Raw genomic sequence first — 72,089 nt, 5'->3', positions numbered from 1 at the left:
TAACCCTTTGGGTCCTTACAGTACCCCCCCCCCCTTTTAAGAGGGGCCACTGGACCATTAAGCACCTGAGAGTATAAAGGTCTTGACTTGAATACAGATGGACCATCAATATCCTCATCTGTATCCTCATCCTCCAAATCACACCACTCATTGATGTCCTCACAGTCATTCTCCAGATCCTCATTACTACCCTCTGACCGCAAATCAGCTGGAGTGCTCTCCACACTCTTATTGCCCATGATGTAACAAGATGCCGATTCAGCCAGAGGCTGATGCAAAACAGGCTTCATAATATTTTTTTGATGTAAAATCAGATTGTACACTAGTAGGAACAATGCCCCCCAGAAGAACTCTGCCAGGCGTAGCTCTCTGAAAGGCATGACATTACTGTGTGCCCAAGTGGCCTCCATGATTGCCACTTGTACGCGGACGCTTGACATAGGATCCAATAAAATGAGTGTCCTCTCCACAGTAAAAACACAGGCTATAGAGTTGAGAAACCTCCTGCGTTCCTCCGGGGTATGAATGGACCCTATCTGCATAGGTTTATCCTAAGGCACAGATTTAGAGACAGAGGAATCAAGCAGGAAAGTAGAGACAGATGAAGAACACTCCTGTTTGTATTCTCGCAAACGTCTATCCAAACACACAGCTAAAGTCATGGCTTGGTCAATGGTGTCAGGAGAGGGATAGGTTACAAGCATGTCCTTTAAGGTGTCAGATAACCCTAGTCTGAACTGAGAAATCAAGGCTGGAGTATTCCAGTTGGAGGCCACACATCAATGTCTAAAATCTGCACAGAAACCCAATCCTGCAAATAAGGCATCCACTGAGGACAACTCTGGAGCATTGGGTCCATGGGATAATACTCATTCCTGGGCACCCCCTTGCAAAAGAGACATAATAATACCCACTCTTTGGGCCTTAGTACTAGAAGCGTAAGGCCTTAACCTGAAGTAAATTTATAGCTCACACAAAAGGTTTTGATCATCTTTTGGTTACCAGAAAATCGGTCAGGGAGACTAACTTGTACTGATACAGGAACAGATGACAACTGAGTTCGGACAGACTCCAGCTCCTGAATTCTGGCTAGCAAGCTCTGAACTAACTGCTCCTGATCTTACAAGGTCTGGACTAATACTGATTGAGACTGAGAAGACTCATATTGCAAAAGTCTTTCAGCTAAATTCTGGAGCAGCTGAGTCAAGCCCTGCATTTGCTCCACCAAAGCAGACATAGCTTCCATTATGTAGGAACAAAACAAATGCAGGTATGTGGGCCTGCTAAAATGTCCCGTCTGGGCAGGGAAGGAGTGCGCACTATTCTTGCCCATTCCCCCTATCCCTGCTTACTTACGTACCCACCCTAGGTAGCGGGTCCATAACCACGGTAACTGTCCCTACTAACAATAAGTGAGGGCAGTCCAGTCAAAATAATAAACTATAATGCAGACAGAGGTTGGGACACAGAATGGAATCATTCAGACTAACAAAAATAATAACTAAACATACACACAATAGGTCGCTGTCCACAATCCGAGTCGATGCCAAGAGGTTACAGATAAGCTAATTCGCAGAGCCAGGAGAAGAGTCAGAGAGCGGAGCTGAAGGGTCAAAATGCCAGATATAACAGATACAATATAAATGCTAGCTCACAGAGCTCTTTAGCAGGCATGAATTGGGAGTAGACTGCAAGCTTATATGGAGCCAGAACAGGTGCTCTGATCAAGGTAAGCTGACCAGTCTCAGCAGACAGGCATAACATAGAAACAAGACCAAACAAAAGCTCTCAGTGCAGATTAACCCTTCGGGTCCTTACACTGGCACAGGCAAATGCAGCATATACACTTATTGACAGAAAGCCAAGAATTCATGTTGTTGTGGAAAGCTAGTAAATTTATCTTACACCATATCAAGAATATGCTGGGAGAGATTTATCATTGTTGTCATCTTATTTTTTTTTGCTTTAGTGTTGCTTATGTGTGGCACATTCATAATACTATCACAGGGGATTGATAAATTTGGGGGATATTTATCAAAACCTGTGCAGAGGGAAAGTTGCCCAAAGAAACCAATCAGATCACTTCTTTCATTTGGCAGAGAAAGAAAGGAAGGCACCTCATGTGCGGGATCAGTAGATCTTGCAGGTGGGGGTAGGGGACGGTGATTCCCAAGCCGCTTACCGAAGTTGGTTGTGCGCCCACACACAACAAGGTTAAGAACAGAAGAGATGTGGAAGAAGGTCCACTGCAGCCCTCCTGGGTGAGAGTAGAATCAAAAACGAATGACCAGGGAGTCAGGAGTTTGTCTGGCGCAGAGAGGAACCATCAGACAGCCAAGTAAAATCAATGGATTTATTAGATGCAACGCGTTTCGCTGCGCATGCGCAGCAAAACGCGTTGCATCTAATAAATCCATTGATTTTACTTGGCTGTCTGATGGTTCCTCTCTGCGCCAGACAAACTCCTGACTCCCTGGTCATTCGTTTTTGATTCATTTGGCAGAGGCCTTGTTAAAAATGAAAGAAGCAATCTGATTGGCTGCTATGGAAAACTGGGTAACTTTTCCTCTGCACAGGTTTTGAAAAGACTCCCCCCATGATTCCTCTTCTCCTCTGTGACTTTTCTGCAAAAAAAGTGCTCTCCAAAGGCAGTTTTATAAGCCAGGCAACGTACAACAAAGTTCATGCTCTAAATTCCATATACTTTACTTCTTCCATATGTTCCTTTACAAAACTTTTAAATAACGGAGGCAGTATAAACAGAACATATCATATTCCCCCAAGTGCTTGTCGGTGTTCAGTGCTGTGGCATCTTAATAAAGTCTCTCACTGCTGCCTGAGCTTCTATGTGTGCCGTTCACCCAGCTTTCCTTTCGGACTGACAGCAAAGATGCTCACACACCTGTGGGAGGTACTTCAGGATCTCTCTCTTTCTCAAGCCTAACGTAAGTAAACCCACCACCATATACATACGGACCATAGTCTCGCGAGATTTCACATCTAAAAGTTAAAATCATAATTTAAACATCGGTCGATGGAATTACCATATACAAACATATCAAAACAGTGTCACCAATTATAAAAATACATTAAAGTTACAGTTTTCATTGATGCCATTGGGGGACATAGCGTCCAATCTGGCTATCCAGAACACCTCCATTCTTAACCCCTTCCCGCTATAGGACGTATGCAAACGTCCAATCATCCGACACGTTCGCAAAATTGGACGTATGCATACGTCATATCGATCTCCTGCACTGCCGCGGGCAGCAGTGCAGGAGATCGATATGACGTATGATACGTCCAATTGCGTGAATGTGTCGGATGATTGGATATGAGTTAATCACAGCCGCAGCCGTGATCGCGCCGGTCCCAGCAGCATTAACCCCCTAGGTCCCGTGATCAATCCTTATCACGGCATCTATGGTGTTGACAGGGGGAGTGCTCTCCCCCTGTTCTCCAACGGCGTCGCCGCGATACGATCGCGGGTCACCGTTGGTTGCTATGGCAGCAGGAGGTCAGATCATGACCTCCTGTATGCCTGCTACGGAAGCCTGTGAGATCCAGCTAGAGGCTGGATCGCACAGGCTGTAGTGCCTGCAGCTCATCAGGTTATACTGTGCTGCAGTACAAATGTATTGCAGCATAGTATAACATGTAAAAAGTGTAAAAAATGTAATAAAAAGTTCTTCAATAAAAGTATGAAGTGTAAAAAAATATATAAATCAATGCCCCTTTCCCAATAAAAGCCCTGTATTATTACCAAAAAAGATCAAAAACACAAATCATATACATAATAGGTATTGCCACGTTCGTAATGACGTGTACTATAAAACTATAATGTAAATTATCCTGCACGGTGAATGCCGTAAATAGCGGAATAAAAAAGATTAAAAGGTAGCATGTATCGCAAAAATTATACCAATGAAAAGTACAGCTCATCCCGCAAAAAATAAGCCCTTACTTAATGGCGTCAGACAAAAATTAAAAAAGTTACGGCTGTTGGAAAATGAATGGCAGAAAAATAATTTTGCTCAGAAAAGGAAAAAGAACATAGAAAGCGATATAAAATGGGTATCACCATAATTGTACTGACCCACAGAATAAATATAACATCACTTTTACCGCACAGTGTAGACTATTAAAAAAATAACGACAGAAATTTTCCAGTTCTTCACTAGTGTTGAGCGGCATAGGCCATATTCGAATTCGCGAATATTCGCGAATATATGGTCGAATATTCGTCATATTCGCGAATATTCGCATATTCGTAACATTCTCGTTTTATTTTCGCATATGCGAATAGTCGCGTGTGCGAAAATGAACATATGCAAAAATTCGCATATACAAAAATTAGCATAGGCGAAAATTCGCATATGCGACAATTAGCATATGCTAATTTCGCATATGCGAAAAGTCACACACCGGTCTCACACAGTAGTATTAGAGCCTTCTTACACCACATAGGCTGGAAGCAGAGAGGGATGATCACTGTGATGTGTACTGTGAAAAAAATAAAAATAAAAAAACGAATATTGGTAATTACGAATATATAGCGCTATATTCGCGAATATTCGCAAATTCGCGAATATGCGATATTCGCGAATAAAATTCGAATTGCGAATATTCGCGAGCAACACTATTCTTCACAATATTTAGAAGTTTTTCACAAAAAATGCAGCATGTGTCAACAAAAATGCACAACTTATATAAAGTACAATATGTCACGAAAAAACGATCTCAGAATCGCTCCGCTCAGAAAAAGCGTTCTAAAGTTTTTACCATTTAAAGAGATACATGTCAAATAAAAAAAAAAAGAGCCTGGTCATAGAGGTAAAAACTGGGTCCATCCTTAAGGGGTTTATAACCTCCTCTTAACCTCTTCACTTCAGGAGAGATTGCGGGGGTTCCCAGCGGCAGGATCCCCATGATCAGACATCTTATCCCTTATCCTTTGGATAGGGGATAAGATGTCTAGGGGCGGAGTACCCCTTTAAGGCCTGATCCTCAAGAAGACACAAGGCTGGAATCACTGCCAAAGGGGCTTTAACTAAGTCCTGAGTAAAGGGTCTGAATACTTATGTCACTTCAAGATTTTTCATTTTACTTTTCATTAACTTAGCAAATGTCTCTATCTATGGGGCGAAAACTTTATATTTTAGCAGCAACATAAGAAAATGTGAAAAAGTGAAAAGGTTTGAAGACCTTCTGAATGCATTGTATCTAAGGGAACAATGATGTAATAGCGCAGGGGAAAAATCTGCCTGTGACTCTGCTGATAGATTTATTACCCGCTTGCCCTCCAGTTATAATGAACATTTACATTCCTGATTGATTTATGTGGCCACTTATTGATAGCAATGTTTCAGAATGAATAGCAAACTGCATTACCTGAAGCAATATCAATTGTGGGTGGATGTAGGATGCACATCTCATTTACAATTTGCTCTAAAATTAGAGTGAAAACAATAAAAGTGAGTAAATCTCATTAAATTTTACTTGTAGAATGATAGCAAGAATGATAGCAATTTAACAATCTTTTACCACAGGTTCACTCCACATTTGGTATTCAATGGCTGAAAAATGAGCTTATTCGGATGTCACACCAAGGCAGAAAATACCTAAAATAAAATCTTTACATTTCCACTTTGGTCTATTGTCAGAGACAGGAACTTCACTTAAAATTGTATTCCAGTATTTAGATAAAACTATCACCCGAAGATATATGATATGTAGGGGAGAAAAAAGAGAGACAGATGCGGCGCTAATAGTGCTGGTTATCCGTGGATAACGGATGGTAGATAGACAGGTAGATATGAGCCTGCTCACCTTTGTTGGTTGTGCAAAATTCAGGCGCAACGCTGATAGAAAGCCTTGAGCAGGTATCTTTTTTGTAGGTGTGCCGGGAGCAGCTGGCCGTCTGTCCCTTCAGAGACGGTTGGTAGCAATATAGTAGCGTGTTCGGGAGGGAGGAATCCCGGCAGGGGTCTCCTATTCTTCCCTTGGGTAACATTTTCGGCGCTGCAGCGAAGGAGGGTCAGGACCTGACGAAGGAGGGAGCCCCTCCGAAACGCGTTGTCCATACCTGATCCTTTTTATGACTTTTTAATAAAAAGTGATCATTAACCTGAAAAAAAGCTCTGACTGCTAATTTCCGACCGCTGCAGCGCCAAATCTGTTACCCACGGGAAGAATAGGAGACCCCTGGCGGGATTCCTCCCTCCCGAACACGCTACTACATTACCCTAAGATATATAACTTATTAATATGGAAGGAGATTTATCATTCTTTTCAAACATATGGCTTTTATATGAAATTCTTTTTAACTTACTTTTGTTTATATGTGACCGATTACTCAAATAGTCACACGACCTTGATAAATAAATCACACGTAAGAAAAACCTGGGGAACCCGCTTACAAAAGCATTTTTTTAAGCAGAACATTTTTCCCTTACGTTAATGGACGAAATTCTTTATCAACCCTTTATTACCAGTAGCGTTGCTAGAAAGTGACGGGGAGGGGGGCGTACCGCATCGGGTGACACCCTGACTGGCCGGCCTGGCACTAAATAGCTGCACTCCAACTATCCCGCAACAACCCATCCACCCTCCTCAGAAATTAAAAAATATTAAAAACATACTATGACGCACCTGGAGTATCCGTACCCTGGAGGCTTTTTTGTTTAATTTTGAGCCGACATTTTGTGACGTTGGTGGGCGGAGACTTGCGTCGATTCGCTGAGGCCGGAGTTTACGTCGGGAAGGAAGACAGTGCAGCACCAACAGGCAACAATAGTGAAGCCACAAAAAAAAGTTTAAAAAAAAATGTGCAGGAAGCTGTATTGCTATGGATGTTTCTTTTTTTTAAGGAAAAATTTTTGTGCCACATATGGGTTATTTATGTAGTCTGTAAAAATTTTGTGGGTACGCCTGCATGTACGTGTCCTAAAATTAACAAGGTGTGCAGTGTGTATTTTCAACCTTAAAGGAATAGCCATTAGTTATATAATAATTTTTTTCTATAATTAACATTAATGTAGTAGCTTTCTTTCATGATGCAGAATAAGAACAGTTGTTAAAGTGGGTGTTAATTTCCTTTTCTGCAGACATATGCACTTTCTGTAAGCCAGGTTGGACCTGGAATACATATGTGACTTTTAAATGGAGATACAACTTTTTTTCTTCATAAATAGCGACTTTCACATTTGATAAATACATGACCACTGCAAAGTGAAAAAAAAAAATACTATGTGAGCGGATTTCCGAAATGTGCTTTGGAATAAGCAAGAATCGAAAAGGCGCAGCATGTATAGAAAAGTTGCACGTGCGCAAGTACGTGCAACTTTTTACACAAAAAAATTCTACTATATAGCTTGATAAATCGCCTTCATAGTGTTTTCACAAAATGTATCAGCTTCATCATGTTTTTGCTTGAAATACCCCTGCCAGGAAGTTGTGTAGGCCTTTCATTGTCATGGTGGTGTTGCCTTAGCAGCTCCCTGGTTCCTCCCTCTCTCCATAAATGATCCATTATTCTCTGCAGCATTGCTGGATCTTGTTTTTGAGCTTAAAGGGGTACTTCGGTGCTAAGACATCTTATGCCCTATTCGAAGGATAGGGGAAAAGATGCCTGATCGCAGAGGTCCCGCCGCTGGGGACCCCCGTGATCTTCCACGCTGCACCCTGTTAGAATCAGCACCAGAGCGTGCTCGCTCCGGGTGTGATTATTAGTGACCACGGGGACGGAGCATAGTGACATCGCGGCTCCGCCCCCGTGTGATGTCACGCTCCGCCCCCTCAATGCAAGCCTATGCAGCTGTTACGCCCCCTCCATAGGCTTGCATTGAGGGGGCGGAGCGTGACGTCCCACGGGGGCGGAGCCGTGACGTCACTATACTCCGTCCCCGTGATCGCTAGTAATCAGACCCGGAGCGAGCACACTCCGGGGGCTGATTCTAACAGGGTGCGGCGTGGAAGATCAACGGGGTCCTCAGCGGCAGGCATCTTATCCCCTATCCTTCTTAGCGCTCGAGTACCCCTTTAAGCCTCAGCCCTGAGTAATGTTATTGCCCCCTGACCAGCCTCTACAGCCTACATCACAATCTCCCAGTCATACACACATACGTGTTTATTGGGACATATAGGGAGAATTACGTTTACATACCCTGCTGCAATGTGCTGCTTAATGCCACAGGCAGAACAGCAGACAGGGAATGAATACAGCAAGTTGTGCAGACTGTTCTGGTCTGTAGAGCAATGTTGTGCAGCAGCACTGGGCGGGGAACTGGCAGGAGTGCTGTGTGAGTGGAGTAGGCATGATGGGAAGACTGGGATGAGGAACTGAGGGAAAGGAATCTAATAACCAGTGTAAGGCACACAAGACTATGGCACAAAAAAAGGAAATAGTTCTAGAATCAAGGTGCCTGTCACAAGGTTTATGATTCCTGAGGATAGGGCAACATAAACCTGGTGATTAAAGATAACCATAATGGGGGAGATTTATCAAAACTTGTCCAGAGGAAAAGTTACTGAGTTGCCCATTTCAACCAATCAGATTGCTTCTTTAATTTCTGAAAAGGTCTCTGAAAAATGAAAGTAGTGATCTGATTGGTTGCAACTTTTCTTCTGGACAGTGCTGGATTTATAGCTTTCACTGCTCTATAATGTCTTACATGCTGCGGCTTCTGATGTGTGCTATAGAGATATAGAAAAGAGAGAGATGACCTTTTCTGTGGGTATCTAGGGGCCCCCTGACGAAGCACAGGCGAAACGTACGTTGGGGTAGGAGGAGGTAGGTGTGTGGCTGCATGGCAGGAGGACTTCATGGTGTCTCATTCATTTCTCCCTTGGTTACTCTCTGTTCATTGCACTTTTTCCCTTTTAGGACATTCTTTGATGTGTCACTGTTAAATTGCTTGTCACTCATATGCTTATGGACATTTTGTAATGATATTCAGTGACCTCTTTCATGTTTACATTTATATTTTCTATGGTACACCAGTTATTCCCTGTACTCCATGTAGGTCCACATTACTTGCCTCCCCCCATCTTCTGTGACTGCTATTGTAGTGCCTTATTTTATCCTCTTTTCATTTTTTATTGTATGTATTTTTTGCATATGTATTAATAAAAGCTAATTATATTTTACATGATCTAGTTCTATTTTGTTGGTAGTGTTATGTTATAGCGGACCAGCCGTGGTTTCTATAGCTTGTTGCTGTGTATATATGAATTAAAGTGAAGATGGAGCCTGTACGGGGGAAAACTATTACAAAATGTCATATACAAGTTAGGTTTGAGGAACATGATTTTTTTTTTTTACTTACAAGGGGTTCTCCTAGGCTTTGACATTGATAGACTATTCTTAGGAAAGGCTATTGATCTTTGATTAGAAGGGGTCAATGCTCTTCTGCTCAGTATTTAAAGGGGTTTTCCAGGAATCTAAAAACAGGCCTTCTTTCTTTCAAAGACAGCACCCTCCTTGTCTCCAGTTTGGGTGTTAATGGAGCCAAGTTGTAATACCACACCCAAAGTGGAGACAAGGAGGGCGCTCTCTTTTAAAGAAAAAAGGCCTGTTTTTTGATTCCTGGATAACCCCTTTAATGTGCTCCATTCACTTCAGTGTGACCGAACATCAAAATATCAGGCACAAGTACTTGTATAGACAGTCATCTGTGCTTGGTTCTCCAAAGAAGTGGACATGACATTCAAGGCCATAGCCACTGACAGCCATTGACTGATGACTACCAATCCCCAATGTAATGCATGTTTGGCTAACTGATGAGGGTATCTGTAGAAGAAAGGATATTTCCCATTTTAGGAGTTTTCTCCAAAATGAAAATCTAAGACAGTGTGTGGTAACACTAATATTGCACAGACCAGCCCCACTGTTTCACAATTCTAATTGAATTAAACTGCATGTTTTTCTATTGTACTGATCTTTCTTCTTTCGAGCAATGAACCAGCCCCGATCTGCTGTCATTTCCCATAATTAAAGCCATTCCTAAGTTCTACTCTTAACAGTTCACCACTCTCTTTGTACAATGTCTGGTGATAAATTTGAGCTATGTATTGATCTACGGAGCCTTTGTGATGTTGACGTCTTTTCATTTTAATATTCCCATTGCAAGAAAGATTTTGATGTCTGTTTTTTCCCACAATCACAATTATGTTCCTTTAAGATTAATTACTCTTGTTTGCTTTTCTTGTGTGTGATTTATTTTACATGTCATTGGAGGAAGTGGCCGGAGGTTAATCCCCAAGATAACCAGTCCACCAAGATAATGTATGAAGGTGTTCAAAGCTACTGTGCATGGGGGGACTCTTCTGATTCAAGATTACAATCAATGTTACCAGGAATTCTTGTCCTGAAGTTGTTGCTATGTATTAATTCCCATTCTGTTTGTATGTTTTATATATATATATATATATATATATATATATATATAAACTCATAGAGCATTAAAAAGAATGCTCCTCTATGAAACTCACTTATTAAATTGCTCTTATCTGTCAAGCTGTCAAAAAGTTGACGTGTTTCTAAAAAAGCTGAGTAAACACCAATATATCTGTCATATATTTGTTCCAGCTTCTACAAAGGTTGTCACCTAGGTTTCGAAATCTTCTGAATGACACATCTGCCTAGATCTATTTATGGTGAGCAGATGTGTCCATAGCTCCACATAATCCAACATTTTTTGTTAAGAGATGACAAAACAATACAAAAACATGATTTCATGATGCTTTGTCAGAAGATGTATATGCTACAGGTGTGACCACCCAGTGGTATTGTGGTGGGGTTTGCAGCCTGTTGTGATATTGTAGTGAATAATGAGAAACTAGATTCCCTAAAGGGGTACTACGCCCCTAGACATCTTATCCCCTATCCAAATCCGATCTCACTGCTGCACCTGGCGTTTGTTTAGAGCACCGGAGGCTCATGACGTCACAGCCTTGCCCCACTCGTGATGTCACGGCCACGCCCCCTCAATGCAAGTCAATGGGAGGGGGCGTGATGGGCTTTACGCCCCACCCCATAGACTTGCATTAAGGGGGCATGGCTGTGACGCCACGAGCGGGGCATGACCGTGACGCCACGAGCCTCCACCACGCATTGCCAGTCATCCGGCAAGGAGCAAAGTTCGCTGCGTGCACCGGATATCTGGGATGCCGCAGCGGGGATTATGGGGGTTCCCATCAGCGGGACCCCCACAATCAGACATCTTATCCCCTATCCTTTGGATAGGGGATAAGATGTCTGGGGGCATCTTAGAAAAGATACGTTGTGACAGATTAGTAGAATACAGGCCTTAAATACAATTGTTTATTCATCATGCACTTCATTGTATCATCATAATAGCATGTCACTATACATGTTTTATTATTCATTTATTTATTTAAGATTTATTTATCATGCACTCTTGCCTCTTAACAACACCACACAGCCATTCAAGGGTCAACAGGGTAGTGTTGCCTTATCTGAGGTCAGATAAGGACCCTTATCACTTCCTTTTTTCCAGTTCCTTAATTTTAGTAAAAATTAAATGTATTTACCTTGTACTACAGAGCAAGCGCACACTCTCTAGTCTGTGTTAATTATGGGCTGCCTCTCGAGACTGCCCACCAGCCAATGATTGACAGCTTTCGGTCTATGCACAGTATTGATAGAAGGCTGTCAATCCTTGGCTGGGGAGCAGTCCACACATATCAAAGGAATATGATAGACTACAGAATGCACAGATGCTCTATATTTCAAGGTAATAAACCTCATTCCTAGCAAAACTGTGGTCCCAAAAAAGAAAATAGCTCCTAAACCATGGAACCTATCACAAGTTTTATACTTACCTACATAGTGCAACAAAAACTTGGAAACTAGAGATAAGTCACCCTCATGAAATTTATTTGGGGAGGATTCGCCTGAGAATTATTTGCTGAATCGATCCTGATTGGATGGCTGATTGGGATTTTGGTGTGCCCAGCCCAGTAAATGTACTAATGAGTATGAGCTTCGATTCAGAATGCATTTCTGCTTACCTCTGGGACAGTGTACACGAGCAGGGATTCCTGTCATTGGCAGGAGTCCCTGATCCTGTATGTACTTTTTGTGGTGCCCAACAATATCAGCAGAGTGTGCAATTAAAAAGTACACACAGAAGCAATGACACTGCAGTGTCATAGACGAGAATCCCTGCTGTATATACTGATCGATATGCTGTATAGTGCTACCATAAAAAATTTTTAGGCCCAGGCCCAGCAGCAACAGTGAACCATATATTGCCTGAATGACACAGCCTGGAGTTGGCCGAAGCATGATGAGACCATATAGTTTATGGATGGCACAGCCTGAGTAGACACCAGGGCTTCACAATCCCTAGGAAAAAAAGACGAATTTTGAAATTGTAATTGAAGATTTAGGGTTGCTAGTTCTACTATAAAACATTTTAGGCCTAGACCCAGGCCCAGCAGCATCAGTAAACCATTTATTGGCTGAATGGCACAGCCTGGAGTTGGCTGAAGCATAAGGAGACCATATAGTGTCTGAATGGCACAGCCTGGAGTTGGCAGAAGAATGAGGAGACCATTGAAATTTATGATTTTTAAATTACATTTTAAGATTTTTAAATTTAAATTGAGGGTTTTGAAATTTAACTTTTAACTCCAAAGTTTTAGTGTCCCGGGCCCTGGCGTGTGGGTACAAAGGACCAAATCTAACAAGGAGTCACATGTCAGGTGGAAGCACAATGACAGAGCCTGGAGGTGGCATCAGTAGGAGGAGACCATATAGTGGCTAAATGGCACAGCCTGCAGTTGGCTAAAGCATGAGAAGAGACCATATAGTGGCTGAATGAGACAGCCTTGTGGTGGCATCAGTATGAGGAGACCATATAGTGACTGAATGACTGCATGGAGTTTGTGGCAGCATGGGGAGACCATAGAGTGTCTGAATGGCACAGCCTGGAGTTGGCAGCAGATGAGGAAACAATAGGGCCTCACAATCTCTAAGAATAAAAGATTAATTTTGAAATTTCCATTGAAGATGTATGGTACCTAGTGCTACCATAAACATACATAGGTAATGTCCTAGGCCCAGCAGCATCACTAAAACATGTAGTTGCTGAATGACACAGGCTAGAGCTGGCTGAAGCATGAGGAGACCGTATCGTGGCTGAATGACAAAGCCTGGAGTTGGCTGAAGCATGAGAAGAGACCATAAAGTAGCTGAATGAGACAGCCTGGAGGTGGCAGCAGCAGCATCAGAAGTTTGAAAAATGGCCCGGTGACAGAGTCGTGTGGTGGGTGGCAATACCAGTACCCGGTGACGAAGGTGGGTGAAAAAAGGTCTGATGCAGGGAAATGTTTGTAACTGGGGAGCAGCGCCTTAAATCTGTTTGGCACCATCCATATTTGTGAAGAGTTGGTGTGGCACCATGGTCAATCTACTCTGATGCATCTGGCATTGGTGGGTGGAAATCCTGGCTGATCCATGCCTGATTCATCTTCACAAAAGTCAGTCTCTCCACATTTTTTGTGGACAGACGAGTTCTCCATGGGGTGACTATGGCCCCCGCCGCACTAAACACCCGCTCTGATGGCACACTACTGGCCGGGCAGGACAGCTTTCTCCAGTGAAAACTTTGCTAGTTGCGGCCACAAATCAAGTTTGGCTGCCCAGAAGTCAAGTGTTGGAATTGGTATGTCAAGGTATGCCACCACCTGCTGGTTCAGGCCCTGCTCCAGGTCTACCTGCTGCTGATGAGTTGCTTCACTATGGGGGTGAAGAAAGCTACTCATCAGTGACTGTAGACTCAGGTGCTGCTGATGGAGTTGGTACTGGTCCTGCCACCTCTCCCCTCCCCAGCAGCCATGGCAGTGGAAGGTGAGCACAGAGGGCCCCCTGATTCAGACCTGCGAGAGGATGGATGATGGCGCCGATAGGCAACGGCCAACTGACTGCATAGAATGCCTCTGTAGTAGGTCATTTTGTCCTCCCTCTCAGTGGGTGTACAAAAAGCTCCTATTTTGTGGCGGTAGCGAGGGTCCAATAAGGTGGAGATCCAGAAGTCATCCTGCTGCCGAATGGTGACAATTCGGCTGTTACTACACAAGCAGGTGAGCATGCATCATGGCAGTGGTGCAAGTGACTCACAGGGACTCCCTGCCTTCATCTCCACTGCATACTGCCACGGTGTGTCTGGGTCCTCTGTTTCGCCTTCTTCATAACCCTCTAGCTCCTCTGGCTGCTCCTGCTCCTCCTCTCTTCTCAGATTACACCCATTTGGTGAAACCTAAACTGTGCTCCACTGTGCCCCTCCCCCCTCCTCCTCCAGTTCAGCCCCCACATGGCTCATGTGGCTGTGAGATGTAGGCGCCACATCTCCAGTGCCCGGACCCGCCATCGTTTCCAACACGTGTTGTAAGAAATGAAGCAGTGGAATGACGTTGTTCATCCCGTAATTCTGACAACTTACCAATAATGTGGCTTCCACAAAGGGCCTGAGCAAACAACAGGTGTCATGTATGAGGTGCCACTGGTTCACATTGAAGTTACGCAGGGGAATTCCCTTATCCGCTTGGATCTTCAAGAAATCACTGATGGCTTTTCTCTGTTCATGCAGTCGGTCCAACATATGGAATATGGAATTCCAACATGCGGCAACGTCACAAATCAGACTTGGTTGTGGGATACCGTTCTGACACTGCAGCTCAAGGAGGGTGTGCTTTGCGGTGTACGAGTGGCTGAAATGCATGCAGTTTCCTTTCCATTCTTAGGATATCTTACAAATGGGGGGAACACTTCAGGAACTGCTTCACAACCAGATTGAACACGTGTGCCATGCAGGGCGCATGGCTCAACCTTCCCAGTCGCAGCACATGCAAGATTTTTTCCCGTTGTCAGTCACCATGGTTCCCATTTCCAGTTTTCGTGGAGTAAGCTGTGCTCCGATTTCTTTCCGAATGACTTTTAGCAGTTCCTACCCTTTGTGACTCTTTTCGCCAAGGCAAACCATGTGAAGAACAGCATTGACCACCGTGCCCTGCCCCCATGGTATGCTGAAGGGCCACTGAGGCTTGTCTAGGCAGTGGAGGCTGAGGACACAGTTGAGGATAAGAAGGCAGAGTTGCACACTGTAACAGGACCAAAGGGCTGAGAGCGTGGAGGAGGAAGCGGCGTGACCTGTCCAAGTTGGGGTTGTGGCTGTGCAGGAACAACATTCACCCAGTGAGCCGTAAAGGACATGTATTGTCCCTGACCGTAGTGACAGCTCCAGACATTGGCGCTGCCGTGCACTTTGGTACACACCGACAGGCTCAAGGACTGAAACACCTTCTCTTCCATAAAATTGTGCAGGGCTGTTACTTTATTGTTCGCAAAGAAATGACGGCTTGGCACTCTCCACCTCGGCTCAGCACATGCCATCAGTTCTCTGAAAGGTGCAGAGTCCACCACTTGAAAAGGGAGGGACTGCAGCACAAACAACTTAGAGAGGAGCACATTCAGCTTCTGCGCCATTGGATGAGTGGGTGCATACTGTTGTCTCTTGGACATGGCTTCGCTGATGGATTGTTGGCAGAAAGGCTGACCAAAAGTAGGAGGAGCAGGAGCATCTGGAGCAACAGAAGGAGGGTATGATACACAGCTCCCTTCGGCTGAGGTGGTGGAGCCTTGGCTGGCTGAAAGAGGAAGCGGCATGCCACTGGGTGATACATCGGAGCCACGGTTCTCTCAGGCCACTTTATGGTGGCAAAGCATATGTTGACGCAGGGCCGTGATGCCAACATTGGGACCCTGGCCACGCTTCATCTTCTGCCGACATATCTTGCATGTGGCTATGTGAACCTCCTCCGGAAGCTTGATGAAAAACTGCCATACTGCCGAGTAGTTGATTTTCCCACCAACAGTCTGCACTGCTACTGCCGCCGTCTCTAGGAACCCCTGTTCCACTACCTCACGGGAAGGTAGGCTGCCGCGAAACAGGTGGTCTCCCCCGGGAACGTTTGGCTCTATAATTTCCACTTCTGCCACCATGCTGACTGCCAACCATGCTACCGTCTTGCTGGTTCTGCTGCTGCCTCACGGGCAACCTGCAACCCTCTTCTCCTAATGATAATGAAGCCCCTTCTGAACCCGGCTCCCAATTGCGATCCGCTTCATCATCATCAACAAGTGTCTGCATGTCACTGATGTCCTCCTCAGGTTACTCAACAGTGTCTGCTTCAGGACCAAGAACCCTGGCAACAGCACCTCATACGTCACTCTCCTCATCACTGATTGCCCGCCTAGCGGAGAAAGCGGTGGATGTCTCCTCCACTTCTGGGCTGGGCAGTAGCTGCTGACTGTCCTCTATTACATCGTCCTCAGTGAATAGTGGAGCTGAACCCACAGAATAAGATACTTCTGTGGGGAGGGAACAGCATAGGGCAGAGGAAATGGGAAGACAGGGACTGCTCCCGGGCCATGCCAACAGGGTTGTGTCTGAGGAACCCACCGACTGTTGACTGGGGGTTTCAGATGTCACTTGTGATGAAGTGGATGACCGTGATAACCAATCAACAAGGCAGATGGGTTGCTGGTCGAGACACGACTGCTAGCTGAAAACGGGAGCTCAGGCCTCTCGCTGCGACTCCTGCTGCCACTCGCTCCTAGTCTGCTGCGACCTCTGCCTGAAGGATTTAGACCTTTGCCACTCCTCTGTGCACGTCCTCAGGGCAGGATTAACGTAGGGGCAGATGGAGTGGCAGCTCCAGGCCCCTGCGTTAAAATAGGCCCGGCTGCCTGCACAAACGGCCCGCACAGACTGACCGGCGCCCGCGACAATCAAGCCTCAAACTCCCTGCCCGCGGGAACGAAAGTTTACGGTATGTGAAATTTGTATTGCCCGGGCACCGGGCGCCGGGCAGGTAACTTCTTCAGGCAATTAAGCCTGCTTCAGGCGAGCAGCGCTAAATGCTAGAAGACTTCACTTACCTCGCCCTCCTCCCCCAGTCTCCGGTTGGCCGTCCGGAGTCTGATGAGGGAGGTCGCGCATGTGACGTCCCTCCACAGACCCGCACAGGACATCAGTGACGTCACTCGTCAGGCCGGCGGAGACGAGAAGCGCAGGGCAGGACAGGTAAGTGTGTCTATATATATATATATATATATATATATGTGTGTGTGTCTGTCTGTGTGTGTATCTGTGTGTGTATGTGTGTATATGTGGGGGGGGGCAATGCTACCTAATGTTGGGGGCCTGCTACTACCTAATGTGGGGAACCTGCTTCTACCTAATGTGGAGAACCTGCTTCTATCTAATGTGAGGAACCTGCTACTACCTAATGTGGGGAACATGCTACTACCTAATGTGGGGAACCTGCTACTACCTAATGTGTAGAACCTGCTACTATCTAATGTGGGGAACCTGCTTCTACCTAATGTGGGTAGCCTACTACTACATAATGTGGGGAACCTGCTACTACCTAATGTGGGGGACCTGCTACTACCTAATGTGGGGAACCTGCCACTATCTAATGTGTTGGACCTGCCACTACCTAATGTGGGGAACCTGCTACTACCTAATGTGGGGAGCCTGCTCCTACCTAATGTGGGGAGCCAGCTACTACCTAATGTGGGGAACCTGCTACTACCTAATGTGGGGGACTTGCTACTACCTAATGTTGGGAACCTGCCACTATCTAATGTGTGGGACCTGCCACTACCTAATGTGGGGAACCTGCTACTACCTAATGTGGGGAGCCTGCTCCTACCTAATGTGGGGAGCCATCTACTACCTAATGTGGGGAACCTGCTACTACCTAATGTGGCGAACCTGCTTCTACCTAATGTAAGGAATCTGCTACTACCTAATGTGGGGAACCTGCTACTACCTAATGTGGTGAACCTGCTTCTACCTAATGTGGGGAGCCTGCTACTACCTAATGTGGGGAGCCTGCTTCTACTTAATGTGGGGAGCCTGCTACCACCTAATGTGGGAATCCTGCTACTACCTAATGTGGGGAGCCTGATTCTACCTAATGTGGGGAACCTGCTTCTACCTAATGTGGGGAACCTGCTACTACCTAATGTGGGGAACTTACTACTACCTAATGTGGGGAACCTGCTACTACCTAATGTGGGGAGCCTGCTTCTACCTAATGTGGGGAACCTGCTACTAACTAATGTGGGGAACCTGCTACTACCTAATGTGGGGAACCTGCTACTACCTAATGTGGGGAGCCTGCTACTACCTAATGTGGGGAGCCTGCTACTACTTAATGTGGGGAGCCTGCTACTACCTAATGTGGGGAACCTGCTACTACCTAATGTGGGGAGTCTGCTTCTACCTAATGTGGGGAGCCTGCTACTACCTAACGTGGGGAACCTGCTACTACCTAATGTGGGGAACCTGCTTCTACCTAATGTGAGGAACCTGCTACTACCTAATGTGGGAAACATGCTACTACCTAATGTGGGGAACCTGCTACCATCTAATGTGGGGAACCTGCTACTACCTAATGTGGGGAACCTGCTACTACCTAATGTGGGGAACCTGCTACTACCTGATGTGGGGAACATGCTACTACCTAATGTGAGGAACCTGCTACTACCTAATGTGAGGAACCTGCTGCTACCTAATGTGGGGAACCTGCCACTATCTATTGTGTGGGACCTGCCACTACCTAATGTGGGGAACCTGCTACTACCTAATGTGGGGAGCCTGCAACTACCTAATGTGGGGAACCTGCTACTACCTAATGTGGAGAACCTGCCACTATCTAATGTGGGGGACCTGCCACTACCTAATGTGGGGAACCTGCTACTACCTAATGTGAGGAACCTGCTACTACCTAATGAGGGGAACCTGCTACTACCTAATGTGGGGAACCTGCTACTACCTAATGTGGGGAACCTGTTACTACCTAATGTGGGGAACCTGCTACTACCTAATGTGGGGAGCCCGCTGTTACCTAATGTGGGAAAACTGCTACTACCTAATGTGGGGAAACTGCTACTACCTAATGTGGGGAAACTGCTACCTACCTAATGTGGAGAACATGCTACCTACCTAATGTGGGGAAACCGCTACCTTCCTAATGTAGGGAAACCACTACTTTCCTTATATGGGGAAACCGCTACCTTCCTACTGTGGGGAAACTGCTGCTTGCCTAATGCTCCCCCCAGAAGTAGCACCCCCATCACCCATAAGCTCATGCTATTACCACACAGGGTAGGGGAATGGGGGGGGGTTTGCTGGTAGATGATGGTGGTGCTACTTCTGGTGGGGGGTGTTGCTGGTGGATGATGAGGGGCGCACGATGGGGGCATTATATGTAAGGGTCGCAAGTGACTCAGCCTCACCCTGCTGCTACCTCCAGTGGCTCCCAGATAATTTGAGTTCGAGACTCCTGCTCTATCACCCCCATGCTTTCAGTGGCAGATCCAGGGGGGGGGGGGGGCAATGGGGCAATTGCCCCCTGAGATTGTTGCCCCTCCTTTACTATAGCACAGTGGAGTGGGAACTGTGAGCTGTCCCGCTCCACCATTCCCTCACATTTCTCACGCTGCTACATTCTTGCAGTGTATGCCGCGGACACGCCATCCACGGCAGGCCGGCGCGATGACGTTACATCACCGCTCTGGTGCCCGGAGATCACCTCCCCGCAGCTCTGCAAGAATGGAGCAGCGTGTGAGAAATGTGACAGATGGAGAGAGGTGCTCGGCCGCCGTATGGTACAGGGGAATTATTAAAACTTGGGGGGAGGGGGGCGGTGTGCATGCACAGAAAAGGGCAAATTATAAGTGAGGGGCACATAACAGGGGGGCATTATATGTGAGGGGAACAGGACAAAGGGCATTATATGTGAGGGCACAGGACAGGGGGCATTATATGTGAGGGGCACAGGACATGGGGCATTATATGTGAGGGGCACAGACCAGGGGGTATTATATATTAGGGGTACATGACAGGGGGGCATTATATTTTATTTTATTTATTTATTTATATAGAGCGTACAGATTACGCAGCGCTTACAATTATGGGGTACAAACAAAGACAAGTATCAGACATAAAATTACACAATAACTATTCAAACAAGAGGTTTGGGGATATGTTGGGAATATGTTGGGGATATGTTGGGGATATGTTGAGGATATGTTGGGGATATGTTGGGGATATGTTGAGGATATGTTGAGGATATGTTGAGGATATGTTGGGGATATGTTGGGGTTATGTTGGGGATATGTTGATGATATGTTGGGGATATGTTGAGGCCAATTAGAGACTGTTATAGGCCTGTCTGACGAGATGTGTTTTTAGGCCACGTTTGAAACTATGGATGTTGTTGTTGATTCTGATGGATTGAGGGATAGCATTCCAGAGAACCGGTGCAGCACGAGTGAAGTCTTGGGGACGGGAGTGAGAAGTTCGGATTATAGAAGATGTTAGTGTGAGGTCATTAGCAGATCGGAGAGGACGTGTAGGATGGTAGACAGAGATGAGAGAGGAGATGTAGGGAGGTGCATCATTGTGGAGAGCTTTGTGTGTGAGACTGAGGATTTTGTACTGTATTCTGGACTGAATTGGTAACCAGTGTAGTGACTGGCACAGGGAGGAGGCGTCGGTGTAGCGGCTGGAGAGGAAGATGAGTTTGGCTGCGGCATTAAGGATGGACTGGAGAGGAGAGAGTTTGGAGAAAGGAAGGCCTAATAGTAAAGAGTTACAGTAGTCAAGGAGGGAGTGAATCAAAGCAATAATGAGAGTTTTAGCAGTTTCAGTAGTGAGAAACGGGCGGATTCTTGAAATGTTTTTGAGATGCACGTGACGAGAACGTGAAAGAGACTGAATATGGGGAGTGAAAGACAGATGAGAGTCAAGTATAACTCCAAGACAGCGAGCCTGCGGCCCGGGAGTTATGGTAGTACCACATACCGAGATGGAAATGTCAGGGTTAGGTACAGTATCAGTTGATGGAGAAAAGACAAGAAGTTCTGTTTTAGAAAGATTTTGTTTCAGATATAAAGAGGACATGATGTCTGAGACGGCAGAGAGACAGTCACTGGTATTCTGTAGGAGTGCAGGGGTGATGTTGGCAGAGGGGGTATAGAGTTGGGTGTCATCAGCGTAGAGGTGGTACTTTTATATATGAGGGGCACAGGACAAGGGGTATTATATGTGATGAGCACATGTCAGGGGGCATTATATGTGAGGGACACATGACGGGGGGCTATCATGTGCCCATATAATTGACATTTGCCCCTTACTTATAATGCCCCATGTCCTGTGCCCCTCACATATAGTGCCCCCTGAGGGGGCAGGACATGGGGCATTATATGTGAGGGGAATATATATACTTTGATAAAAAGGCCCATCCCAATCTTCAGCACCAGGACCATGATGCTCTTAATCCGGCCCTGCACGTCCTGGCACTTCTCTGCCTGACATACTTAGTGTGTATATGAGGGGAGTACAATACGCTTCACTACGCTTAAAACAGTATTTGTCTAGAACACACAGTTACACAGTTACACAGTTACACAGTTAGTACGGTCGAAAAAAGACATATGTCCATCAAGTTCAACCAGGGAATTAAGGGGTAGGGGTGTGGCGCGATATTGGGGAAGGGATGAGATTTTATATTTCTTCATAAGCATTAATGTTATTTTGTTCCAGGAATGTATCTAATCCTGTTTTAAAGCTGTTAATTGTTCCTGCTGTGACCAGTTCCTGAGGTAGACCGTTCCATAAATTCACAGTCCTCACGGTAAAGAAGGCGTGTCGCCCCTTGAGACTAAACTTTTTCTTCTCCAGACGGAGGGAGTGCCCCCTCGTCCTTTGGGGGGGTTTAACCTGGAACAGTTTTTCTCCATATTTTTTGTATGGGCCATTAATATACTTATATACGTTTATCATATCCCCCCTTAAACGTCTCTTCTCAAGACTAAACAATTGTAACTCTTTTAATCGCTCCTCATAGCTAAGATGTTCCATGCCCCATATTAGTTTAGTCGCGCGTCTCTGCACCCTTTCCAACTCCGCAGTGTCCCTTTTATGGACAGGTGCCCAAAACTGAACAGCATATTCCAGGTAAGGCCGTACCAATGATTTATAAAGGGGGAGTATTATGTCCCTGTCCCTTGAGTCCATGCCTCTTTTGATACATGACAATATCCTGCCGGCTTTGGAAGCAGCAGCCTGACATTGCATGCTATTCTGCAGCAGGAATGAGGCATATATAAGGAAACACACAGCTCTCTGCCCCTTTCTTTAATACTATGCTGAAGAAAGTGACTGGGAGGTTAATTCTTGAAGCTGCAGTAAAAATCCTTTTCAGTGAAAAAAACGCTGCTCTCTGTCCACAAGAATGCTGATGTGACTAGGAGGATGTTAAACGCTGCTGGACTGCGCTTTTCTCTGCTGTAACACACACACAGGCTCTGCGTCCTATGATCCTTCTGCAGTGTATTGTAATGAAGTGACTGGCCGCAAGATGGCTGTCGATTATATAGGGCTGTGGCATCACTGGGGTGACTGGCTGCTGATAGGCTGCATTCTGCATGTGATTCAGGGTCATCCCGCCTACTTCCCTTCCCGCCTTCCCAGTGTCTCTTACCCCATGTACTGACATGTGGATCCTCCATTTTAGATGCCCTGGAGCTTGCATCACAGTAAATGGAGTTTAACCTCTTAAGGACCCAGGGCGTATGGATACGCCCTCACACCCTGGGCCTTAAGGACCCAGGGCGTATCCATACGCCCTGGCGTTTTCCGGTCTCTGCCGCGTGCCGGGCAGAGATCGGAACTGGATGCCTGCTGAAATCCTTCAGCAGGCATCCAGGGCAAACGCCGAAGGGGGCCATGTAGGGGGAAATCGCCCTTGCGATCTGCGGCGATACCGGGCTGATCGGGTCTCTGGGACCCGACCGCCCGGTAATTTTGCATGATCCCGGCTGTCACAGACAGCCAGGACCATGCTAACGTATAGGAGCGAGGTGGCAAGCTTGCCACCTCCTCCTATACCCTGCGATCTGTTGGTTAGTTAACCGACCAATCGCAGGAGGGGGGGCGGTTACTTCCTCCCGTCCTGCCCGGCCCCTGAAAGTCCGGAGAGGACGGGAGGAAGACCGGAGGACGCGGCGGGGGACGGGGAAGTGCTGGGGACCGGCCCCGGTACTTACCTCGTCCCTGAAGACCCGGATCCTGGCGGCGGAGACGGCGGCGGCGGCAGAGACGGCGGCGGCGACAGGTGAGTAGATCTTCAGCCGCGGTCAGGCCTTTAACCTCTTAAGGACGCAGGGCGTATGGATACGCCCTGCATCCCGAGTCCTTAAGGACGCAACCATACGCCCGTGGGAATTCCGGCCCCCACCGCTAGCCGGTTGGGGACCGGAGCCGGATGCCTGCTGAAATCGTTCAGCAGGCATCCCGGCATATCGCCCAGGGGGGTCATTATGCCCCCCCATGTCGGCGATCGCCGCAGATCGCTGGACAATTCAGTCCAGCGATCTGCGGCGATTCCGGGTCAATCGGGTCTCCAGTGACCCGGTGACCCGGAATTACTGGCTGTTCGGGGCCGTCTCTGACGGCCCCGAACAGCCAGAGCCTGCAGGGGTGAGGTGGCACTGGTGCCACCTCACGATCGCCCTGATTCGTCGGCCGGATTACCGGCCGACCAATCAGGGCGCCTGCTGCGGGTGTCACTCCCGCACCCGCTCAGCCCCTCTTCCGGAGGGCGTGAGCGGGTGCGGGAAGACGACCCCGGGTGCTGGAGACCCCGATCCCCGGCGTCCATGTTGGGATCGGGGCCCCAGGAGCGACGGCGGCGGCGAGGGACAGTCCAGCGATGAAGCAACAGCAGGAGGTGAGTTACAGCCTCCTGCTGTTGCTTAGCAACAGCTCCCAGCATGCAAAAAGGGCATGCTGGGAGCTGTAGTTATGCAACAGCAGGAGGCAGACCACCACAACTCCCAGCATTCCCTTATGGGCATGCTGGGACTTATGGTTTTGCAACAGCTGGAGGCACATTATTTCTATGGAAAAGTGTACCTTCAGCTGTTGTATAACTACAACTCCCAGCTTGCACAAACAGCTAAAGTGCATGCTGGGAGTTGTAGTGGTGCATCTGCTGGTTGCATAACTACAACTCCCAGCATGCCCGTTGGCTGTCGGTGACTGCTTAGAGTTGTAGTTTTGCAACAGCTGAAGGCACACTGGTTGTGAAACTTAGAGTTTTTTTTTTTTACCTAACTCAGTGTTTCACGACCGGTGTGCCTCCAGCAGTTGCAAACTACAACTCCCAGCAGTCACCTTACACCATGCACCGTACATGCTGGGAGTTGTAGTTTTGCAACAGCTGGAGGCACACTGGTTTTGAAACACTGAGTAAGGTCACAAACTCCGTGATACATAACCAGTGTGCCTACAGCTGTTGCAAAACTAAAACTCTCAGCATGTACAGTCTGTCAGCGCATGCTGGGAGTTTTAGTTTTGCAACAGCTGGATGTCCCCCCCAATGTGAACGTACAGGGTACACTCACATGGGCGGAGGCTTACAGTAAGTATCGGGCTGCAAGTTTGAGCTGCAGCAAATTTTCTGCAACAGCTCAAACTGCCAGCGAGAAACTACTGTGAACCCCCACCCGTGCGACTGTACCCTAAAAACACTACACTACACTAACACAAAAAATAAAATAAAAAGTAAAAAACACTACATATACACGTACCCCTACACAGCCCCCCTCCCCTCCCCAATAAAAATGAAAAACATCTGGTACGCCACTGTTTCCAAAACGGAGCCTCCAGCTGTTGCAAAACAACAACTCCCAGTATTGTCGGACAGCCGTTGACTGTCCAGGCATGCTGGGAGTTTTGCAACAGCTGGAGGCACCCTGTTTGGGAATCACTGGCGTAGAATACCCCTATGTCCACCCCTATGCAATCCCTAATTTAGGCCTCAAATGTGCATGGCGCTCTCACTTTGGAGCCCTGTCGTATTTCAAGGCAACAGTTAAGGGTCACATATGGGGTATCGCCGTACTCGGGAGAAATTGGGCTTCCAATTTTGGGGGGTATTTTCTGCTTTTACCCTTTTCAAAAATGTAAAATTTTTGGGAAAAGAAGCATTTTAGGTAAAATTTTTTTTATTTTTTTTTACATATGCAATAGTCGTGAAACGCCTGTGGGGTAGTAAGGTTCACTTAACCCCTTGTTACGTTCCCCGAGGGGTCTAGTTTCCAAAATGGTATGCCATGTGGGTATTCCTAAATGCGGCATGCCCCCAGAGCAAAATTTGCTTTCAAAAAGCCAAATGTGACTCCTTCTCTTCTGAGACCTGTAGTGCGCCAGCAGAGCACTTCTCACCCCCATATGGGGTGTTTTCTGAATCGGGAGAAATTGGGCTTCAAATTTTGGGGGGTATTTTCTGCTTTAACCCTTTGTATAAATGTAAATTTTTTGAGAAACCTAGCATTTTAGGTAAATTCTTTTTTTTTTTTTTTACATATGCAAAAGTCGTGAAACACCTGTAGGGTATAAAGGTTCACTTTACCCCTTGTTACGTTCCCCGAGGGGTCTAGTTTCCAAAATGGTATGCCATGTGGTTTTTTTCTGCTCTCCTGGCACCATAGGGGCTTCCTAAATGCGGCATGCCCCCAGAGCAAAATTTCCTTCAAAAAAGCCAAATGTGACTCCTTCTTTTCTGAGACCTGTAGTGCGCCAGCAGAGCACTTTTCACCCCCATATGGGGTGTTTTCTGAATCGGGAGAAATTGGGCTTCAAATTTTGGGGTGTATTTTCTGCTATTACCCTTTTTAAAAATGTAAAACTTTAGGGAAACCAAGCATTTTAGGTAAAAAAATTTTTTTTTTTTTTACATATGCAAAAGTCGTGAATCACCTGTGGGGTATTAAGGTTCACTTTACCCCTTGTTACGTTCCCCAAGGGGTCTAGTTTCCAAAATGGTATGCCATGTGTGTTTTTCTGCAGTTCTGGCACCATAGGGGCTTCCTAAAGGTGACATGCCCCCCAAAAACCATTTGACGCTCCTTCCCTTCTGAGCCCTCTACTGCGCCCGCCGAACAATTAACATAGACATATGAGGTATGTGCTTACTCGAGAGAAATTGGGTTTCAAATACAAGTAAAAATTTTCTCCTTTTTACCCCTTGCAAAAATTCAAAAATTGGGTCTACAAGAACAAGCGAGTGTAAAAAATGAAGATTGTGTATTTTCTCCTTCACTTTGCTGCTATTCCTGTGAAACCCGTAAAGGGTTAAAACGCTTACTGAATGTCATTTTGAATACTTTGGGGGGTACAGTTTTTATAATGGGGTCTTTTATGGGGTATTTCTAATATGAAGACCCTTCAAATCCACTTCAAACCTGAACTGGTCCCTGAAAAAAAGCGAGTTTCAAAATTTTGTGAAAAATTGGAAAATTGCTGCGGAACTTTGAAGCCCTCTGGTGTCTTCCAAAAGTAAAAACTCATCAATTTTATGATGCAAATATAAAGTAGACATATTGTATATGTGAATAAAAAAAAAATTTATTTTGAATATCCATTTTCCTTACAAGCAGAGAGCTTCAAATTTAGAAAAATGCAAAATTTTCACATTTTTCATCAAATTTTGGGATTTTTCACCAAGAAAGGATGCAAGTTACCAAAAAATTTTACCACTACGTTAAAGTAGAATATGTCACGAAAAAATCAATCTCGGAATCAGAATGATAACTAAAAGCATTCCAGAGTTATTAATGTTTAAAGTGACAGTGGTCAGATTTGCAAAAAATGGCCGAGTCCTTAAGGTGAAAAAGGGCTCAGTCCTTAAGGGGTTAACAGCAATGCACGTTGCCGTAAAGCGACATGCATTGCTGTAATGGGACCCTGTAAACTACAACTCCCAGCATGCCCAGACAGCCCTTGGCGTCTGGGCATGCTGGGAGTTGCAGTTTTGCAACATCTGGAGGTCCACAGTTTGGAGACCACTGTGCCCTTCCAGATGTTGCAAAACTACACATCCTCAGCATGCCCTTACTGTCCAGGCATGCTGGGAGTTGTAGTTCTGTAACATCTGGCCCTTCAGATGTTGCAGAACTACAACTCCCAGCATGCCTGGACAGTTTTGACATACTGGAAGTTGTAGTTTTGCAACATCTGGAAGAGCACAGATTGGGAACCACTGTATTAGTGGTCTGCAAACTGTAGTCCTCCAGATGTTGCAAAACTACAACTCCAAGCATGCTAGGAGTTGTAGTTCGGCAACATCTGGCTCTAAAGATGTTGCCGAACTACTACTCCCAGCATGTTTGAGAATGCTGAGAGTTGTGGTTTTGCAACAACTGGATGCACACTGGTTGGGAAACATTGTCTGTTTAATAACTCAGTGTTTCCCAACCCTTGTGCCTCCAGCTGTTGCAAAGCTATAACTACCAGCATGCACTGATAGACTGTGCATGCTGGGAGTTGTAGTTTTGCAACAGCTGGAGGTCCCCCCCTGTGAATGTACAGGATACATTCACATGGGCAGGGGGCTTACAGTGAGTATCAGGCTGCAAGTTTGCGATGCAGCAAATTTTGCGCGGCAGCTCAAACTCGCTGTAACCCCCCGCCCATGTGACTGTACCCTAAAAACACTACACTACACTAACACAAAATAAAATAAAAAGTAAAAAACACTACATATACACATACCCCTACACAGCCCCCCTCCCAAATAAAAATGAAAAACGTCTGGTACGCCACTGTTTCCAAAATGGAGCCTCCAGCTGTTGCAAAACAACAACTCCCAGTATTGCTGGACAGCCGTTGACTGTCCAAGCATGCTGGGAGTTTTGCAACAGCTGGAGGCACCCTGTTTGGGAATCACTGGCGTAGAATACCCCTATGTCCACCCCTATGCAAATCCCTAATTTAGGCCTCAAATGCGCATGGCGCTCTCTCACTTTGGAGCCCTGTGGTATTTCAAGGCAACAGTTTAGGGCCACATATGGGGTATCGCCGTACTCGGGAGAAATTGCCTAACAAATTTTGGGGGGCTTTTTCTCCTTTCACCCCTTATGAAAATGTGAAGTTGGGGTCTACACCAGCATGTTAGTGTAAAAAAATTAATTTTTTACACTAACATGCTGGTGTTGCCCTATACTTTTTATTTTGACAAGAGGTAAAAGGGAAAAAAAAAAAAAAAAATTTGTAATGCAGTTTCTCCCGACTACAGAGATACCCCATATGTGGGCGCAAAGTGCTCTGGGGGCGCACAACAAGGCCCAGAAGGGAGAGTGCGCCATGTACATTTGAGGTGATTTGCACAGGGGTAGCTGATTGTTACAGCGGTTTTGACAAACGCAAAAAAAACCCCACATGTGACCCCATTTTGGAAACTACACCCCTCACGGAATGTAATGAGGGGTCCAGTGAGAATTTACACCCCACTGGTGTCTGACAGATCTTTGGAACAGTGGGCTGTGCAAATTAAAAATGTTGTACAGACCACTGTTCCAAAGATCTGACAGACACCAGTGGGGGTAAATGCTCACTGTACCCCTTGTTACGTTCCTCAAGGGGTCTAGTTTCCAAAATGGTATGCCATGTGGGGGTTATTTTGCTGTCCTGGCACCATAGGGGCTTCCTAAATGCGACATGCCCCCCGAGCAAAATTTGCTCTCAAAAAGCCAAATATGACTCCTTCTCTTCTGAGCATTGTAGTTCGCTCGTAGTGCACTTCAGGTCAACTTATGGGGTACCTCCATACTCAGAAGAGATGGGGTTTCAAATTTTGGGGGGTATTTTTTGCTATTAACCCTTGCAAAAATGTGAAATTTGGGGGGAAACACCCATTTTAACGAATTTTTTTTTTTTACGTATGCAAAAGTCGTGAAACCCCTGTGGGGTATTAAGGCTCACTTTATTCCTTGTTACGTTCCTCAAGGCGTCTAGTTTCCAAAATGGTATGCCATGTGGGTATTTTTTGCTGTCCTGGCACCATAGGGGCTTCCTATATGGGACATGCCCCCGAGCAAAATTTGCTCTCAAAAAGCCAAATATGACTCCTTCTCTTCTGAGCATTGTAGTTCGCCCGTAGTGCACTTTAGGTCAACTTATGGGGATACTTCCATACTCAGAAGAGATGGGGTTACAAATTTTGGGGGGTATTTTCTGCTATTAACCCTTGCAAAAATGTGAAATTTGGGGGGAAACACACATTTTAGTGAAATTTTATTTATTTTTTTTTACATATGCAAAAGTCGTGAAACACATGTGGGGTATTAAGGCTCACTTAATTCCTTGTTACGTTCCTCAAGGGGTCTTGTTTCCAAAACGGTATGGCATGTGTTTTTTTTTTGCTGTTCTGGCACCATAGGGGCTTCCTAAATGCAACATGCCCCCCAAAAACCATTTCAGAAAAACGTACTCTCCAAAATCCCCTTGTCACTCCTTCGGTTCTGAGCCCTCTACTGCGCCCACCGAACACTTTACATAGACATATGAGGTATGTGCTTACTCAAGAGAAATTGGGCTACAAATATAAGTAAAAATTTTCTCCTTTTACCCCTCGTAAAAATTCAAAAATTGGGTCTACAAGAACATGCGAGTGTAAAAAATGAAGATTGTGAATTTTCTCCTTCACTTTCCTGCTATTCCTTTGAAACCCCTAAAGGGTTAAAAGGCTGACAGAATATCATTTTGTATACTTTGGGGGGTGCAGTTTTTATAATGGGGTCATTTGTGGGGTATTTCTAAGATGAAGACCCTTCAAATCCACTTCAAACCTGAACTGGTCCCTGAAAAATAGTGAGTTTGGAAATTTTGTGAAAAATTAGAAAATTGCTGCTGAACTTTGAAGCCCTCTGGTGTCTTCCAAAAGTAAAAACTTGTCAATTTTATGATGGAAACATAAAGTAGACATATTGTATATGTGAAAAAAAAATTAAAATATTTTGAATATCCATTTTCCTTACAAGCAGAGAGCTTCAAAGTTAGAAAAATGCAAAATTTTCAAATTTTTCATAAAATTTTCACATTTTTCACCAAGAAAGGATGCAAGTTACATTTTTTTTTTACCACTATGTTAAAGTAGAATATGTCACGAAAAAACAATCTCGGAATCAGAATGATAACTAAAAGCATTCCAGAGTTATTAATGTTTAAAGTGACAGTGGTCAGATGTTCAAAAAATGGCCGGGTCCTAAGGTGTAAAATGGCTGGGTCCTTAAGAGTTTAAAGGGGTATTCCAGGACAAAACTTTTTTTTTATATATCAACTGGCTCCGGAAAGTTAAACAGATTTGTAAATTACTTCTATTAAAAAATCTTAATCCTTCCAATAGTTATTAGCTTCTGAGTTGCTGTTTTCTGTCTAACTGCTTTCTGATTACTCACGTCCCAGGAGCTGTCCAGCTTCTATGGGGATATTCTCCCATCAGGCACAGCTCCTGGGACGTGACATCATCATTGAGCAGTTAGACAGAAAACTTCAGAAGCTAATAACTATTGGAAGGATTAAGATTTTTTAATAGACGTAACTTACAAATCTTACAAATCTGTTTAACTTTCCAGTTGATATATAAAAAAGGGTTTATGCCTGGAATACCCCTTTAATGAAACGATTTGCGCAAGTGAATGACGGCAATTTTCACATTAGTTGCAAATCGAATATTTCCTATAATTCGAAACAAATTCGGGTTCGTCAGCTTCGATTTGCTCATCTCTACCTATGACGACATCACATTAAGATGCAACATCTAAAAATAAACAGTTTGCTATAATGAAAATGCCCTCTGTAATTCCCTAATTTCCAATCTCTGTTTTTAGGCTATGTTCACACATTGTTTTTGCTGCTTATTTTGTTGTCCATAATTTGTATTTTTATAAAAAAAAAAAAAAAAAAGAAAAAAACAATGTTGGTTAAAAAAAATGGCCAATTTTATAACATGTTTTGTTTTACAGACAAATGGCTGTGGATAATGACATGTTCTTTAACTTAAAGGCCATTGAGATTAAGGGTGTTTTTTAAACCACATGTGTGCTAATGGCTGTTTTTCTATAATCTTTAATGTCATTTATTAGATTAAAAAAAATGTGTTTGTATGTTCTTTTCATTGCATGCTATGCAATCCATGTTACACAAAATAGAAACACATTACCGATGTGTTAGGCATCAGATGTATAAAATTTCATTACACTAATTATAATTTATGGACACCAAGGGAATACCCTTATAGTGTACCTGTCAGCAGGTTTTTAGGGTAAAAAGTAAGGGCACGGCTGTGTAGAGCTTTTGACCCTGAGTCTGTAAATACCTTTCATTAGTTAATTGACCCCTCCAGGCCTGAGATATCAGGGTTTAATATGATATGCAAATTAGGCTTTGAAGCCAGCTGGTAGAGCCCTGCACCGTTCAGCCCTCTCCCCTCTGTGCTCTTCTCACATCCTCTACCCCCATGATTGACAACCACTAGAATGTACTGTAATCCTCTCTTCTCCCCTTTAATCTAGTTGCCTGCTAAATTAAAGGGGAAAGGAGGGGATTACAATACAGTCTAGTGGGAACGCCCAGTGGACTCCAAAGACTAATTAGCATATTTGTTTTAACTGTGATATCTTAAGGCTGGAGGGGTCAATAAATCAATATGAGGTATGTACAGATTCAGGGTCAAAAGCTCTATACAGTCATGCCCATTCTTTATACAGTAGAATCCCCCAACAGTGAACAGTCACTCATGGGGAATTACCTATAAAACACCATATAAAGCAATGTTACAGTAGAATCGCCCAGTGTTGTTGTTACGCCGAGCGCTCCGGGTCCCCGCTCCTCCCCGGAGCGCTCACAGCATTCTCCTGTTCGCAGCGCCCCGGTCAGACCCGCTGACCGGGTGCGCTGCGATAATGTCCCTAGCCGGGATGTGATTCGCGATGCTGGACCCGCGGGACCCGCTTACCAGACTCGCTCCCCGTCTGTGCTGTCCCGGCGCGCCCGGCCCCGCTCCCTAGGGCGCGCGCGCGCTGGTTCTTTGCGATTTAAAGGGCTGGTGCGCCACTGATTGGCGCATGGTTTTTAATTAGTGTGTTCACCTGTGCACTTCCCTATATTACCTCACTTCCCCTGCACTTCCTTGCTGGATCTTGTTGCCATTGTGCCAGTGAAAGCGTTCCTTGTGTATCCCTAGCCAGTGTTCCAGACCTCTTGCCGTTGCCCCTGACTACGATCCTTGCTGCTTGCCCTGACCTTCTGCTATGTCCGACCTTGCTCTTGTCTAATCCCTTGTACCGCGCCTATCTCAGCAGTCAGAGAGGTTGAGCCGTTGCCGGTGGATACGACCTGGTTGCTACCGCCGCTGAAAGACCATCCCGCTTTGCGGCGGGCTCTGGTGAAAACCAGTAGCAACTTAGAACCGGTCCACCGACACGGTCCACGCCAATCCCTCTCTGACACAGAGGATCCACCTCCAGCCTGCCGAATCCTGACAGTTGTTTATCTCCCCTCATCACCCCCCATATAATTTCATCCCCCCTTTTATACCCTGTGCCATCTTATTCCCCCGTGCATTATACCAACTTATCCCCCCCTTACTCCCTGTGTCACATCATTTCCTCTTGATCCTCCTGTGCCATTTCATCCCCCCCTTTATTGCCCTCTGTGTAATTCATCACCCCCCTCTTTATGAAGTGGCACAGGGGAATAAAATGGCACAGGGGGTGGTAAAGAGGGTGTGATTAATTTGGCACAGGGGGATAAGGGGGATGAAATAGTAGAGGGGGTGATAAAGAGAGGGTGATGAGTTTGCACTGAGGGTAATAAAGGGGAAATTAAATAGCAGAGGGGGGGATCAAGAGGAAATTATATGGCATAGGTGGTAATAAAGGGGGGATTAATTGGCACAGGGGAATAAAGTGGCACAGGGGGATCAGGAAAGGAGGGGGGGTGAATGGTGTGGCCGGCGGACGTACAGAAGTAGGAGGTGGCTGTTTAAACATTGGTCTTCTGCTTCTGTGCTGGGGCTTCTTCAGGAGATGCAACGGGAGCCTGGGCTCCTTACTGTGGTATTGGCTGTACCCCCTGACGGCAGCCCTGTGTACTAGGTAGGGCCGGCACATAAGCCTGGTTGTCCCCTATTGGGAGTGTTTTGTCCCCTATTGGGAGTGTTTTGTCCCATAATGGGAGTGTTTTGTCCCCTATTGGGTGTGTTTTGTCCCCTATTGGGAGTGTTTTGTCCCCTATTGTCCACTATTGCGTGTGTCAGCGTCCGCTATTGGGAATGTCCCCTATTCGGAGGGTGCAAATACATTAAGTCTTATGGGACTCTGCCGGGGAATTAAAAACTGTCCGCTATTGGGAGGTGTCCACAAAAAGAGATTTTACTGTAGTACACAGCTAGTACACAGCTGTCCCGCCTCCTCCCATAGACATGAATTGAGGGGGCGTGGTGGCTGTGGTCACCAGTTATCCAGCACAGAGTGGAGTTTGAACAAGATGACTAGGGTGCCGCACTGTAGATCGTGGGGGGTTTCTAGCTGCCTTTGGATAGGGGATAACATGTCTAGCGGTGGAGTACTCCTTTAATATACACTTGCATCTCTTTAAAAGATTCTTTTGACTATTACTTGATTTTTTTTTTACTTGCACTTTCTACAGTCAAGAACCTTCAGCCTAAAAATAATCGACTCTGTGTATTTTCTCCCTTGGACATGCAATGCCAGGATCTCCATGCGCTGTATCTAAAGAAACGCTCTTATGTTAGGAATGACATTTCTGTACAAACAGTCTGGAAAATTCTGATGTTTTAAATTACCATTTCATCCTTATTGAAAGGTTTTTAATTTTATTTGCAAAGCTTCGCTGTTCCAGTGACGGCAGGCCGGTGGCTGCTAAATATCAGACTTTCACTTTTCATTAACAAAATCGAAACCAGCACAATTAGATCCCCTCTGTGAATGATTATCTCCATTACCCCCAGAATTCTTGAAATGACACAGTGGTGGTTCCAGTCTCGCTGGCTCTCAAATGGCGACATCAAAGGCCAGAACCAAAGCCATGGCATACAAGCATACTGTAGATGAATGTGTGTCTTCTCATACAGCTGCCTGCAGTGCATTATGGGAGCAATCTTCAAATGCATTCTTAATTATGGCTCAATCTCCATTCATCTTGTTTATCTAGCTACTACAAACAGGGTAGACTACTATTTGGAGGGTTGAATCAGCATGACAAATTATTACCGAAAACTGTTGGCATCATTGATGAACAAAAATGCATATGTACTGATGTTCTTGATGGGATTGATAGGCCGATGTTCTTCCAAAAACAGAACCAAACCTGTCCACGGGTTATCTGGTACTGCAGCCTAATTGCATTGAGGTATTACAGTTTTTTACTATGCTACAGGGGCTGTAAAGATAGTTTAGTACATAATAAGTGTCTGTACCTATGTGTAATGGTGGCCAAACAAGAGGAAATTCCAGCACCACAGTCACGGAATAAGAACGCTGCTTTATTGAAAATTAATCGACAGGAACATGAAATACAGCATGCACGAACCAAGGAGTGCCGCGTTTCGGCGAACGTATCCGCCTTAATCGTACTTCACAAATCCAGCAATCCATCCCCTCTATATAGGGAGAGGCTCCACCCACTGCCAGGTGAAACACCTGGACAGGTAAGGATGGGACACTCCCGCCACACAGACGGGGATTTACACACGGTCTTCACCACAAATGTGTTACAAAACATAACATAATAAGTGTCAGAATACGTGACAATTTGTGTATTCAATTAATACTTCTAGATTATGATATGACAAAAAACAATGCCATCTCGGGAAGTGTCTAGCCGAGCGTCTACGTCATCAAAAAAAATGCTGAGCACAGATCGGCCAAGAAGCAGTCCCAGGCATTACAGAAGGAGGTGAGGACTATTCCTGTGTTTGACTTATCTTCCAAGATTGCTGAACTTTCTTTATTGTCTCGAGGGTTAACTTTTGTTCCCTCATGTAGATTTGATTTATTTAGGACTTTGCTGGACACTAACAAGTTAATCAGAAATGTTACTATTAAGAAACACTTTTCTAATATGGTGGGTGGGGATATAGAAGGCCATAGTTATGTGGAAAATGACATTGATGTGAGTAAAGTCGAGTCTTCCATTAATAATGTCCACGACAAAGGTGCTTCTATTTCTGTGACGTGTTGCAATCAACAAGCTGCTTTTGATGCTCGGGGTGCATTTGGGTTCTCATTTCGAGACCTTACGGCTCTTTCCGAGTTACAACAATGGCATAATATTGAAATACGAGAGAATAAACCGGAGTTTATAATATCCAACCCCTCTTTTTATCCAGTCATGTCTAGAACCCCTATACTAGAATGCTTTCAGGAAGCTGTTGAGTGTGAATGAGTAGAACTATCTCAGCAACGAATTGTTCATCGCAGCAATATTTTCTTTGAGGAGAGAAGAGCTTTAAAGAATCTTGGCAAGTCAACGATATTATCATCTGACAAGTGGATGAAGGGGGCGCTGTGGTTGTCCTTGACAATGGCCTGTATTGTGCACTTAGCACAAATATGTTAGCTGATTCTAGCACATGCAGGCCCATGAGAGGAGATCTCACAATACATTTCAAACAGTTACTAAAAATCTTGTGGACCTTGGGGTGGCGGATAGACACATCAGCACAAAACAGACTGAATATATTATGGTTCAGTGTCCAGTAGTAGCCATTTTTCATTCCCTCCCCAAGGTCCACAAAAATCTATGCCGCCCTTCCCCCCCCCCCCCAAAAAAAATGAGACCAATAGTAGCCGGCATTTCTTCGCTTAGTGAACGATTTTGTACGTGGTTAATAATTTATTTCAGCCCCACATTAATCAAATGCCTGGATACATTAAGGACACAGCCCATGTTCTTTCCATGTGTGAACATATAACATGGAATAACCAGTGTGTGTGTGGGTGACAACGAGTGCTCCTTCTCTTTACTCCCCACACACAAGCCAAAACTGCTTTGACATGGTTTCCTGACACCTATTCACACTATTCGCAAGATCTAAAAAATTATATAATTTTGGTGGTTGAGTACCCATTAGCCCACAATTTTTTTTATGTTTGACAATAACTTTTATCTCCAAATTACCGAAGCGTCGATGGGGGCAAAGTTCTCCCCCTCCCTCGCCAACATTTATATGTGTTGGTGGGAGATGGGTATTCTCTTCACCCCCCACCAATCCATTTGCCCCTTCCATCAGGTGGTATGGCCGCTACATTGACGATCTCATATTTATGGATGTAGTGGCCATATATGAGTTTGCCACTTTTCTTAACTACAACACTATGAATCTCCAATTTACTGTCTCTTATCAGATGGGAACTATGCCATTTTTAGATCTGTTGCTTATGGGGGACAGTACTTCGGGGTCTATCATCACAAGAATGTATCATAAAAAAACAGCTGTTAATTCTATCCCGGCGCGATTGTTCTCGTGATGAGGACTTTGAATGTGAAGCTAAAAATATTGCCTGTGGCCTCAGAGACCAGTGTTACCGATCCTGCTTTGGGGATCGGGTGATGCAAATAGCAAAGAAACGACCCCGTGAAACTCTTCTCAGAGGCGGCAGGTGATCTAACAACTCTGGTGATGGGGGATCAGCCCTTGGTATTTTCCACACAATACAGTGAGAATTTTCCAGCCATACGCAGGATTATTTTGAAATATATCCCTATGATTAGTGGGTATCCTACATATTTTAATGTGTTTCGCAATGTCGTCTCTAGAAAGGCTGCTACCATTGCCAATGTAGTTTTGCCTAATTTTTTATTTTTTTTTTACCAGCCAAGCCCGATCTAAATCCAATTGGCTTACATGCCCAGGATCCCACAGGTGTGGACATCGCAAGTGTATCTGCTGCTCTGTTATGAACAGTAGTACGGAATTTGCCTCTGCTGCTAATGGTGGAAGATACAAAATCCATCAATATATTAATTGCAACACCACATTTGTTGTATACATGGTTACGTGTCGGGAATGTAACATCCAGTATGTCGGGCGTACAATAGATGCTCTGAAAGTGAGAATTCAGAAGCATTTTTTTGACATCCCCCATTTTGGTTCCCGACACGTGTCCATGGTCAGCAAGCATTGTGCTGACCTCCATTAGGGTAGTTTCTCTAGCATCTCAGTCCAAGGCATCGAACGGGTCGGTGCCCCTGTACGTGTTGGCGATCATAGGCAAAAACTACTGGAGCGAGAGGTCTTCTGGATACTTAAGTTGGGGACCAGGTTTCCAGCAGGAATGAATAAATGACAAGATGTTATCCTGCATTACTGAATTCTTGGACTCTAGCTGGTTGCTAATGGGTTACAGTGTATTGCTCTAATGAGATTTCTATGTTAAAGTTCTCTCAGTTGCTGCTATCATAATATGAACATTATTTTCTTTCTTGTGATCGTCTCTGCGGCTTTGTATGTGCCTTGAGTGAGTACGTTCTTATGGTATATGAATATTTATCCATGTTTATTGCTTATGAAGTACTCTCTATTGGCGCATATACCCACAGAGACTTTCGCTTTATTAATTATAAATTATTACTATTATTATAATTTTTTAAAATCTTATCAGTCCTCGATAGTGCTTGTCTCATCCTTCACATATTGCCTGTAGCCCATATTTTTTCAGGTCCATCTATGCGGGAGTGCTATATGTCTAGATGTCTTCACAGTGACTTTTTATTAGTCTATACATTTTATTTTTTATTTTTTTCATTAGTTTTTTGTCATATCATAAACTAGTAGTATTCTGACACTTATTATGTTATGTTTTGTAACACATTTGTGTAAATCTCCGCCTGGCGGTGGCTGGAGCCCTCTCCCTATATAGAGGGGATGGATTGTTGGGTCACTCCTTGGTTCATGCAAGCTCTGTTCCATGTTCCTGTAGATGAATATCCAATAAAGCAGCGTTCCTATTCTGTGACCATGGTGCTGGAATTTCCTCTTGTTTGGCTATCCTATGCATGCTGTCCTCACGTCTCCGTGCACCTGGGACTGAACGGGTGGTGACCTGGACTTTGTACAGTATGTGTAATGGTGGTCTCGCAATTCTTATGTGATCTTTGCCCTGATGTTTATTTTTAACAGGATAGAAAATGAGTGTTGTCTCAGCCTTTCCGAGATTGCAATCTGGCCTGAGACATTACATCACTAATCTAGTGTTCAAAGGGAGCCTGTCTGTGCTTTATAGGGTGGACTGACTGCCGGGGAGGAGGGAGATCATTCTGCAGGGAATTGTAGTTTTGCAGCAGCTGGAAGCACCCTGGTTAGAAAATGTTGGTCTATTGTTTACAGTGCAGCATAGTAGGGAGGTCAGGTTTACTGCAAAGGGTGGGGTGGATGATGTGTGAGAGGGAGCAAAAATGACCTCACATTTATAAACAAAAAATCCTGGGACTTGTAGTTGGAGGGAGGAAACTCCAACAGGAACTAGCCATTTCACAAAAAGAAAGCAGCAGCATTATGGTGGACTTACAACACAGCCTTTTAGCTCCAAGACAAGCACAGATCCTTCCTAAGCATGTCCAAAATCCCCTTATGATGGATAACCTTGTTAAGCTACAATACCACATTATACCTATTAGAAATATATAAGTGAAAAAAGTATAACAGTTGTGTTCTTTACAAAAGAAATTATCACCAAAATTGAGTCACACACCAAACGATAAGAAGCAGAGAGAAGCCAACTTTCAAAAGTTTGGTTCTGCCAAAATTTGATGAAAAAATCTGTACTTCACTAATAGCCCAAAAATGTATGTATAATACTGCATTAAAAGCTCTAAAATCCCTATATAACCCTGTTTTATCACCACAGGACTGCTGAGCTGTATTTATGGCAAGTTAATAAGTTAATAAAAAAAAAATATGGCAACATGAATGGTTATGGGTAATTTGATGGTACCTGGTGGTAAATAACAGGTTAAATAAAAGCATACTGTTTTTTTATGACACAAAATCCTCTATGCAGCTTTTTTTTTTTTTTTTTTTACAATTGGGGGAGATTTATCAAATCCTGTCCAGAGGAAAAGTTGCTGAGTTGCCCATAGCAACCAATCAGATGGCTACTTTCATTTTTGAAAAGGTCTTTGTAGAATGAAAGAAGCGATCTGATTGGTTGCTATGGGCAACCCTGCAACTTTTCCTCTGGGCAGGTTTTGATAAATCTCCCCCGTTAGTGTAAAACTAAAAAATGTGTCACATTCATCATAAAATTACTGATAAGGAGGCATTCGGTAAAGTGGAAGTAATGCTGAACATGTGCAAGAAACGGAAATAGAAAAAAATAAGGTCAATACACCTGGGGATATTGTGGACAACATGGACAAAAATGGTGCCATAACTGCGTTGACCTGTGGCGTGCTCATTGACGGCAATGTGATCCGCAATAAATTTTGCCTAAAGAATGAACATGTTCAACCTTTCGGTGTAATTTCAGCCGCAGAGTTTCTGTAGTGTGAAATGCACAGTGAAAATCCAATTCACAGCAATGGGAAATTGCTGCAGGCGAATTCTGCTCAGGAGGTTTCGGAGCAGAAATTCCTGAAGGAGTTTCTCAGTGTGAACTAGCCCTTAGGCGGACATTTCACAGGCAGAACATGCCGGCACTTAGGACCGCTCGGAAAAGCACCATCTCATAGACAGCAATGCATTTCCTTGCAGAATCCTCAAAAAAGATTGAACAGGTTCAATGGGGGAAATTTATCAAGCCCTGTGTAGAGGGAAAGCGGTGCAGTTGCCCATAGCGACCAATCAGATTGCTGTTTCATTTCTCAAAGCCGTTTTTAAAAATGAAAGAAGTGATCTGATTGGTTTCTATGGGCAACTGCACAGTTCTTCCTCTACACAGGTCTTGATAAATCTCCCTCAATGTTTTTTGGGGATGCCAGAATCTGGATGTTGCTGCCATGGAAATTCTGCTGTGTGAACAGTGCAGCAGAATCCCATTGAAATCAATGGGACTCTGCTGCGGCGGAATGTTCGTGCAGAATAGTCATGCGGAATTCCGTGCGGACATTCTGCTGTGTGAACATAGCCTTATGGTTTCAATGTAGCTGTAAAGTGAGTTACCAAACTCAATTGCACTGGCGGGTCCAGGCACCCCAGTCTGTGTAATGGGGGTATCAGGTGCAGGGACGTGCACATACATTTTGGGGGGCAGGGGCTGAACTAAAAAAAAAGGCACTTCTTATAATTATTGATATAAATGCCCACATATTGATGCCAGACTACCCAGGACACTTATAGGAGGAACAGGAAAAGGGCAAGGGCTCAAGCCTCTCTTCTAGTCAACCTGTGCCTGTCCCTGGAAGGCGGTGGGTAGTTCCTGGACTCTCTAGAGCAGTGGTCTCCAAACTGTGGCTCTCCAGATGTTGCAAGACTACAACTCCCAGCATGCTCGGACAGCCTTCTGCTGTAGTTTTAGTTTGGCAACATCTGGAGGGCCATAGTTTGGAGACCACTGCTCTAGTGGCCAGGCTAGAATGATCCATTGGTAGGGGATGCACAAGGTTCCGGAGATTGAGGCTGGAACACATCAAGTTCTAGTTTCTCTTTTTCCTCTTTATCATAGCCCGAGGCAATAAACATATCACCGAAAACAAAATTATGAGTAGTTAAAAGATGGAATATGTTAAAAATGAAGTTAGATTTTTATCAAGTAGCATTTGGTACAGAACCCAGATGTGGGAGCCCCAAGTAGTGTAATAGTCTATGTTTATATTCAGCAGATTCATCGGGGCAGATAGAAGAGAAATAGCAGCAATATCTAAGCGCTGATCTTAAATACACTCATATATGAATTCTCCTACATATGAAACATCTCTATTGGACTGCGATTCATTTTGATACAACTGATAATAACAGATGTTTTATGTTCTAGTTGCTTTAATCTCAACAGAGATAAATGTGAAATATTATGGAATCCGGACTCGTAGGGAATGAATAAGGTACGGTTCATGTACAAAGCAGATCTGTGTGTATTTTGTTTGTATCACTGCCTGGGTATGCACAGGATTGTGTAAACAATGAAGATTGTGAATTTTCTCTTTCAATTTGCTGCTATTCCTGTGAAACACCTAAAGGGTTAAAATGCTGACTGAATGTCATTATGAATACTTTAGGGGTTCAGTTTTTATAATGGGGTCATTTGTGGGGTATTTCTAATATGAAGACCCTTCAAATCAACTTCAAACCTGAACTTGTCCCTGAAAAATAGTGAGTTTGAAAATTTTGTGAAAAATTGGAAAATTGCTGCTGAACTTTGAAGCCCTCTGGTGTCTTCCAAAAGTAAAAACACGTCAATTTTATGATGCAAACATAAAGTAGACCTATTGTATATGTGAATCAAAAATGTTTTTTTATTTGGAATATCCATTTTCCTTACAAGCAGAGAGCTTCAAAGTTAGAAAAATGCAAAATTTTCAAATTTTTCATCAAATTTTGGGATTTTTCACCTCACCAAGAAAGGATGCAAGTTACCACTAAATTTTACCACTATGTTAAAGTAGAATATGTCACAAAAAAACATTCTCGGAATCAGAATGATAACTAAAAGCATTCCAGAGTTATTAATGTTTAAAGTGACAGTGGTCAAATGTGCAAAAAACGCTCTGGTCCTAAGGTGTAAAATGGCCTAGTCCTTAAGGGGTTAATATTAGACCAACTATTAGTTGTCTTACTTCACACCACACCTCTTCAATGAAAGAAAGGATCACATGACCTCATAATTCCTTACAAACAGCTCTCTCAGCCAATCAGGAGGCAGTATAAAGTTGATGTCAGAGTGACTATAAAAGCCAATATACATACCTTGAACATTTTAAATGGGCACTGTCAGATTCAATAACCTTTTATATGTTGCTCATCTTGGCAAAACATTAACTTTTCTACTCACTAAAAATAAAATATTTCCATATTTATAGAAATTATGACTTAAAAACACCACTAGGGGTCCCCATACCATCCAGAACAATCCTGTTTGGTTGCAGCATCATCTATGTCCAATCTAAAGCACAGACTGGGACTACTGGGAAAGTCCAGTAAGTGAGGGTGGGACTAGCACTCCTCTGTGCTCACTCCTGTCCTATCAGACATCAACATGAAAACAGAGAGGAGGGGGTTACAGAGCAGCCTGCAGGGTTGGATGAAGAGAACCAACACAGCAAAGCAGACTCAGGGAGGAAGATGAGTCAAGCAAAGTGAGGACACACACCCTCCAGTGCACAGAAAGTCAACACAATAACATGAGCAACCTTTAACAACCAAATGGCAGAGAACCCAGCATACCAATTGCATTTTGGACAGAGAAGAAGAAGTAGAGGAATTACAATATGTCCACATCACTGCTGGCTGGAGCAGTACAGTCCTGCTGTTCCCTTTCACCTTTGTTAGGGAAATTGAGCAGAGTAGGAAAATGTGCTTATGTGTCACAGCATGTATACATGTGTCCATGTGTGTTTATATGTGTCACGGTGTGTATATGTGTAAATGTGTATTTATATGTATGTCACAGTGTGCATATGTGAATGTGCGTGTATCAGAACAGGGCTGGTGCAATGATTTTTGCCACCCTAGGCAAAAACTAATTTTGCCACTCCCATTGGCTCCACCCTTTGATACACCTTTCCACTGGGGTGACACAATGTAACAAACCCCTTTCTAACGTAATGACCTTACTACTGGGATGAGACATTGCAACAAACCGCCTCCTCCTCAAGTAATCACCTTACTACTGGGGTGACACAGTTCAAACAGACAGAGTGCAGTGCAGTAACTTTCTTGCGGCTGGCTGAGCTGCACCCCCATCATGAGTGTGCTCAGGGCTGGTGCAAGGATTTTTACCACCCTAGGCAAAAGCAAATTTTTCCGCCCCCTTGACTCCACCTATTGGCATGGCCTTTGGCAATACCGCACCTTACTACTGGGGTGACACACTGTAACAAGCCCCCTCCTCATGTAATTAGCTTACTACTCAGGTTACACACTGTAACAAGACCCCTCCTCATGTAATTAGCTTACTACTGGGGTGACACACTGTAACAAACCCCCTCCTCATGTAATCTCCTTACTACTGGAGTAACACACTGTAACAAACCTCCTTATGTTGCTGGCTGAGTGAATGGTTTAGATGCTGGTTGTCTAACTTTCTTGCAGCAGGCAGAGCGGTGCCCCCATCAAGAGTGTGCTCTAGGCGGCTGCCTCTTTTGCATATAGGTGGCACTGGCCCTGTATCAGAGTGGGTGTACATATGTATACTGTATATATATATTATTAGAGATGGGTGATTATAGATGGGTGAATTTTTCAAAAATGTTATTCCGCCGATTCGCCGAATTTTCAAAAATTCCAATGACAGAGCCTTGAGGTGACAGCAGCATGACGAGACCATAGGGCTGCACAATGACAGAGCCTTGAGGTGACAGCAGCATGACGAGACCATAGGGCTGCACAATGACAGAGCCTGGAGGTGGTGGCAGCCTATGTAGGCCGCAGAGTGGCACAATGACAGAGCCTGGAGTTGGCAGCAGCATGACGAGACCAAAGGGCGGCACAATGACAGAGGCTGGAGGTGGCAGTAGCATGACGAGAGGATAAGGCGGCACAATGACAGAGCCTGGAGGTGGCAGCAGCATGAGGAGACCATATGGCGGCGCAATGATAGAGCCTGGAGGTGGCAGCAGTCTATGTAGGCTGCAGTGCAGCACAATGACAGAGCCTGGAAGTGGCAGCAGCATGAGGAGACCATAGGGCGGCACAATGATACAGCCTGGAGGTGGCGGCAGCCTATGTAGGCCGCAAAGTGGCGAGCCTGGAGGTGGCAGCAGCATGATGAGACCATAGGGTGGCACAATGACACAACCTGGCGGGGCAGCAGCATGAGGAGACCATAGGGCAGCACAATGACAGAGCCTGGAGGAGACGGCAGCATGAGGAGACCATATGGCGGCACAATGATAGAGCCTGGAGGTTGCACAAGCAGCATGAGGAGATCATATGGCAGAACAATGACAGAGCCTGGAGGTGGAAGCAGCATCAGGAGTCCTGAAAGGGACCCGTCGACAGAGTGGGGCGGTGGGTGGCATTACCAGTACCCACTGACAAAGGTGGGTGAAAGAAGAAGCACTTGGCATCAGATGTGTGGCATCAGGTGGGTGGCAGGATCAGAAATGTAGCTGTGGCAGGTAGGCAGAAGAAACCGGTCTCTTTTGTCAAAGTGTTGGTGTAGAACCATGGATAATCTAGTCTGATTCATCAGGCATTGGTGGGGGGAAATTCTGGCTGATCCAAGCCTGATTCATCTTGCCAAAGGTCAGTCTCTATACATTTTTGGTGGACAGGCGAGTTCTCCTTGGGGTGACTATGGCCCCCGCCTCACTAAACACCCGCTCTGATGGCATACTACTGGCCGGGCAGGACAGCTTTTCCAGGGAATACTCTGCTAGTTGCGGCCACAAATCCAGTTTGGCTGCCCAGAAGTCCAATAGATCTTCAATGTGGTTTGGCAGGGTTATGTTCACGTATGCCATCACCTGCTGGTTTAGGTCCTGCTCCAGGCCCACCTGCTGCTGCTGACTAGTTGCTTCACTATGCAAGTGAAGAAAGCTACTCATCAGAGACTGTAGACTCAGGCTGCTGCTGCTGATGGAGCTGGTACTGCTCCTAACACCCCACCCTTCCACAGCAACCATGACAGACAAACGTTAATGCAGAGCCCCCCCCCCCCCAGTCAGACCTGCCAGAGTATGGACGAAGCACAGACAGGCATCGGCAAACTTACTAAGTAGAATGCCTGTAACGGGACAAGGCTGGTGGTGGATCCTATGGGCCTGTGTGGATGGTGACGTGAGCCGTGCCAGGGAGCGGAGTCTAAGGTGCTACTGGTTTTCACCAGAGCCCGCTACACAGCGGGATGGTCTTGCTGCAGCAGGCGGCATCCAGGTCGCTACCCCTGGCACGACTCGTCCACACAGGTAGCTGGGAGGTGGCGTGGCCCAGAAGGAGACTGACAGGATGTGGCAAGATGGCAGTAGGTCAGGGCAGGTAACACAGGTGCAGGGTAGGTAAGGTAGCAAGGAACAGGTACACGGTAACAGGGACACAGACTTTCACTTTGGCACAAGTTAACCAAAGATCCGGCAGGGAACCAAGGGAGGAGCTGATATTTAAGGATAAGGTGAAGTGTAGACAAGAGTAAGGGCTCCAGCGCGATGGGGGGCACACGCGCCGGGGCTGCGAGGACACGGAGAAGCGGAATATGAGGGAGGTGAGTGACGGGCTGGGTTTTGCATGCGGACTCATCCTGCGATGCGAATCCCAGCCCCGCCGGCAGCGGGGACATGAGCAAAGAGCGCAGGCATTACAATGTCTCTATAGTAGGTCAGTTTGTCCTCCCCCTCAGTGGGTGTAAAAAAGACCCCCATGTTGTGCCAGTAGAGAGGGTCCAACAAGGTGGAGAGCCAGAAGTCCTCCCGCTGCCGAATGGTGACAGAGTTGGACATTGACAAAGGACTAACGGCGTGAGAGCATGGAGGCGGAAGCGGCGTCACCTGGCCAAGTTGCTGGTGAGGCTGCGCGGGAACCACATTCACCCAGCAGGTCGTAAAGGACATGTATTGTCCCTGACCATAGTTACAACTCCACACTTTGGCGCTGCCGTGCACTTTGGTACACACCGACAGGCTAAAGGAGTGGTCCACCTTCTGTTCTACATATTTGCTGCTTTTTTCGAAAATAAATTAAGGCTTTGGACTCTCCACCTCTGCTCGGCACAAGTCATCAGTTCTCTGAAAGTTGCAGAGTCCACCGCTTGAAAAGGAGGGGACTGCAACACCAGCAACTTGGACAGGAGTGGGAGCATAAAGCTGTCTCTTTGAAATCGCTTTGGTGATGTATTGCTGCTGAAATGACTGACTCGAAGTAGGAGGAGCAGGAACATCTGGACCCACAGAAGATGGGAATGACAAACAGCTCCCTTCGGCTGAGGTGGTAGAGCATTGGCTGGCTGAAACAGGGAGCGGTGAGCCACTGGGTGATGCAGCAGTTGCTGCAGCAGGCTGGACCACCACATCGGAGCCACGGTTCTCCCAGGCCACTTTTATGGTGACACTGCATATGTTGACGCAGGGTCGGTCATTGTGCCAACATTGGGACCCTTGCCCCGCTTCACCTTCTGCAGATATATCTTACATGTGGTCATGTTAACCTCCTCCGGATGCTTGACAAAGTACTGCCACACCGCCGAGTAGCTGATTTTCCCCCCAACAGTCCACACTGACTGACTGCTATTGCCACAGACTCTGGGAACTCCTGCTCCACCACCTCCCGGGAAGGTAGGCTGCAGCAAAGCAGGTGGTCTACCCTGGGAACGCTTGGCTCCAGACTTCCCACTGCTGCCAACCATGCTACCACCTTGCTGGCTCAGCTGCTGCCTCACGTGCAACCTGCCATCCTCTTCTCCTGATGATGATGAAGCCCCTTCTGCACCCGGCTCCCAAGTGCAATCGGCTTCATCATCATCGAATTGTGTCTGCACGTCACCGATGTCCTCCTCAAGTTACTCAACGGAGTCTGTTTCAGGAGCCTGAACGCTTGCAACACCACCTCCCATGCCACTCCCCTCATCACTACTTTCCCGCCTAGCGGAGAAAGCGGCAGATGTCTCCTCCACGTCTTGACTGGGCAGTAGCTGCTGACTGTCCTCTAGTTGATCGTCCTCGCTGTGTAGTGGAGCTGACCCCACAGCATAAGATACTTCTCTGTGTGAGGGAACAGCATAGGACAGAGGCAGTTGGAGGACAGGGACTGCCCCTGGGCCATGCCAACTGAGGGTTGATTCTGAGGAACCCACCTACTGTTGACTGAGGGTGTCGGATATCACTTTTGATTAAGTGGATGACCGAGTTAACCAATCAATGACGGCAGATGGGTTGCTGGTCGAGACATGACCGCTGGCTGATAACGCTGGCCACGAGTCCCTACTCTGCTGCGACCTCTGCCTGATGAATTTTGGCCTCTGCCACTCCTCTGTGCATGGCCTGGCATTTCTCTGCGTGACATACTTGGAGAGCAGGGGTGTGTGTATATATTTTACCTTTTATAGAGAAATACACCCCTATACGGCTGCCACAGAAACTTGCGGAACACTCAATGGGGATATATATATATCCCTGCTTTTACACTAACAGGACACTATATGCTTGAAACTGAAAACTCGTCCAACAGTGGAGTGCGTATATCTTTCACTTTTAGTAATACTTTTAGTAATACGCCCCAGTATGGTTGCACCAGAAATAAGCTTAACAATCTAGTGCGTATTACTTTTACAATTACTGCCCCCTATTAGCTTTAACCATAAAACAACATAGAACTTGCAACAACAAAAAAGCGTACTCTCTCTCTCTCTCTCTCTCTCTCTCTCTCTCTCTCTCTCTCTCTCCCTGCCTGCACTATGGTTGTTTGCAGTCTTTGAATGGGGATTGCTCCCAGTTCTGAACTCAATTGGCTGATCTGTATTGTCAGTAATGCTGATTAGTGACCACACAGTGTCTGCTCTCTCTCTAGCCAGAACAAATGCGGACTTGAGGTAAATGGATTTGCCGCTGTAAAGATATGTATTGTCAGTAACGGTGATTAGTGCACACACTAGTCTCTGCTTTCTCAGCAAATGCCAGTCTTCCGCAATGGCTGCCAAATATATAGGGCTGTGACATCACAGGGCTGGCTGACTACTGATGAAGGGTGATCCCGCCTTCCCGCCTTCCCAGACTTCCTTGCCCCATGTCCTCACACGAGTAGCCGCCATTTTAGCAACCCGGCCTACACAAAATGGTAAATGAAGTGATACGTTACCACGAAGCGCAAAGAAATTCAGATTCGTTCTGAATTATATTTTTTAAGAAATTCGGAAGATATTCAACCTCGTCAGCTTCGATTCGCCCATCTCTAATAGCCATGAATGTGCATACCCAAGTTTTTGAATTTTTACAAGGGGTAAAAGGAGAAAATTTATACTTATGTTTGTAGCCCAATTTTTCTCGAGTAAGTACATACCTCATATGTCTATGTAAATTGTTCGGCGGGTGCAGTAGAGGGCTCAGAAGCGAAGGAGCGACAAGGGGATTTTGGAGAGTACGTTTTTCTGAAATGGTTTTTGGGGGGCATGTTGCATTTAGGAAGCCCCTATGGTGCCAGAACAGCAAAAAAAAACACATGCCATACCATTTTGGAAACTAGACCCCTAGACCCCACAGGTGTTTCACGCCTTTTGCATACGTAAAAAAAAAAAAAATGTTTTCACTAAAATGTGTGTTTCCCCCCAAATTTCACATTTTTGCAAGGGTTAATAGCAGAAAAGACCCCCCAAAATTTGTAACCTCATCTCTTCTGAGTATGGAAATACCCCATGTGTGGACGTCAAGTGCTCTGCTGGCGCACTACAATGCTCAGAAGAGAAGGAGCGCCATTGAGCTTTTGGGAAAAAAATTGTTTGGAATGGAAGTCAGGGGCCATGTGCGTTTACAAAGCCCCCCGTGGTGCCAGAACAGTGGACCCCCAACATGTGACCCTTTTTTGGAAACTACACCCCTCACAGAATTTAATGAGGGGTGCAGTGAGTATTTACACCCCACTGGCGTTTGACAGATCTTTGGAACAGTGGGCTGTGCAAATGAAAAATTTAATTTTTCATTTTCACGGACCACCGTTCCAAAAATCTGTCAGACACCTGTTGGGCATAAATGCTCACTGTACCCCTTATTACATTACACGAGGGGTGTAGTTTCCAAAATGGGATCACATGTGGGTATTTATTTTTTTGCGTTTATGTCAGAACCGCTGTAAAATCAGCCACTCCTGTGCAAATCACCAATTTAGGCCTCAAATGTACATAGTGCACTCTCACTCCTGAGCCTTGTTGTGCGCCCGCAGAGCATTTTACGCCTACATATGGGGTATTTCTGTACTCAGGGGAAATTGCGTTACAAATTTTGGGGGTCTTTTTTTCCTTTTAACGCTTGTGAAAATAATAGGGCAACACCAGCATGTTAGTGTAAAATTTTTTATTTTTTACACTAACAAGCTGGTGTAGCCCCAACTTTTCCTTTTCATAAGGGGTAAAAGGAGAAAAAGCCCCCCAAAATTTGTAGTGCAATTTCTCCCGAGTACGGAGATACCCCATATGTGGCCCTAAACTGTTTTCTTGAAATACGACAGGGCTCCGAAGTGAGAGAGCACCATGCGCATTTGAGGACTAAATTAGGGATCGCATAGAGTGGACATAGGGGTATTCTACGCCAGTGATTCCCAAACAGGGTGCCTCCAGCTGTTGCTAAATTCCCAGCATGCCTGGACAGTCAGTGGCTGTCCGGAAATGCTGGGAGTTGTTGTTTTGCAACAGCTGGAGGCTCCATTTTGGAAAGACTGCCATACAATACGGTGTAAGGGATGTATATGTAGTGTTTTACTCTTTATTATGTGCTAGTGTAGTGTTTTTAGGGTACATTCGCACTGGCGTGTAATGGTGAGTTTCCCGCAAGGAGTTTGAGCTGCGGCGAAAAATTTGCCGTAGCCCAAACCTGAAGCAGGAAACTTACTGTAAACCTGCCTGTGTGAATGTACCCTGAACGTTCACATGGGGGGGGGGGGGGGCAAACCTCCAGCTGTTTCAAAACTACAACTCCCAGCATGTACTGACAGACCGTGCATGCTGGAAGTTGTACTTTTGCAACAGCTGGAGGTTCTGTTACCTAACTCAGTATTTTCCAACCAGTCTGCATCCAGCTGTTACAACTCCCAGCATGTACTGATCGCCGAAGGGCATGCTGGGAGATGTAGTTATGCAATAGCTGGAGGTACGCAACTACAACTCCCAGCATGCCGAGACAGCTGATTGCTGTTTGGACATGCTGGGATTTGCAGTTTTGCAACATCTGAAGGGCTACAGCTTTAGAGAACACTGCAAAGTGATCTCCAAACTGTGGTCCTCCAGCTGTTGCAAAACTACAATTCCCAGCATGCCCTTACAGCAAACAGTTGTTTGGGCTTGCTAGGAGTTGTAGTTTTGCAAGATCTGGAGGGCTACAGTTTAGGGACCACTATATAGTGGTCTCAAACTGTAGCCCTCCAGCTGTTGCAAAACTACATATTCCAGCATGCCCAAACAACTGTCTGGGCATGCTGGGAGTTGTAGTTTTGCAACAACTGGAGGGCAACAGTTAGAGACCACTGTATAATGGTCTCAAACTGTACCCTCCAGATGTTGCTAGGCAACTCACCAGCTTCCGTCGGATCCAGACGCACGTCATCGCCGCCCGCCAATCTCCGTCGCCCGCAGTCTCCGTCGCCCGCCCAGATCGGTAAGTGGATCTTCGGCGTTCGGTCCCCGTCATTTCCCCGTCCTGCCTTGCCTATTGTGGGAGGGCAGGACGGGGAAAACGAAAGTTAACCCCCCTGCCCCCGATCTGCTATTGGTGATCGCGTCTAGACCACCAATAGCAGGGATAGGAGGGGTGGCACCCGTGCCACCTCACTCCTATCGCTTCAGGGGGATCCTGGGTGTCTTAGACACCCCCAATCCCCCTTACGTTCCGGGTCACCGGGTCACTATAGACCTGGAATGACCCGGAATCGCGCAAATCGCAAGTGTGAATTCACTTGCGATTTGCCGCGATCGCCGACATGGGGGGTCTGATGACCCCCCTGGGCATTTGCACAGGATGCCTGCTGAATGATTTCAGCAGGCATCCCGGTCCGAACCCCGCCGGGCGCACGGCGGGGACCAGAACTGCCCATGACGTAACTGTATGTCCTTGGTCCTTAAAACCCAGGGTGTCGGGACGTAACGTTATGTCATTGGGTCCTTTAGGGGTTAAAGCACACCGGACATTTCAGGTAACTTTTCAGGATAAGCTGCATGAGAAGTAGAATTATTTCTGGCCATTATATACCCTTTTAACATTATATATTGTTCTGTTGATTTCTGCTCTGCAAGCTTTATTTATAATTTTCAAATGTTCCTATGTGGTGGGAATAGCCTAAAATCTTTGAAGTCTGCCATACACAGCAAATACAGCACAAAGGAGAAGATCCTGCACTTCTGTGTCTCTGTACACAGGCTAAGGAGCAGCAGTATGGAAGGCATGATAAAGCAGTAGTGTGAAGTCTAAACTGTGAACAAAGTTATGGGGGGGGGGATTCATCAAGGGATTTACACAGGATTTTTGGTGTATATTTGTTGCAAAAAAGTCGCTCGTGCTACTTTTGTGCGACTTTTAGTGGTACGCCAGGCTGCACGATTTCTCACAATCCAGCGGTTTTACACAAGATCTGTTTTTTACTTAGGCAGGGATTTACTAACTGCAACTTTTGTTGAAAAGTCGCACAAAAAGTCACAAACGGCCTAAAAAGTCGCAAATCTACACCAAAAAAAAAAACTTGGCTTAGAAAAATTCCCATAAAGTCCCACCCGGATCTAACACCCGCTGCCCCCCCCCGCATCTATCATTGGCTGCCCGCATATACCACCAGCTGTTGTAAGACTACAATTCTCAGCATGTCCTTACAATGAGGACATGCTGGGAGTTGTAGTCTTGCAGTAGCTAGCTGACGGGTGTTAAATGCGGCTGGGCAGCGGGTGGTATATGCGGGCAGCGGGTGGTAAATGGATGTGGGGGCATACTGCGGGTGGTGGGTGTATGAAGGGGGCAGCGGGTGATAGATGTGGGTGGGTGGTGGGGGGCCGGCCAGCCGGGTGCCTTGAATATAATACTACGGCATTGTTATTTCATATTCCCCGCTGGGAGCTGTGATTGGCCGAGGGGTCTTGGCCAATCACAGCTTAAGGAGGGAAATATGAAACTACAGTGCCATAGTTTGATATTCACGGTAGTCGGCCGGGGAGTGGAACTTGTCACCTGCACCACCTGACTAAAAATCACAGCATGCCCTTACAGTAAGGACATGCTGGGAGTTGTGATTATGAGGTGCGGGCAGGTGCCAATCGCTCCGCTCCCCGGCTTGCTCACAGGAATATGAAACTACGGCACTGTAGTTTTATATTTTCCTCCTGAAGCTGCTCCGGGTGGGGAATATTAAATTACAGTGCCGTAGTATTATATTCGTTGTTCCTGGCCGGGAAGTGGAGCGCTTGTCACATGCCCGCACCTCACAACTACAACTCCCATGTCCTTATTGTAAGGGCATGCTGGGATTTGTAGTCATGCAGCGCAGGTGATAAACACTCAACTCCCCGGCCAGCTACTGTAAATATGAAACGACGGCACTGTGGTTTCCTTTTTCCCTCCTGAAGCTGTGATTGGCCGAGACCCCATGATGGGAGTTGTAGTTTTCGGAACAGGGTGACTCCAGCTGTTGCTTAACTACAACTCCCATGATGGGAGTTGTAGTTTAGTAACAGGGTGCCTCCAGCTGTTGCTAAACTGGAGGTTCGCTGTTACTAAATTACAACTTCCGTCATGGGATGAGGTTGTAGTTTACCAACTGCTGGAGGCACCATAAATGCATTAACATATTTTTTCATGTTATTTTCTTCTCATTTCAGATCCATGTATGCAGAGGACTTCTTTGGATTCGGTGGATTACGTCGATGACGAGTGTTTTTTTTTGTTTAATATTAATAAAATGTTTAACAAGGGCTTGTGGGGAGTGTTTTTTGGAACAAAAATTTTTGTAAACGTGTGGTGTATTTTTTTTGTTTTTTTAACAGGCTTCGTAGTGGAAGCTGTCTAATAGATGGAATCCATTAGTAAGCTGGGGCTTAGCGTTAGCCACAAAATCAGCTAGCGCTAACCCCCAATTATTATCCTGGTACCCACCATCCCAGGGGTGCCAGGAAGAGCCGGTGCCAACAGGCCCGGAGTGTCAAAAATGGCGCCCCTGGGCCTAGGGGGTAACAAGCTGGCGTTATTTAGGCTGGGGAGGGCCAATAACAATGGTCCTAACCCACCCTAGTAATGTCAGGCTGTTGCTGCTTGGTTGGTTTCGTGCTGAGAATGAAAATACGGGGAGCCCTATGCGTTTTTTTTTATAATCTAATTACTTATGCAAAAAATTTGTGTGGTTCCCCGTATTTTCATTCTCAGCACAATACCAACCAAACAGCAACAGCCTGTCGTTACCAGGGTGGGTTAGGACCATTGTTATTGGCCCTCCCCGACCTAAATAACACCAGCCTGCTACTGCCTAGGCCCAGGAGTGCCATTTTTTATGCTCCGGACCTGTTGGTACCGGCTCTTCCCAGTGGCGGTGGGTACCGGGGTAATTATTGGGGGTTAGCACTAGCTGTTTTTGGGGCTAAGGCTAAGTTTCCACTTGTTTTTTTTTTCTGGCAGTTTTTGGAAAACTGCCACTGCAGTTTTTGAGCCAAAGTCAGAAGTGGATGCATAAGGGAGAAGTATAAGCCCTTCCCTTATATGTCCTATTTCTTTTGAATACACTTCTGGTTTTGGCTCAAAAACTGCAGTGGCAGTTTTCCAAATACTGCCAGAAAAATAACCAAGTGGAAACTTAGCCTAAGCCCGGCTTAGTAATGGATTCCGTCTATTAGACAGCTTCCACTACGAAGCCTGTTAAGAAAACTAAAAAAAAAACACCACACATTTAAAAAAATGTTATTCCAAAAAACACTCCCCCACAAGCCCTTGTTAACCATTTTATTAATATTAAACAAAGAAAATGCTGGTCACTATAGTCTGAAGTAGTTATTTGGATATAAGCCTGTGTAAAAGGGCCTTTGTATTCACTGGCATTTTCAGTTTTTTGAAATGACAGTGTCCATTTAGGCTAGATAGTCTTCAGATATGCCAGATTTATCAAACAGCCTGATACACTGTCACAAACCTGCAGCACTTGAAGTCTGTTTGTCTAAGATTGCCCTGTGTAAGAATTACACAGTCTAAGTGAATTCCTCCTTTTAGCATAATGGCCCTCATTTACTATTAGATTTTCATGTAAATTTAGTAGGAAGAAGTCAGGAGAAATTAAAGGGGTTATCCAGCATAAGGTGATTTTAGTACATACCTGGCAGGCAGTAATGGACATGCTTAGGAAGGATCTGTGCTTGTCTTGGGGCTAAACGGCTTTGTTGTGAGGTTACCATAACACTGTGGCTAGCTTTTTGTAAACTGGTATTTCCTGTTAGAGTTTTTTTTTTCTTTTGCCTACAAATCCCATAGTTCCATTTTCCTCCCTCCCACACATCAGACACCCCACCCATTGAAACATAAATGAGCTGCATCCATTCAAAAGACCTGTGGTTTTCAATCAGGGTGCTTACAGCTGTTGCATTAGTTGCAGATCGATCTCTCTCCCAGAAAAATCTGAGACAACAGTCATTTTGTATGCTGTTTAAAATAAATATTGGGGTGAAAGTCATAGAAGAATTGTGAGAAAACCATCACACACAGGTACAGACACTATATCATGAACTACACTAACTTTACAGCCCCTGTAGCATAGTCAAATAAAAAAATAAAATCCTGGAATACCCCTTAAATTTCACTTTATTTATTAACACACGCTCCTAACCTGTGCCAAAGTTTGTCTATTTTTCTGCCATTGCTTTACTTTTAGGGGTGTTTTTTTTTTTTGTTTTTTTTTTTATTGCACGGTATGGTTTGCCAATATTTCATAGTTGGGGCAATTTATGAAGTTGGTTACATTTCAATTTTAATAGGGAGGGGAAAAACTTTGGTTGCATATTTGCACACTTTGGTGCACTTTTTTTTCCAGACATGTGAAAACACATTAATACATATAAGGGATACATGGAAAAAAATTGCTTTGAAAAAAAAAAAAAAACATTAGAAAATGATCCCCCAAATGTATTTTCTCAGGGTATGATTAATCCCTTAAGGATCTAGAGCGTACCTGTACATCCTGGTCCCATTACCAGGTTTTGAAGCATGCTTACAAGCTGAGCACGTGTCATACCCAGTGGGTCTTGTTTGCTATGAGTAGCCAGGACCCACGGATTATGTCGGGCATCGCCAATCGGGCAGATGCCCGACACTTACCCCTTTAGACGCCCTGATCAAAGTTGATTGCGGCATCTAAAATGCGTGGTTAACTGTGCCATTTAGCTCAGGGCAGCTGATCGGGACATACGTGGTGAAATTGCGGGTCCTAATCAGCTGAGTGGACGGCAGGAGGGCCATGTATGCAATCAAAAAATTGCATGTTATAGCCCACTATGGGGACAAAAAAAAGTTTCATGTATAAAAAAAAAGAGTTAATACAAGTGAATTAACCCCTTCCCTAATAAAAGTTTGAATCCTCCCCCCCCCCCCCCTTTTCCTATTTTTTAAATAAAATAATGTAATCAAAAATAAACATAATGATATGTGGTACCATCACATGCGTAAATGTCTGAACTATTAAAATTTAAGGTTAGATAAACTGCATGGCCGATGGCGTTAATGTAAAAAAGAAAAAAAAAACAAAGTTCAAAGTGATTTTTGGCCATTTCATATACTATAAATAAATTAATAAAAAGTGATCAAAAAGTCCTATCAAAACAAACATTTTACCGATAAGAACTACAGATCACAGTGCAAAAAATAAGCCCTCATATAGCCCCGTATGCGGAAAAATATAAAAAAATTATAGGTGTCAGAATATCACAATTTTAAACATACTAGTTTTCGTGCATATAGTTAAAAAAAATGTAAGTAGTCAAATAAAATAAATAATAAATAAATAAAACCTACACAAATTGGGTATCCTTGTGACCATATGGACCTACAGAATAAAGATAAGGTTTCATTTTTACCTAAAAGTGCACTGCATAGAAACGGAAGCCCCCTAAATTTACAAAATGGCGTTTTTTTTATTTCACCCCACAAATTATTTTTTCTTGTTTCGCCGCAGATTATTTTATACAATAAGTAGTGTCATTACAAAGTTCAATTGAGTTGATTTTTAGAAGGGGAGGAGGAAAAAACGAACATGCAAAAACGAAAATTGCCTGGGTCCTTAAGGGGTTAAATTACAGTTTGTTGTCGCATCAGAACATATTTGTGCTGCAATTTTACAAAACACTCTGTTTATGTTTCATTTTATTTATTGATTGATGTATTTATTGATTTACTTATTTAGTTACTCTTTTTTATTTTTGGAAATTGGAATAGCCCTTTGGGGGTATAATAGAAGCTGATAATTCGTAAGGCTTAATATTTGACAGATACTTAAAGATGGTAAAACATATTAGGCCAAAATTAGGTATTAGTACTGACTAAAGCGACAGCGAGGAAGGTGAGGGGGAGCTTATATTTTGTGAACAGCCCAGGGCCCAGGTTTCACTTAATCCGCCATTGAGCATGATTATAAATTATAAGCATCTAAGCCTCCGGAGAGAAGAAGAAGATTTCCAGGTAAGTGCTGCACAGTTTCTGAGGCAAATTATCTTCAATGAGGAATATCCTAGGGGGATGAGGAGAATTACAGATGATACCACCACAGTAAGAAGTTCTTCTAGTTCTCCACACAGTTCTCCATACTCTTTAGTTTTATCTGCAACACTCAAGAATATATATATATATCTCAATGGGGGAGATTTAATAAAGTCACTGTAGATGCACTGATTTTATACACAGGTTTTGATGGTGTAGTTTGAGTGTACATGCACCAAATTTATTAAATGGTGCAGGGCAAGTGACCAATATGGGGCTAGTACACATTTATGTGACATTTCTCTTCAGAACACCACTTTTTATGGCCCCCTTCTCTGCGACTTTTCTGCGACTTTTTCTCCCCACACGACTTTTGTGCGATTTTTTGAAAAAACTGTTTTGTATGGCCCCCTTTACATATATGCGGCATCCATTGTCAGTTCCCTCTGGCGCTGCAAAAGCTGGGCCGAAGGGAAAAATGAAACCTGAACCGATCCCGACCGGCACAGACAGGTGTCATGACTGACTGGGGGGACAGGGAGAGTAAGCCCTAAACTGACCCTAAAACCGCTTTCCCTGCCTACTTGCCCATCCACCCTAAACGGTGGATTGACAACTGGGTGCCGGTCCTTTCTGCGCTAAAGTGCAGTGGCGTAAAAACACATAATAGACATAGTCGGTCACAGATAAGAACAGAAACAGAAGACTACTAGACAACCAGATATACAAGACAGAATACAAATACTAACAGGGCAGAATATAGTGAATTAACAAACAGTTCATAAACCGGATATCAGATAAATGGCAGACATGATAAAATGAACAAGACTAGGCATGATATGAGTATACCTCAGAATCCAGGAGATGTGGATAAACCGAAGAACTGAGAGCAAAACACTAAACTGAACAGGTAAAATAGAACACTGTTAACAAACAGGTACAAGTACAAAGGACAAAGATCAGATCAACCAAACAGGATATAAATATAGGACACTGTTCACACTGGGACACAGAACATACAAACTGGACTCCCCACTCCACTATAGGAGTGTCCATTAATAATAATGTCAGATAGACTACTGGCCAGCAGACACACTCCACTGTGTGGACAAAATGCTGACCCAGTAGGAAACAGAAATATAATACATGAAACACTAGACTAGAACCGGATGAGTCTGAATAGACTCCAGAATACCGTACAAGAATATAACATACAGAGCACAGGGTGCAAGCTAGACTCAGACACAGTGTGAACACAGACATAGTAGAACGAACAAACATAATCCTAAAACTGACTAATGTAACACAGACTAAACACAGCAAGGAGCATGCTCTATAACCATGGCTAAAAACCCAGATAAAATGACAAGATAAATACAAGGTAAATGCTCAAGCAAACATAGTCAGAATATAACACAAACAGACATAGTAGTATTGCACTGAATAACCAGCACCAGAATGCAGAACTCTGGTTAAATAACTCCACCCAAGTTCTCATTCGTTCATAGCATTAACTTTTCCATTTCCAGGTAGAATAGAAAACTGATCTGAACAAACTAGTGTGTGAATACACACCTAAACATAAAAATACAAAAAAATAAAATAAACGGACATTACAACAGGGGAATGCATCTTGCTGCGTTCCCCCCATCCATTACCGCATACCTGTCAGGCGGCTTCAAATGTCGGACCCTGTGTTTGTCTATGGAGTGCCGGAGGCATTGCCAGACAGAACTGAAAGCATATTGCAAGCATCGGCTTTTGCCTCCGGTGCTCCATCTCAAGGACTGGTACAATGAATACTACACAACCAGGGTGCCTCCTGCTGTTGCAAAACTACAACTCCCTGCAGCTCCCAGCAGGCATTCTGGGAGTTCTAGTGCTGGAGGTACCCTGTCTAATGCTAGAGGCACCCTGGTTGGAGCAATTACAGTTTTTTTTTCTTTCAGGTTTTGTACCACTATCCCACCAGGATTGACTATGCCAACCTTTCCCCATGGCTTTATTTTCAAGGTAGGCATTGTCAATCCTGGTGGGATAGTGGTACAAAACTTGAAAAATAAAACTGTAACCCCTGCCCGCTATAGGTCGTATGCATACGTCCAAGCATCCGACACGTTCGCGCATTTGGAAGTATGCATTCGTCCTAACGATCTCCCGCACTGCCACGGGCAGCGCCGGAGATCGGCGACAGGACCCAGCTGTTAATCACAGCCGGAGTCCCGCCGCAGCTGCCGGAGCCACAATCGCTCTGGTCCAGGCAGCATTAACCCCCTAGATGCCGTGATCAATCCTGATCAATGCATCTATGGTGTTGACAAGGGGAGCGCTCTCCCCCTGTTCACCCACGGTGGCGCCGCGATAAGATCATGGGTCGCCATTGGTTGCTATGACAATAGGAGGTCAGATCATGACCTCCTGTCTGCCTGCTACGGAAGCCTGTGAGATCCAGCTAGAGGCCGGATCGCACAGGCTGTAGTGTGTGCAGCTCATCAGGTCATATTGTGCTGCAGTATAAATGTATTGCAGCATAGTATAACCTGTAAAAAGTGTAAAAAATAAAATAAAAAGTTGTTCAATAAAAGTATGAAGTGTAAAAAAAAAAATGCCCCTTTCCCAATAAAAGCACTGTATTATCACCCAAAAAGATCAAAAACACAAATAATATACATAATAGGTATCACAACGTCCGTAATGATGTGTACTATAAAACTATAATGTAAATTATTCCACACGGTAAACGCCATAAAAAAAAACATAAAAATAACGCGAAATTCGCCAATTTTGGTACAAATAGCGGAATAAGAAAAATCAAAAGGTAGCACGTAGCACAAAAATGATACCAATAAAAATTACAGCTCATCCTGCAAAAAATAAGTCCTTACTCAATGGTATGGGACGAAAAATAAAAAAGTTATGGCTGTTGGAAAATGAATGGCAGATAAATAATTTTGCACTGATCGACAGAATAAATATAACATCACTTTTACCGCACAGTGTACACCATAAAAAAAAAAAAACGCCCAAAATTTTCCAGTTTTTCACAATATTTATTGTGCATGTGTCAACAAAAATGCACCACTTATATAAAGTACAGAATAAGCATTGTAAAGTTATTACCATTTAACCCCTTAACGACGCAGGACGTATATTTACGTCCTGCGCCGGGTCCTGCGATATGAAGTGGGATCGCGCCGCGATCCCGCATCATATCGCGTCGGTCCCAACGCTCATCAACGGCTGGGACCCGCGGCTAATACCACACATCACCGATCGCGGCGATGTGTGGTATTAACCCTTTAGAAGCGGCGGTCAAAGCTGACCGCCGCTTCTAAAGCGAAACTGAAAGTGACCCGGCTGCTCAGTCGGGCTGTTCCGGACCGCCGCGGTGAAATCGCGGCGTCCCGAACAGCTGATCGGACTCCGGGAGGGCCCTTACCTGCCTCCTCGGTGTCCGATCGACGAATGACTGCTCCGTGCCTGAGATCCAGGCAGGAGCAGTCAAGCGCCGATAATGCTGATCACAGGCGTGTTAATACATGCCAGTGATCAGCATAGGAGATCAGTGTGTGCAGTGTTATAGGTCGCTATGGGACCTATAACACTGCAAAAAAAATGTAAAAAAAAAAGTGTTAATAAAGGTCATTTTTGGGTAAAATGACTAATGTCACTGCAAAGTAGAATTGGCGACGCAAAAAATAAGCCATAATATGGATTTTTAGGTGGAAAATTGAAAGGATTATGATTTTTAAAAGGTAAGGAGGAAAAAACGAAAGTGCAAAAACTGAAAAACCCTGAGTCCTTAAGGAGTTAAAGAGATGCATGTCAAATTTAAAAAAAGAACCTGGTCATTGATGTAAAAAATGGGTCCATCCTTAACCCCTTAAGGACTCAGGGTTTTTCCGTTTTTGCACTTTCATTTTTTCCTCCTTACCTTTTAAAAATCATAACCCTTTCAATTTTCCACCTAAAAATCCATATTATGGCTTATTTTTTGCGTCGCCAATTCTACTTTGCAGTGACATTAGTCATTTTACCCAAAAATGCACGGCGAAAAGGAAAAAAAAATCATTGTGCGACAAAATGGAAAAAAAACCGCCATTTTGTAACTTTTGGGGGCTTCCGTTTCTACGCAGTGCATATTTCGGTAAAAATTACACCTTATCATTATTCTGTAGGTCCATACGGTTAAAATGATACCCTACTTATATAGGTTTGATTTTGTCGCACTTCTGGAAAAAATCATAACTACATGCAGGAAAATGTATACGTTTAAAAATGTCATCTTCTGACCCCTATAACTTTTTTATTTTTCCACGTACGGGGCGGTATGAGGACTCATTTTTTGCGCCGTGATCTGAAGTTTTTATTGGAATGATTTTTGTTTTGATATGACTTTTTGATCACTTTTTATTCATTTTTTAATGTTATAAAAAGTTACCAAAATACGCTTTTTTGGACTTTGGAATTTTTTTGCGCGTACACCATTGACCGTACGGCTTAATTAATGATATATTTTTATAGTTCGGACATTTACGCACGCGGCGATACCACATATGTTTATTTTTATTTTTTTTTACACTGTTTTATTTTTCTTATGGGAAAAGGGGGGTGATTCAAACTTTTATTAGGGAAGGGGTTAAATGACCTTTATTAACACTTTTTTTTTACTTTTTTTTGCAGTGTTATAGGTCCCATAGGGACCTATAACACTGCATACACTGATCTCTCATCCTGATCACAGGCGTGTATTAACACGCCTGTGATCAGCATTATCGGCGCTTGACTGCTCCTGCCTGGATCTCAGGCACGGAGCAGTTATTCGTCGATCGGACACCGAGGAGGCAGGTAAGAGCCCTCCCGGTGTCCAATCAGCTGTTCGGGACGCCGCGATTTCACCGCGGCGGTCCCGAACAGCCCGACTGAGCAGCCGGGATACTTTCAGTTTCACTTTAGAAGCGGCGGTCAGCTTTGACCGCCGCTTCTAAAGGGTTAATACCGCACATCGCCGCGATCGGCGATGTGTGGTATTAGCCGCGGGTCCCGGCCGTTGATTAGCGCCGGGACCCACGCGATATGATGCGGGATCGCGGCGCGATCCCGCTTCATATCGCGGGAGCCGGCGCAGGACGTAAATATACGTCCTGCGTCGTTAAGGGGTTAAGGGGTTAGGCTAAGTTTCCACTTTTGGATATCTGCCACTGCAGTTTTTGAGCCAAAGCCAGAAATGTATTCAAAAGGAATAGGAGATATAAAGGAAGGACTTACACTTCTCCTCCCTTATGGATCCACTTCTGACTTTGAATCAAAAACTGCAGTGTCAGTATTCCAAAAACTACCAGAAAAAAAAAAACAAGCGGAATCCTAGCCTTAAACTGATGGCAACTGATGGTTTTGACTGAACACAATTCATGCACTTTTTAAACATTAGTCGTGCCATCAGTTGTGAACAGTTAAGTAAAAAAAACTGCGCCTTACACACCTGACATATGTAAACCTAGCCTAAGCCAGGTCTGTTCTGGTGTAGCTTTGCTGTGTAATTGAAGGCTGTGCGACAAATCTGCAACTTTTTTTTTTTTTTTTTTTAGAAAAGTTGCACGTCATAAATCACTGATCACTGCAAAGTAAAAAGCAGCTCTTATGTAAAACATCTGGTGAGAAATCAAGCAGGTCGGTGTACCAATAAAAGTTGCACAAAAAGTTGCAACATTTTTGTGACAAATATACACAAAAGCCCTGTGTAAATCCCTTGATAAATGTCCCCCCCCCCCCCCAATGTGTGTGTATGTTTGTTCCAGCATCACTTCCAAATGGCTGGAGATAATTCAATGAAACTTGGTGCACATGTTACTTGTGTGTCCTTTCAAACTATAGGAAAGTTAAAGGGGTACTCCGGTGAAAACCTTTTTTCTTTTAAATCAACTGGTGGCAGAAAGTTAAACATATTTGTAAATTACTTCTATTAAAAAATCTTAATCCTTCCAGTACTTATTAGCTGCTGAATGCTACAGAGGAAATTCCTTTCTTTTTGGAACACTGATGACATCACGAGCACAGTGCTCTCTGCTGACATCTTTGTCCATTTTAGCAACCATGCATAGCAGATGCATGCTAAGGGCAGCATGCTGGCTCAGTGGTAAGCACTGCGGCCTTGCAGTGCTGGGGACTTGGGTTCAAATCCCACTAAGGACAACACTAAATAAAGCTTTATTATTATTATTATTATTATAATAACGTCAGCAGAGAGAACTGTGCTCGTGATGTCATCAGAGAGCATTTCAAAAAGAAAATAATTTTCTTTGTAGTATTCAGCAGCTAATAAGTACAGGAAGGATTAAGATTTTTTTTAAATAGAAGTAATTTACAAATATGTTTATCTTTCTGCCACCAATTGATTTAAAAGAAAAAAGGTTTTCACCGGAGTATCCCTTTAAGTCAACCATCACGTGAGGGTTGAGGTTTTTGTCCCATGCAAGTCTATAGGGCTTCCCATATCTTAGTCCACAAGCTCCACTCTATGGGGCAGATTTATCAAAACCTGTCCAGAGGAAAAGTTGCCCAGTGCCTATAGCAACCAATCAACTCACCTCTTTCATTTTTAACAAGGCCTCTGCAAAATGAAAGAAGCAATCTGATTGGTTGCTATGGGCAACTGGGCAACTTTTCCTTTGCACAGGTTTTGATAAATCTCCCCCATATATATATTGGTGAGTGTGTCAGTCCGGCTTGCAAGCCACACCCTCCCCCCCAACATGCCACATCTTTTGGCCCTTTTTTTTGTTTTTTCTCAAGGTCGCAGCTCAGCCCGATCTATGAAGAGGATATGAGGACAGAATGTGAGGATATGAGGATGAGAAATGAGGTTGGAATATGAGATCGGCATGTGAGGTTGGGATAGGAGGACGGGATATGAGGATGGAATATGAGGTCGGTATACCAGGATGGGGTATGAGTTCAGGATATGAGGATGGGATAAAAGGTCGGGATATGAGGACAGGATATGAGGATGGGATATGAGGTTGGGATATAATGACGGGATATGAGGTTGGAATATAAGGATGAGTTATGTGTTCAGGATATGAGGATGGCATAAGAGGTCAGGATATAAGAACAGGATATGGAATCAGAATATGAGGACGGGATATGAGATCAGGATATGAGGTGTTATGAGGACGGAATATGAGATCAGGACGAGATCAGGATATGAGGAGGGGATATGAAGACAAGATATGAGGTCGGGATATAAGGACGGGATTTGAGGTCGGGATAGGAGGATGGGATATGAGGTCGGGATAGGAGGACAAGAGCGTTATTATTGCTTTTCTTCTCCCACAAGGTAACGCTGGGCAATGCCAGGTACTCTTCTAGTTATTTATAATAACTGCACCATCACTATCTATGTCAGTGTTTCCCAACCAGTATTTCTCCAGCTGTTGCAAAACTACAACTCCCAGCATGCTCGGACAGCCAAAGGCTGTCCGTGCATGCTGGGAATTGTAGTTTTGCAACTGCTGGAAGCACCCTGGTCACACACGTCTATGTGTTCAGTAACCTCTTCAATGCAGGTAGTCATCGGGAATGAGCTCCTTTCGAGATCCTGGTATACTTGGTATTGGAGCCATGTCATTAGGCTAAGCTGTAACCAGCTGCACATTTCTGCTCTATAAATAAAAAAAAGTCCCCAAGAAACAAAAGAATGACAAATTGTGTTAGGATCCCCCCATGGTGGTTCTGTGAAGTCTGAAATGAAAACCTCTGTTCTTGGCTCGTCTTTAAGAAGATGCAATTCATTAATATTTAAAGCAGATGATCCAGAGTAAGGAACGTATTTAATTAAATCCAAAGATTTGCTGGAGGAAAGAAATATTTATTACGGCTTTGAAATATAGGAAAACTAATTCGCAGAGTTATATAAATAGGCAGAATGTGTTATCTTGAGTTCACTTACGTTTATGAATTTTTCTATACACAACAATACAACGCAACACTGATTGGAATATTTCGAGATGGTGAAAATTTAACTGTTTCTTTAAAGGGGTTATCCACCATAAGGTGATTTTAGTATGTACCTGCCAGACCGTAATGGACATGCTTAGGAAGGATCTTGTTACGCCTAGCGCTCCGGGTCCCCGCTCTTCCCCGGAGCGCTCACGGCGTCTTTCTCCCTGCAGCTTCCCGGTCAGTCCCGCTGACCGGGAGCGCTGCTCTGTCTCGGCCGTTGGGGATGCGATTCGCACAGCGGGACGCGCCCGCTCGCGAATCGCATCCCAGGTCACTTACCCGTTCCCGTCTCCTGCGGTCATGTGCTGGCGCGCGCGGCTCCGCTCTCTAGGGCGCGCGCGCGCCAGCTCCCTGAGACTTAAAGGGCCAGTGCACCAATGATTGGTGCCTGGCCCAATTAGCTTAATTGGCTCCCACCTGGTCCCTGACTATATCTAACCTCCTCCCTTGCACTTCCTTGCCGGATCTTGTTGCCATCGTGCCTTGTGAAAGCGTTTTGTGTGTTTAAAAGCCAGTGTACCAGAACTCCTGCTATCTCCCCTGACTACGAATCTTGCCGCCTGCCCCCGACCTTCTGCTACGTCCGACTTTGCTTCTGCCTACTCCCTTGTACCTCGCCTATCTTCAGCAGCCAGAGAGGTGAGCCGTTGCTAGTGGATACGACCTGGTCACTACCGCCGCAGCAAGACCATCCCGCTTTGCGGCGGGCTCTGGGGAAAACCTGTAGTGGCTTAGAACCGGTCCACTAGCGCGGTCCTCGCCATCCCTCTCTGGCACAGAGGATCCACTACCTGCCAGCCGGCATCGTGACAGTAGATCCGGCCATGGATCCCGCTGAAGTTCCTCTGCCAGCTGCCGCCGACCTCCCTACATTGGTCGCCCGACAAGAGCACCAGCTGTCGTACTTGACCACCATGACACAGCAACTCCAGTCGCAGCTACAGCAGCTCCAGTCACAGCAACAGCAGCAACAGTCACAGCTACAGCAAGTTCAGTCTCAGCTTCAGCAGCAACAACCATCTCCTCCGCCAGCTCCTGCACCCCTTCCGCAGCGAGTGGCCGCTCCTAGCCTCCGCCTGTCCTTGCCGGACAAATTTAATGGGGACTCTAAGTTTTGCCGTGGCTTCCTTTCGCAATGTTCTCTGCACTTGGAGATGATGTCGGACCAGTTTCCTACTGAAAGGTCTAAGGTGGCTTTCGTAGTCAGCCTTCTGTCTGGAAAAGCCCTGTCATGGGCCACACCGCTCTGGGACCGCAATGACCCCGTCACTGCCTCTGTACACTCCTTCTTCTCGGAAATTCGAAGTGTCTTTGAGGAACCTGCCCGAGCCTCTTCTGCTGAGACTGCCCTGCTGAACCTGGTCCAGGGTAATTCCTCCGTTGGCGAGTACGCCATACAATTCCGTACTCTTGCTTCTGAACTATCCTGGAATAATGAGGCTCTCTGCGCGACCTTTAAAAAAGGCCTATCCAGCAACATTAAAGATGTTCTGGCCGCACGAGAGACTCCTGCTAGCCTTCATGAACTCATTCATCTAGCCACTCGCATTGACATGCGTTTTTCTGAGAAGCATCAAGAGCTCCGCCAGGAAAAAGACTTAGATCTCTGGACACCTCTCCCACAGTCTCCACTGCAATCTGCGCCTAGGCCTCCCGCCGAGGAGGCCATGCAGGTGGATCGGTCTCGCCTGACCCTGGAAGAGAGGAATCGCCGTAAGGAGGAGAATCTTTGTCTGTACTGTGCCAGTACTGAACATTTTTTGGTGGATTGCCCAATCCGTCCTCCACGCCTGGGAAACGCACGCTCGCACTCAGCTCTCGTGGGTGTGGCGTCTCTTGATGCTAAGTCGGCTTCTCCACGTCTCACGGTGCCTGTTCGGATCTCTACTTCAGCCAGCTCTCCCCTCTCAGCCGTGGCCTGCCTGGACTCTGGAGCTTCTGGGAATTTTATTCGGGAGTCCTTAGTGAATAAATTCCGCATTCCGGTGACCCGTCTTGTCAAGCCACTCCACATTTCCGCGGTCAACGGAGCCAGGTTGGATTGCACCGTGCGTTACCGCACGGAGCCCCTCCTAATGTGCATCGGACCTCATCACGAGGAAATTAAATTTTTTGTCCTTCCTAATTGCACTTCCGAAATTCTCCTTGGACTACCCTGGCTTCAACACCATTCCCCAACCCTGGATTGGTCCACTGGGGAGATCAAGAGTTGGGGTCCCTCTTGTTCCAAGGACTGCCTTCAACCGGTTCCCAGTAATCCCTGCCGTGACCCTGTGGTTCCTCCTGTATCCGCTCCCCCTAAGGTCATTAAGGACTCTGCCTGCCACAGGAAATGCCTCTCCCCCCCTCCCAGTCCCATCAGGCAAACCTCTGTGTCCCCTCATGACCCTCGTCCTGGTGTCACACTGCCCCGTGCCAGGTCTCGCCCTCTGCCATCCCTCCCCATTCCTACTCCTGCTGTACTGCCTGCCATTGAGGAAACCATACATTCCTTCCCGGTGTCCTCATCCCAGGGGAGGCAGTCACCGGACAAAAAAAAGGGGAGACCTAAGGGGGGGGGTACTGTTACGCCTAGCGCTCCGGGTCCCCGCTCTTCCCCGGAGCGCTCACGGCGTCTTTCTCCCTGCAGCTTCCCGGTCAGTCCCGCTGACCGGGAGCGCTGCTCTGTCTCGGCCGTTGGGGATGCGATTCGCACAGCGGGACGCGCCCGCTCGCGAATCGCATCCCAGGTCACTTACCCGTTCCCGTCTCCTGCGGTCATGTGCTGGCGCGCGCGGCTCCGCTCTCTAGGGCGCGCGCGCGCCAGCTCCCTGAGACTTAAAGGGCCAGTGCACCAATGATTGGTGCCTGGCCCAATTAGCTTAATTGGCTCCCACCTGGTCCCTGACTATATCTAACCTCCTCCCTTGCACTTCCTTGCCGGATCTTGTTGCCATCGTGCCTTGTGAAAGCGTTTTGTGTGTTTAAAAGCCAGTGTACCAGAACTCCTGCTATCTCCCCTGACTACGAATCTTGCCGCCTGCCCCCGACCTTCTGCTACGTCCGACTTTGCTTCTGCCTACTCCCTTGTACCTCGCCTATCTTCAGCAGCCAGAGAGGTGAGCCGTTGCTAGTGGATACGACCTGGTCACTACCGCCGCAGCAAGACCATCCCGCTTTGCGGCGGGCTCTGGGGAAAACCTGTAGTGGCTTAGAACCGGTCCACTAGCGCGGTCCTCGCCATCCCTCTCTGGCACAGAGGATCCACTACCTGCCAGCCGGCATCGTGACAGATCTGCTCTTGTCTTGGGGCTAAATGGCTATGTTGTGAGATTACCATAACACTGTGGCTAGCTTTTGTGAACTGGTATTTCCTGTTTGAGTTTTCTTCTTTGCCTACAAATCCCATAATTCCATTTCCTCCCTCCCACACATCAGCCACCCCACCCATTGAAACATAAATTAGCTGCATCCATTCAAAAGACCTGTGGTTTTCAATCAGGGTGCCTACAGCTGTTGCATTAGTTGCAGATTTATCTCTCTCCCACCAAGCGATCGCTCCACCCATTGAATCAGACAGGCTCCATGTCATCAGCTGCCTAGTGAGTCAGGTCTTTGCCGCATTGCCGGCTGGGAAAAATCTGAGACAACAGTCATTTTGTATGCTGGTAAAAATAAATATTGGGGTGAAAATCACATAAGAATTGTAAGAAAACCGTCACACACAGGTACAGACACTATATTATGAACTACACTAACTTAACAGACCCTGTAGCATAGTCAAATAAAAATAATTCCTGGAATATCCCTTTAAGAGATACTGGAACTCATACATCGCAACTATGCATTTTAAGAGACACATCTATGTTACTTAACCCCTTCCCGCTATATGACGTATGCATACATCCCAGCACCAGACACGTTCGCGCGATGGGACATATGCATAAGTCATAACGATCTCCGGCACTGCTGCGGGCAGCGCAGGAGATCGTCGGCGGGACCCGGCTGTCAATCACAGCCGGAGTGCTGCCACAGCTGCCGCAGCCGCGTACACGCTGTTCCTGGTAGCATTAACCCCATAGATGCCGTGATCAATCCTGATCACGGCAACTATGGTGTTGATAGGGGGAGCGCTGTTCCCCTGTTCACCAACGGCAGTGCCCCAACATGATCGCGGATCGCTGTGGTTGCCATAGCAGCAGAAGGTCAGATCATGACCTCCTGTCTGCCTGCTACGGTAGCCTGTGAGATCCAGCCACAGGCTTGTTTGCACAGGCTGTGCCGTGTGCAGCTGATCGGGTCATACTGGGCTGCAGTACAAATGTATTGCAGCATAGTATAACCTGTAAAAAGTGTAAAAAAGAAAATAAAAAGTTCTTCAATAAAAGTATGAAGTGTAAAAAAAAAAAAAAGCCAATTTCCCAATAAAAGCCCTGTGTTACCACCAAAGAAGATCAAAAACACAAATCATATACATAATTGTTATTGCCACATCCGTAATGATCTGCACTATAAAACTATAATGTAAATTATCCCACACGGTGAACTCCGTAAAAAAAAACGCTAAATTCGCCAATTTTGGTACAAATAGCAGAATAAAAAAGATCAAAAGGTAGCATGTCGCAAAAATGATACCAATAAAAAGTACAGCTCATCCCGCAAAAAATAAGCCATTATTCAATGGCGTCGTATGAAAAATAAAAAAATTAGCTGTTGGAAAATGAATGGCAGAAAAAGAATTTTGCTCAGAAAAGGAAAAAGAACATAGAAAGCCATATAAAATGGGTATTGCCATAATCGTACTGACCCACAGAATAAACATAACATCACTTTTACCGCACAGTGTACACCATAAAAATAAAAAAACACCACAAATTTTCCAGTTTTTCACAATATTTTGAAGTTTTTTCACAAAAAATACTGCATGTGTCAACAAAAATGCTCAACTTATATAAAGTACAATATGTCACGAAAAAAAATCTCAGAATTGCTCTGCTCAGAAAAAGCGTTCTAAAGTAATAAACATTTAACCCCTTAAGGACTCAGCCCATTTTGGCCTTAAGGACTTAGACAATTAAATGTTTACGTTTTCATTTTTTCCTCCTTGCCTTCTAAAAATCTCTTCTAAAACTCTTTTATATTTTCATCGCCAGACTAGTATGAGGGCTTGTTTTTTGCATGACCCATTGTCCTTTGTAATTACATCACTCATTATATCATAAAATGTATGGCGCAACCAAAAAACACTATTTTTGTGGGGAAATTAAAAAGAAAAACGCAATTTTGCTAATTTTGGAAGGTTTTGTTTTCACGCCGTACAATTTACGGTAAAAATGACGTGTGTTTTTTATTCTGAGGGTCAATATGATTAAAATGATACCCATTATTACATACTTTTCTATTATTGTTGTGCTTAAAAAAATCACAAACTTTTTAACCAAATTAGTACGTTTATAATCCCTTTATTTTGATGACCTATAACTTTTTTATTTTTCTGTATAAGCGGCGGTATGAGGGCTCATTTTTTGCGCCATGATCTGTACTTTTTTTTTATACCACATTTGCATATAAAAAACTTTTAATACATTTTTTATAATTTTTTTTAAATAAAATGTATTAAAAAAGTAGCAATTTTGGACTTTTTAATTTTTTTTACGTTCACGCCGTTCACCGTACGGAATCATTAACATTTTATTTTAATAGTTCGGACATTTATGCATGCGGTGATACCAAATATGTCTATTAAATTTATTTTTTACGCTTTTTGGGGGTAAAATAGGAAAAAACGGACGTTTTACTTTTTTATTGGGGGAGGGGATTTTTCACTTTTTTTTTACTTTTACTTTAAATTTTTTTTTTACACTTCAATTGTCCCCATAGGGGACTATTCATAGCAATATTATGATTGCTAATACTGATCTGTTCTATGTATAGGACATAGAACAGATCAGTGTTATCGGTCCTCTTCTGCTCTGGTCTGCTCGATCTCAGACCAGAGAAGAAGACGCTGGGAGCCGGAAGGAGGAAGGTGAGGGGACCTCCGTGCGGTGTTCTGAATGATCGAATCCCCGCAGCAGCGCTGCGGGCGATCCGATCATTCATTGAAATCGCGTACTGCCGCAGATGCCAGGATCTGTATTGATCCCGGCATCTGAGGGGTTAATGGCGGCCATGGCCGGCGGGTCCCTGGCTGCGATCAGCAGCCATGATCAGCCGTGCATGACACGGGCATCGCTCCGATGCCCGCAGATATGCACAGGACGTAAATGTACGTCCTGGTGCGTTAAGTACCACCGCACCAGGACGTACATTTACGCCCTGCGTCCTTAAGGGGTTAAAGAGATAGATGTCAAAAAAAAAAAAAGCCTGTTCATTGATGTAAAAAATGGGTCCGTCCTTAAGGGGTTAAAGGGTTACTTCGCTGCTAGACATCTTATACCCTATCCAAAGGATGGGGGATAAGATGTCTGATCGCGGGGGTCCCAGCAGAGGGGACCCCTCCATTCATGTCTATGAGAGGGGGCGTGGTGTGACGTCATTAGGGGGCGTTGCATGACATCACGACCACTGCCACCGGAACCTGGCATTTGTTCAGAATGCCGGGTACTGCCTGGAGATTGCGGAGGGTCCCAGTGGGGGGGACCCACCGATCATACAACTTGTCTCCTATCCTTTTCATAGGGGATAAGACGTCTAGCAGCGGAGTACCCCTTAAATTTATCACATACAGGGGTCAAGTCCAGGGAAATAAAAGTGTGGGAATTGTGATTTTCACTCAAGGGCTGATCCTGCTAATGGGAACAGTGGGGACATTTACTAAGATATGTGTGATGTAGTTAATTTTTTTGTTCTTTTTTTTGTTTTTACTCCACCAAATTTAATAAATGGTCGCAGGGCATTTGATAAATTTTGCAGAGGATACATATTTTCTGAAATTTCTCTCTTCATATACACCAAAAAGCTACGCTAAGTCTGCACTGGTGTAGTTTAGAGACTTATTAGTGGCTTTGTGCCTTTTTTGCGCCTTTTCACAAAAAGTCTCAGTTGATAAATTCATTACCACTGCATAAGACTAACCTCAACAGCTGGTCTGTACACACTTTTTAAAATAAAGTGTAAATCAAAAAGGCGCAAAAAATAGGCTAAAGTGCAGCGCTGTCCCTAAATAGAGACAAATCTACACACACAAAAAAAAAAAAAAAAAAACAACGGTTGAAAGAGAATTATAAAGGCCTCCAAGTGTTCCTGCTGCGGAAAAAGTGCAGGTACTTTATTCCCATGTGTTCCTGCAGGACTTGAGCCCTGATTACATACATTATGGGGGAGATTTCTCAAAACCTGTCCAATGGAAAACTTGATAAGTTGCCCATAGCAACCAATCAGATCGCTTTTTCATTTTTCAGAGGCCTTTTCAAAAAGGAAAGAAACGATCTGATTGGTTGCTATGAGCAACTCAGCAACTTTTCCTCTAGACAGGTTTTGATAAATCTCCCCCTATATGGGCAAAAAAGAGGAGGCTTAGCTAATAGGGGGCTGAGCAAGTATGGGGGCTGGGCAAGTAAGGGAGTGTTGAGCAAACAGGGGAGGCTGAGCAGTTAAGGGGGGCTGAGCTAATAGGGGGGCTGATCAAATAAGGGGGTGCTTAGCAAGTAAGGGCGTGTTGAGCAAACAAGGAAGGCTGAGCAATTATGGGGGGCTGAG

Source organism: Hyla sarda, chromosome 5, assembly GCF_029499605.1.
Source record: "Hyla sarda isolate aHylSar1 chromosome 5, aHylSar1.hap1, whole genome shotgun sequence".
In the NCBI taxonomy this organism is placed as follows: Eukaryota; Metazoa; Chordata; class Amphibia; order Anura; family Hylidae; genus Hyla; species Hyla sarda.
The sequence above is the reverse complement of the archived record's forward strand: the minus strand, read 5'-3'. Positions refer to the sequence as shown.